Source organism: Spinacia oleracea, chromosome 1, assembly GCF_020520425.1.
Source record: "Spinacia oleracea cultivar Varoflay chromosome 1, BTI_SOV_V1, whole genome shotgun sequence".
NCBI lineage: Eukaryota > Viridiplantae > Streptophyta > Magnoliopsida > Caryophyllales > Amaranthaceae > Spinacia > Spinacia oleracea.
The window spans coordinates 35,290,510-35,362,598 of record NC_079487.1 but is presented as its reverse complement, the minus strand read 5'-3'; the positions used below and the strand labels follow the sequence as shown (position 1 = coordinate 35,362,598).

The 72,089-nt window shown below is 37.1% G+C and overlaps 3 protein-coding genes across 7 annotated transcripts; 2 read left to right on the top strand and 1 right to left on the bottom strand.

Annotated features, from left to right (window-relative positions):
• Positions 1–17,292: 17,292 nt before the first annotated feature.
• On the top strand, positions 17,293–22,667 carry LOC110795993 (ABC transporter G family member 11-like). Of its 5 annotated transcripts, none has more exons than XR_008926511.1 (8): positions 17,293–17,622; positions 18,378–18,471; positions 19,068–19,087; positions 19,267–19,336; positions 21,074–21,152; positions 21,240–21,512; positions 21,598–21,705; positions 21,786–22,667. XR_008926511.1 is itself a non-coding variant. In XM_022001025.2 (4 exons), exons 2-4 carry the CDS (start codon positions 21,312–21,314, stop codon positions 21,900–21,902), a joined length of 426 nt encoding a protein of 141 aa, XP_021856717.1. In that variant the 5' UTR covers positions 21,088–21,152; positions 21,240–21,311; the 3' UTR covers positions 21,903–22,667. The 5 variants fall into 5 exon arrangements, 1 of the variants encoding a protein (XP_021856717.1); XR_008926508.1 differs by having other exon boundaries at positions 19,068–19,159; XR_008926509.1 differs by having other exon boundaries at positions 18,375–18,471; positions 19,068–19,159.
• Positions 22,668–27,731: 5,064 nt separating this feature from the next.
• On the top strand, positions 27,732–34,801 carry LOC110795989 (transcription factor TGA2.3). Its single transcript, XM_022001021.2, has 11 exons — positions 27,732–28,533; positions 28,982–29,082; positions 30,530–30,603; positions 30,699–30,824; positions 31,021–31,098; positions 31,201–31,260; positions 31,486–31,563; positions 31,661–31,712; positions 31,854–32,125; positions 33,070–33,318; positions 34,388–34,801. The coding sequence occupies exons 1-11, from the start codon at positions 28,493–28,495 to the stop codon at positions 34,532–34,534; spliced, it is 1,278 nt and encodes a 425-aa protein (XP_021856713.2). The 5' UTR covers positions 27,732–28,492; the 3' UTR covers positions 34,535–34,801.
• Positions 34,802–35,632: 831 nt separating this feature from the next.
• LOC130463797 (uncharacterized) lies at positions 35,633–36,926 on the bottom strand. Its single transcript, XM_056833047.1, has 2 exons — positions 36,351–36,926; positions 35,633–36,259 (listed from the first exon to the last, which is right to left on the bottom strand). Exons 1-2 carry the CDS (start codon positions 36,924–36,926, stop codon positions 35,633–35,635), a joined length of 1,203 nt encoding a protein of 400 aa, XP_056689025.1.
• Between the last annotated feature and the right edge of the window lie 35,163 nt (positions 36,927–72,089).

Below are 72,089 nucleotides of genomic sequence, written 5' to 3'. Positions count from 1 at the left end.
TTCAGTTCACTTTAAAGGGTTCCATTATCAAAACGTTTTCGATAATCCTATTTGAAAACACAAGTTATTTGGACATTTTATTTAATACTAAACCAAACAATTAAATAAGAATGAACTTTTATTGATAAACATTCAAAGCATAATAAATGTCTTTACAATTGTAAACATAAAGTAAACAAACTAAAGCCATTCTCCCATATGCCTAAGCCCCATAGACCTAGTATGACTCTCATGCTTAGGTTGAGCAAGCGGTTTAGTCAGAGGATCAGCCACGTTATCCTCAGTATGAACCTTGCTTACTTTCACATCCCCTCTTTCAACGATCTCTCGAATAAGATGGAATCTCCTGAGCACATGTTTGGATTTTTGGTGCGATCTGGGTTCCTTGGACTGGGAAATGGCACCATTGTTGTCACAATACAACTCAATGCCATTTTCAATGCTAGGAACTACACCAAGTTCACTAATGAACTTTTTCATCCAAATAGCTTCTTTTGCTGCATCACTTGCTGCAATATACTCAGCCTCTATTGTAGAATCTGCGATGGTACTCTGCTTAGAACTCTTCCAGCTCACAGCCCCTCCATTGAGACAAAATATGAAACCAGATTGTGATCGGAAATCATCTTTGTCACTTTGGAAGCTTGCATCGGTGTATCCAGTGGCAACCAACTCATTATCTCCACCATAGACAAAGAAATCATCCTTAGTCCTTCTTAAGTACTTAAGGATATTCTTTGCTGCCATCCAGTGCGCCTCTCCTGGGTTTGACTGGTATCTGCTGCACATACTCAAAGCATATGCAACATCCGGTCGAGTGCATACCATGACATACATAATGGACCCTACTGCAGAGGCATAAGGAACATTACTCATGCGCTTGACCTCATCAGGTGTCGAAGGACACTGAGTCTTGCCAAGTGAAATGCCATGTTGCATGGGAATGAAACCTCTTTTGGAGTTTTCCAGCTTGAACCTTGCAAGAACCTTATCAATATAAGTCTCTTGGCTAAGTCCCATCAGCCTTTTGGATCTATCTCTATGGATCCTTATTCCCAAGATGTATTCAGCTTCTCCTAGGTCTTTCATGGAAAAACAACTTTTAAGCCATTCCTTGACTGACTCAAGCATGGTCTTGTCGTTTCCTATGAGAAGTATGTCATCCACATACAAGACTAGGAAAGCAATACTACTCCCACTCAACTTCTTGTATATACAAGATTCCTCTTCATTTCTGAGGAAGCCAAAAGATTTGACTGCCTCATCAAATCTGAGGTTCCAACTCCGGGATGCTTGCTTAAGCCCATAAATGGACTTCTTAAGCTTGCAAACTTTTCTTGGACTGTTTGGATCTTCAAAACCTTGTGGTTGTGTCATGTATACATCCTCTTTCAAGAACCCATTCAAGAAAGCGGTTTTGACGTCCATCTGCCAGATCTCATAGTCATGAAAGGCAGCAATCGCAAGAATTATCCTAATGGATTTCAGCATGGCTACTGGTGAGAAGGTTTCATCATAGTCAATACCATGAATTTGTCTAAAACCTTTTGCCACTAGTCTTGCCTTAAAGACATCAATGTTTCCATCTTTGTCCTTTTTCAGTTTGAAAATCCATTTGCAACCTATGGGTTTAACCCCATCAGGCAAAGCAACCAAGTCCCATACTTGATTTTCAAACATCGAATCCATTTCGGATCTCATGGCTTCAAGCCATTTCTCGGAGTCTTGACTCGTCAAAGCATTTGTGTAGCTAGGAGGTTCCTCATGTTCTAAAATCTCTATTTCAGAACTTTCAGTCAAAAGGAAATCAATATATCTCTTTGGCGGAATTACGGTCCTACTAGACCTACGTTGGGGAACAACAGGAGAAGTTTCCACCTCATTAGGTTGAGGGACTTCGCATGGATTATCTCCAAGTGGGACGGTAGAAGGCGCGTGAATGGAATGCACCGCCTCCTGAGCATTTTCATGCTGGGTCGTCTCTGACGAGGTGTGAGCCTCATCCATTTGTTGCTCATCTCGAATTTCTTCGAGATATACATTACTCCCACTTGTTTTTCTGGAAATAAACTCCTTTTCCAGAAAGACACCATCGCGAGCAACAAACACTTTGTTTTCGCTTTGGTTGTAGAAGTAGTATCCCTTAGTCTGTTTTGGGTAACCCACAAAAAGACACTTATCGGACTTGGGTGAAAGCTTATCAGAAAGTAAACGTTTTACATAAACTTCACAACCCCATGTCCTTAGAAAAGACAATTTTGGAACTTTTCCAGTCCACATCTCATATGGCGTCTTTTCTACTGCTTTGGACGGAGCTCTGTTGAGTGTGAATGCTGCTGTTTCAAGCGCAAATCCCCAAAATGAGACAGGAAGGTTAGCAAGACTCATCATGGACCGAACCATATCTAATAAAGTTCGATTCCTTCTTTCGGAAACCCCATTCAACTGTGGTGTCCCTGGTGGAGTCAATTGCGAAAGTATTCCACAATCTTTCAAATGATCACCAAACTCTTGAGATAAATATTCACCACCACGATCGGATCGCAATGCTTTAATTTTCTTTCCAAGTTGGTTTTGTACTTCATTTTGGAATTCCTTGAACTTTTCAAAGGATTCCGACTTATGTAGCATGAGGTAAACATATCCAAATCTGCTCACATCATCAGTAAAAGTAATGAAATACCCGTACCCTCCCCTAGCCAAAGTACTCATAGGTCCGCAAACATCAGTATGTATGAGGGCTAAAAGATCATTGGCCCTTTCACTTGAGCCTGTGAAAGGAGACTTTGTCATTTTCCCCATTAAGCAAAACTCACATACTTCAAATGATTCAAAATCAAATGATTTGAGAATTCCATCCTTATGAAGTTTCTCTATGCGCTTTGAGCTTATGTGGCCTAATCGACAATGCCATAGGTAAGTAGGGTTCAAATCATTTGGTTTGTGTTTCTTGTTTTCTATGTGATAGATATGGTTTTGTAAATCTAGTACATACAAACCATTTGATAATTTAGCAGAGACATAGAACATACCATTCAAATATGCTGAACAACAATTATTCATAATTTGAAATGAAAAACCTTCCGAATCCAAAATCGGAAATAGAAATTATGTTCTTGGTAATAACTGGAACGTAATAACAATTATAAAGTTCTAATATTAAACCAGAAGGCAAGCGTAAACTATAATCTCCTACAGCTAAAGCAGCAACTCTTGCTCCATTGCCTACTCGGAGATCCACTTCGCCTTTGCTCAAGCTCCTACTTCTTTTTAGTCCCTGCACATTACCAATAATGTGAGATCCACAAGCGGTATCAAATACCCAAGAAGCAGTTGTAGCTAAATTAACTTCTATGACATAGATACCTGAAGTTAAAGCACCAGTCTTCTTATCCTCCAGATATTTGGGGCAGTTCCTCTTCCAATGACCAATCTTGTGGCAGTGGTAGCACTCATGTTGAGCAGCTACCTTAGCCTTGGGAGTGGCCTTTGGCTTGGTTGAAGAGTTCTCATTGGCAACTACCTTGCCCTTGTTCTTCTTCATGGGAGCCCCTTTCTTCTTGAACTGCTTACCTTTACTAACCACTAGAACATCCTTATGTTTAGGTTTACTTGGTAAGTTTCTCTCAGCCTGAATTAGTGAACCATGCAACTCTTGCAGGGTAGCCTCCCCTCCTTGCATGTAGAAGTTCAACTTAAAGTTATGAAAATCTTCAGGCAAGGATCTGATGACTATGTCAGTTGCCAGGTCCTTAGGATAAGGGAAGCTCAATTTCTCCATGGTTTGAAAATGTCCAATCAAATCGAACACATGCGGACCAACAGGCTTCCCCTCTTCCAATTTGGAATCCAGAAGTTTGCAGTTTGCTTCAAATCTCTCTAATCTAGCATTTTTCTGAAACAAAGTTTTCAGTTGCTGGATTATGCTGTAGGCATCCAGACCATCAAAACATTTTTGATACTCTGGTTCCATGCAAGCAAGCATCAAGCATGTTACTTGCAGGGAGTTATCCTCTAGAGTTTGTCTAGCTCGCCTTTGAGCTGCAGTAGCATTTTCTGGCAGGGGTTCAGGGAGAGGATTGTCAAGAACACTTTCTTTTCCTTCCGCTCTGAGAACAATTCTCACAGCCATTTGCCATTGTAGGAAGTTGGTAGCATTCAGTTTGTCTTTTTCAATTAGAGGGCGCAAGTTAAAAGTAGAGTTGTTTGCACCAGACATGATAACTACAATAAAAAAAAAATAAAGCACGATTCAATATAATGTTTATCAAAAGTAGCAATTAAACAAATTCAATTCACTACCACCCTTTATTCAAAATTAGAAGTCCCCATTGAATAAAGAATTAACCAAGATCCCCTCCCACTACAATCAAATGGACTTTGGCCCTGCTACTTTAATTTATAGTATTCGAGGTAAGTAAACATTTTACTAATTATAACTAATTATAACTCTTGGTAGACAGGTTAACAACTCTTTTTATTTTCCTATCTCTTAGCTTCAAAACCCAAAACTTTGTCTTTTGATAGTTTTGTTGAGTTAAACCATACATTGACATGTAAGTTTCAAAAACCTACCCTACTATCCCCGGAATTATAAGCAACACCCTGCTTTGGCAGAACCTATTACTCATGATCTAAGGCTTTATAGGTGTTGTATGGAAAAGCACTTAAACTCAATATTATTTTGGGACCTAAGTTTACTATGTTGGTTAATTTAAAAGTGAACACATTGCTTTAAATAACCACATACATAAACTCAATAAGCATTTTAAGGCAATATAAAATGCATAAAAATTAAATGTGATCCTAGTATGGCCCCTAAAAAATAAGCTCAAATCTTCTTGGGTTTCTGTTCATCTTTCTTGGATCTCCATCCTTGAATTTCTGATTGAACCTTCTTACTCCATCGAGCTTATAATACGAACTTTATAATCTAATTTAAACTTTTAAATTAAATTACAACAATACAGAACGATGCGCAGATCGTATTTCAAAGTTTACAAGAATACAAAACGATACGCAGATCGTATTTTCTATCCTATTTTGGGCCATACTAGTAACGTGCCTGTAACAAAATATCATATATTCCATACACGCATATCATATAATATCAAAACATTATCATTCATTCATTTACTTAATTAAAGTAAATGACCCTAATTAACTATTAATCATATTAATAATTATCTTATTTTTAAGTAATTAGCCTAACTTTAATTAATTAAAACAATTATCTTATTATTTTGATTCAACCAACATTTCAACGTGTCTAATGTATATATGGAATTGTTTGGTCAATATGCTTTGTAGTTTGCGGTACTAACGAAGTAAACCAAAACCCAATGGATCATGTATTCACGTGATTTTGAAAACCGAGTCACAGCACCACAAAACCCCAATTCAATTAGGTAGCGCCTACTTCATCAGTTCATCCCCTTCACCATAGAATACAACCACGTCGGAAACCAAGCAACAATTACGAGGTTTCTCCCGCAGCTTCGCTTTTCGGCATCGATCTAGTAGCAGCAACGGCAAAACGAGCCACCGCGCAGCCACCAGCACAGAACAGAGTCACCACGGAGCATCCACGCAACTGTTGCGCGAGCCCACCGATTTTCCCGCTTGTGCAGCCTTGCTCTACAACCCCGAGAACCCAGAAAACCTTGCCCCCGCACAAGCTGCGCACAATCCCCTTTTCTCCCACTAAATTCGTGCAACAATTTGCGTGAATTTGGTAAGATTTCAAGCAACAATTTGATTAAATTTGGGGGGTGTGTAATTTTCATAAAATTAGGGTTCATAGAAGAATTGGGCATAATTTGGGTACGAAATCGAATTAAATAGGCTAAATAATCAAATTATTTACATATAAATTTCGAATTGTTCTTGATAATTTTCAGATTTATATTTACATGAAAATCGAATATTTTCAATGTCTTTATAAATTTGTACAATTAAACGTAATTAGTTGCATAAATTTAAGAAATAAATCAAAACTTTGTTGTGAAGCTCAAGTTTCGGGTATGGCAGATGTGTTTTGACGAGAGTACTTTGTATAAGATCAATATTTTATACAACCCAAACAATTTAAAATCAATATTTTAATTAATACATATATAATTTTCTGTCGTAATTGAATCAAAAAAATAAAGAATATGCATCAAAAATTTAAAACTTTAATCACGATCAAATTTAAGGTATGCAAGGAGCTAACTGATACCACTGTAGGAACATATAGATGCATAAAGCGGAATTTCAGGAAACAATTTCCTAACATCTATCACAGGATCTCATGCATAACAATAGTATAGATCAGATTAAGTCGAAAGAATAATCACCTTTGAAGCGTGTTCTCCCGTTCGTATGCAAGCTTCGAAAATTTTAGAGCCCCACTTGTTGCTCCTCTACTCAGTCCACAAGCACGAATTGAATCCCACGTATGCTAGTACGGAAGAGAACGATCACAATCTGTCTCTTGCTTTGTTTGGGATGTACGGCGTTTAGAGAATGACAGTTAGGGTTTTTGTGTTTTCTTTTTGTGTCAGATATTCAATGAACGTAATTTTTAAATCCCTGACATTATAACTATTATAATGTGAGAGTTTTAGGTTAACACAAAACCAAAGCCCAACATTCTTTCCCTTAATAGACCGATTGCCATCGGGCCTTTTGGGCCCATTCCAATTAGTGCTTATATGTGTGACCTTATAGGATTAATATATTTTAGTTGTAGGTCCAATCAATATTGTCCTACTAATCACATTTATTCTCTAGCAAGCAAATAGGATTACTAAAATAATTAACTTATTATCTTCATAATTAATTCCTATTTATATTTAGTAATTGCCGGAAAAGTCTAAGGACATAATTCCTTCACATCAATCATCTTCACCATCGATCAACATCATCAATCATCCATCACCGTCGATTAACAACTCGTCCTTTAATCGCACGACCTCAATTAGCGCTGCTCATCATCATCAATCGCAGCCGCTCGATTTCATTAATTCCGTACAACCAAACGCGCTCAAATGTTCGGACGAACACAATTGAGGTTCGGACGGACTAAATTCTAGTTTGGGCGAACTCCATGATGTTCGGTCGGACCAAAACACAATCAGGAACTGTAAATATTAGGTTCGGTCGAACTCCGTTACGGGTTCGATCGAACCCGAATTGCTCTGTTTTCTCTGTTCTTTGGAATGCTGTTTTTGGGCTAATTTGTTGCGCTGTTTGAGTTTATAATTTTCATGGGATGATTTTTGGTGTAGATGGTGTAGGGTGGTGTTGGTAGTGTTGGTGGTGGAAGGAAGGTGGCTGCGCTGGTGTAGGGAGTTGGAGTGAGGTTGTTGGGCTGGTTTAGCGTTGATGAAGAAGGGGAAGTGTTGGTATGGGAGAATTGGTGAAAGTATGAGCGGTGTAGGTTAGGGTGTATGAATGGTGCAGGATAAGCAATGGTGTGCACAGTGGTTTTGTTTGTCACTAGAAAGCAGCAGTCAGCCGCTTAAGGCCCATGTGACAAAGCCCAAACTTTATTTCTCTCATTCCTTGACAAAGTAACACAATTTTAGCCCGGCCTTGAACTTGTACTCCGATATTCCATACAACGTGCACCTACAAGATTAAAAACAAAAACGAGAGGAGAATCACGAAATAAAAATGAAAACGAAAATAAATAAGTTAAATAATAATAATAACGTTATGGTCGGCTTAGGGGGTGCAGCAGGGTGATCCCCTTGGTCCTCTGCTCTTTGCCTTGGTTTTACAACCACTGGTTTGTAAAATTAGGGACGCTTTTGATGTATGTCTTCAGGCATGGCATTTGGATGACAGAACTATTATTGGTGACACCTTGGTGGTTGGGAAGGTTCTGCAGTTGATTAAGAAGGACGGGCCTTGTCTCGGGTTGCATCTTAACGTGGAGAAGACTGAGGTTTTCTGGCCGACAGAGGATCCTCGAAGTAGGCTTGTGGGAGTCTTTCCCCTGATATTTCTCGTCCTTTGCATGGTGTTAAGTTGCTAGGTGGTCCCGCTAGTTCCAATCCAATTTTTAGTGGTAAGCTTTTGATGCAAAGGGTGACCAAGACCATTGGGCTTATGGATAAGGTTGCTCAGCTTGATGATCTTCAGTGTGAGCTATTGTTACTTAGGGCGTGTACCGGAGTTTCTAAACTCTACTTTGCTTTGCGTACTTGTCGTCCTGGTATTTTTGAGGCGGCTCAGCGCACTTTTGATGAGGCTCTTCGATCTTCCTTGGAGCGCATTGTAACTGCTTCGGGGCGTGGCTTTGGCGATTGGCAGTGGCGTCTTGTCACCCTACCTTTTTATTTTGGCGGACTTGGTGTTTATTCCGCAGGTGATGTTCGTCATTATGCTTTTCTTGCTTCTCGTTTGCAGTCTTCTGGTTTGCAGACAAAGCTTCTACGGCATGCTGGTATTGTTGGTCCTGGTCGTGTATTTGAGGATGCGTTGAGTCTATTTAGTATGACGGTGGAGTATGACATCCTGAGTAACCCTAGTGAGGTCGCTGCCCCTAAACTCATGAAGAAACCGGCAGATATATACTTCACAAAGGTTACTGCATCTGCAGAATCCACCTTCTCTTTATCTTCTCGACAGTTGGCGTTGTGGAAATCGCAGCAGGGAAATCACACCTCTGCTTGGCTTCGTGCGGTCCCCATATCAGGTTTGGGAAAGACGATGAATGCTAAGGCTTACCGATGTGTGTTGTGTTACCGGTTGGGGGTTCCTTTGTTCTCTGTTACGGCGCCATGTTCTTCTTGTTCCAGGGTCTTTGCGGGAGACATCTTTGGTGATCATGCGGTGTCATGTGCCGGCATCGTGGGTATTAAACATCGGCATAATGTGGTTCGGGATACCCTTGTTGACGTTTGTTATCGCTCAGGGATTTCGGCGCGGAAAGAGGTTGATGTTGGTCAATCTGGAGGGAACGATGGGGCACTCCGACCTGCAGACGTGTTGCTCTAATCTTGGGATCGTGGCTGTGATGTGTGTGTTGACTTGAAGGGATCATCCCCTTTGACACAGTCTGGGTTGGCTGGATTTGTCCCGGGCCGGGTTGTGGCTGATGCGGCTATTCGGAAACGGGCCAAGTACCAAGCACGTTGTAGGGCCATTGGTTATGGCTTTTTTCCGTTCTCTTTCTCTTCTTTGGGGGAGCTGGATAAGGATGATGTAGCGTTGCTTAAGCGGATCCAGAAGTTTTCTAGGACTCAGGACATTGGGGCTCGTGCTGCTGCTCATATTTTCACCAGGATAGGCTTTGCTATAGCCAGAGGAGTGGGGCCCAGATTGTATCTCGGCTTCCCACTAACTATTTGTAAATTATTTGACTTTGTTGGAATTTGATTTATAATAATAATAATAATAATAATAATAATAATAATAATAATAATGATAAAAAGAAATATAAATATAAAATAATTTGAAAATAATAACAAAAACTAAAATAATTAAAATAAAAATCATCGAAACAAAGAAAATAAATAAAGAAAGAAAATAAGACTAAAAACTAATAAGAATTGCTAAATACGCTAAACTAAGCTATAAATAATCGAAATAAGAAAACAAGTAAAATAAAGACTAAAAATGCTAAAAATAGAATAAAACCGACTCAAATAATGCCTAAATTACTACCCTATGAGTGACATAAATGTCACTCATCAGTCTCTTCAAGTTTTTACTTGCATATTTGACCCATTGGCTATGTAAGACCCTTTCTAAAGTATTTGCATTTTTTGCATCTAAAGAGAATAGTCCATACACCAGGGGCGGACCCAGGAATTTATGTATGGGGGTCCAAAAGAATTTATGATTTGTTTTTCCTTTTAGTGAGTTAAAGTTGAAAGGTAAATAGTAAATATTATAAACGTCGTAATAAAGTACGTGAAGAATTTATGAGCTTTAATTTTGGATTTTCATAACAATAGTCCAAATTATAACAATAACTTGGCGCGATTTCAATTTAAAATGGAAAACGAGTTTTTCATACTTGAAGGCGATTTACTTTATTACAATAGATGTTATAAACAAATAGTACATACAAACACTAATAAAAAGAAAAAGGAACATCATTTTCAACGCTTGTGGGGCATTATAAATTTATACACGAAGTAATTAAATAGATCTCTAAAAAGTTCAAGGTAACATGCAACTATAAGTCTATAAAAATGGATTATAAATATACATTACTAGAAACATATTTTATGGAAATTATAAAATATGTTTGAAGAAAAATAAACTACACTTTTTTGTGTTTTTGTAAATCAAATTTAGTTATGGATCATTATAGAAACAACAAATAAAAAATAAAAAGTGATAAGAAAAGATGACTTACAAAGGGAAAAGGAAAAAAACAAAAAATACATGAAGAATTTAGAGGAACAACCAACGACAAGTAAAAGATAAAACAAAATTTTAAAAAAAAACCTCATAATGTCTCTTACAAGGATTCGAACCTAGCAGGCCTAGGTAGAAATTTAGTCCAGCAACCATCATGCCAAAGGTGTTTCATTAAGATTATTGTAAGTTAATTATATATTTTTTAACTAATTTAAGTGCAATTAATCACCTCAAAATCAGTTTAGCAACTTTTTTTTGAAAATAATGGGGATCCCTTTGGACCCCTCCAAGGCTTAATAGGTCCGCCCATGCCATCACTACCCTTTGTGGCATATGAAAAAAATTATCTTCTGTTCAACTGTTCACATCTATTATATGGAATTCAAATGCATGTCGCTTCTTTAGCTCTCTGTTAGTTCCTAGTGGTTAATATTATTTATCTTTGCATATTTCAACGGTGTTTTTTGAAGGTTAACAAGGCTACATTTAACGTGTTTTATCGAGTCGAGCTCTTTGTTACCTTTTGGTATATGTCCTCCTTATACCGTTATTCTTTGCCTCCAGTTAAATTACCACGATTCTCACTAAAGCTCTGTCTTTGTAGGTACCCTAACTTAAAAATGTGAGTGTTGGATAGTTGGGATACTTTTCTTGATTAGATGGAGGTCGGAGTCATCTGTAGTGCCCTAAAAACGGGAAAACATACACATACAAGTTCTTAAGTCACACAAAACAGAGCAAGGTGGCATCCTGGTTCCGCGATCCATCTTCGAAGTTCAGACGGTTATGTCATATTCTAACTGTAGATCTAGCTCCAGCTCTAGCTCCAGCATTACTCCTGGTATAGCTTCATGTTCAGTATTTTTACTCATACTTTGTGCAGTTTGTTAATATTTAATTTATTTTATATATTTTTATGTAAAGATCCTTAAATTTTCAAAATTGTTATATTTTTGTTTTGGTAGTAATCTGCTCACATCTATGTTACTCCGTAAATAGAATTTCTCCTCATTAAATGTGAAGAAGACGTGAAATTCTCGCATGTTTACTTGTGAGTACCAAAAAATTATGGCCTTTGTGGCAAATAAACCCCATAAATTAGGTCTTGTGTGCAATTTAAAGCATGGATCTACTTAAGAGCCATGGAAAGAGAAAGCAACCTAAGTATGGAATTCAAATGATGAAACGTATAATCAATTAAAAGCGAAATTAAAGTCAACAAATCAAACAAACATGTTCTTGGAATATTCCAAGTATGAAGGAAGTCAACAACAATAACAAAAAGAACAAATTTTGAAGAGAAAAATGAAAGAACAAGATTAAGGAGAAAGAAATTTGCTAAAAGCTTCAAAGGATTCTACACTTGGATTTGATCTTGAAAAGCAATAAACCTAAGCTAAGTGTTTCTCTCTCTAAAACTCGGAAAATTAGAACAATCAATGAGATCCCCCAAAATCGGGAAAAAGGGGGATATTTATACCCTTTCCTAAAATTACAAAATAAACTAAAGAAAATACGAAATCTGGACTTCGATGCCGGCGCACCAACTGGGTGCGAGCGCACAAATATGGGTCTTCGAGGGCGCACCATAATCGGGTACGGGCGCACCAATGAGTGAGAGAAACCAAAAACCCCAGAGTTACGATGAAGGTGCGGGCGCTACATAAGGGGTGTGAGAGCACGCCTTTGAGGCGTTGAGGCGCAGTGAGGCTCAATGGTCATTCAAAAAGTCAGCTATGGAGGCCGGTGCAGGCGCACCAAAAGGGGTGCAGGCGCACCGCTCCAGAAAAATCAATTTTTCCACAAACAGAATGCTCTTGAGATGTTGCTACAAAGGGGTCTCCCGGCTTGTACGGGCGCACCCAATATCACTACGGGCGCTCCGCTTTAGAAAGCTAAATTTGAGATATTCAAAAAGTTCCTGCAACTATTTTCAAGACGGGTGTGGGCGCACCGTTCTACAATTGATATATCTTAGAAATCTCCTTATACGAGCCTGTGCGGGCGCTTATGATTAGGTGCGGGGGCACTATAGGCTTGGGTTCCATTTCCCTTCTATAACTCCATCCAAAATCCTACAAAATGAATTAAAACGAAATAAAAACTAAGGGAAAACGAGTTAAACTAAGAGTCACTACGAATTCAATTAAAACTAAAATACAAGTAAAATCATGGAATAAAATAAGAAATAAGAACGAAAACTAGATACATATGACAAAACATAAATCATACGGAAAACCTTAATGCCATGAAACATATTATTTACACATAATCAGTTAGCATAATTTAGGTGCATACACTTTGTAGCGTGCCCTCCCTAGCTGCGCCCGAACTGAACAAAAGAAGTCTTTAGGACTCCAAGTGTCGTCCCTCCGTAGATAGTCCACAGCACGTCCGGATCCGCCTTAAGATTGACCAACTAGAATCTCCCTTAAGGTACTATAATTTTCGGCTAATATGGGCAAGTAATATGACTGATTTTTCTGCTCAAAAATCACTGCTTTAATTGTATGAATACTTGTTGAAAAAATCGCGTATAAATTTATGACCCTAGGCATATATTTATAGAACCACGGAAAGGATTTCGAATCCTGTTAGAATACTAATTAATTAATTAGAATCCTTTTAGAACTCTAAATAATTAATTTAATATTTTAGGATTAGGATTTAATCAATGCACGAATTCGGATAGCTTTAGGATTCGTATAGCACACACACGAGCACCGCACGAGCACCGCACGCCCATGCGCATGCCTCGCGGCCACGCTGAGCGCACGACGCCTTGGCCCATGCTTGCAGCCCATTTGTTTGATCCGTGCGCGCGCGCCAAGCCTTGGCTGGGCCTGGCCTTGCGCTGGGCTTGGTCGAGGCCTTGGCGTATTTGCTTGATGCGTGTGGCTTGCTGGGCGACGGCCTGGCTTCGTGCTGGGCCTTCGTCTAGCAGGCCTCGTCCGATGCTAATTCGTACGATACGCTTCCGATTAAATTCCCGATTCCGGAATTTATTTCCGGTACGAACAATATTTAACATTTCCGATTCCGGAATTAATTTCCGTTTCGAACAAATATTTAACATTTCCGTTTCCGGAATTATTTTCCGATTCCGATAATATTTCCGATTCTGACAATATTTCCGTTTCCGACAATATTTCCGATTCCGACAATATTTCCATTTCCGATAATATTTTCCGATACGTACCATGTTTCCGTTTCCGGCAACATCTACGACTTGGATAATATTTATATTTCCGATACGATCCATATTTCCGTTTCCGGCAATATCATCGTTTCCGGAGTATTCATTTACTTGCCTTTGACGATCTTAGCTCCCACTGAAACCAAGATCCGTCGATTCCGAATATCCATAGATGGATTATTTAATGCCATTAAATACTTGATCCGTTTACGTACTATTTGTGTGACCCTACGGGTTCAGTCAAGAGTAAGCTGTGGATTAATATCATTAATTCCACTTAAACTGAAGCGGCCTCTAGCTAGGCATTCAGCTCACTTGATCTCACTGAATTATGAACTTCTTAATTAATACTGAACCGCATTTATTAGACTTAACATTAAATGTATTCTTGGACGAAGGGCATTATTTCCTTCATATCCCTTCGAAGAGCCTAAAGATCCTAAAAATTTCTTGAAGACAATCGCGGTGAGTTATTAATAATTCTTATGGATCTATCCCTTCTTAGTGTAGTTGTGATGTAAGTGAGTAATCTATATATTATCCTGCATAGAGAATATTGGTTGTGCACAGTTCAGTACTCTATTCCAGATTATGTGCGCGTATCAACAGATTGCAAGCATCTCCTTTCTCGTATGTTACCAATCCCTGAAAGGTAGCACCTTTTTGACAATCTAGTACTCCAATCTAGCCTACTAGATCATCTGGTAGAGCATTGTGCAAATGCACAAAGGATGTGGGTTCAAATCACACGTAGGTTTAATTGTTCGATATGTTGGTCAAACTGCTCTTTTGATAGTATATTGAAATGAAACAAGCAGTGGCTGATTAAAATTTATTTATGAACAAAGAGGGAGATTTTTTGAAATGCCTTCCTTGGCTGAAAACAAAGAGGACGCTTTATTCTTGGCGTCATCCTTGTTTGAGAACAAAGAGGGAAACACATTAGGGTGCCTTATTTGGTTGGATAAAAAGACAGGAAAGTTGAGAGGGCGAAATAATTTGCCTTGCTTGATCTAAGCCAAAGAGGGAAAAAAATTTAAGTTGCCCTTAGAAGATAATACGACGAGTGTAATAGGGCGACGTGAGGGCGAGTCGAAAATTTCCCTCGTAAGCTGATAGGGCGATATATTTAGCAAAGAGAGTGCTTTTTTTTGCCCTTTTTTCTTAAGTGTTGTAGTGATAGTTTGTCAAACTATTGTCTAAATGATGAAATCAAACAATCTTATGCTACTCATTAAATCAACATTAGACCAAAGTGACTAACAATAAAAATAAAAATAAAAGTTGGTTTATGTCAAGTGACAACTCTCTGACTTCCAAGTCAAAGTCAAGTGGCTCGAGATCTCGTCACGCTTAAACACCCAAATCGTGTATGTGACATGGTCTTGAGGGGGCAATTTGTTGACACTAAAATTTTTTAGTGTAGTATTACCATTAAATTAAATAAATTAATTTGGATCGATATCATATCAATAATCCATTTAAATTATTTTAGCCCACATAAATTAAATATCCAAATTACTCAAAGACAATTTGGGTCATATACTTTTGGGGCTAATTCGTATTGTTAGCCCAAAATAAACAAATCAAGTGGACCAGGTTAAGGACTCTTAAGCCAGAAAAATTGCCCCGAGCCCAAACCTATCAAGTCCAGTAAAGGAGTCTCCATCTCCTATGAGTACTTCTCTTCTACTACTTCAGTAATGGGGGGATCAAAAATCATTATTTTTAGGAACTCATACATTTCTCTTGGAATTTTCTCTGAAAAGTAGTCAACAAACACACCAAATTTGTGCCAACTGCTCAAATACATTTAAACGTATTCGAACGATATTCACGCTTTATAAGCTCTCGTTCGAGTGCAGTCAAACAAAACTTTTAACTTCAGGTTGACGTCATCGGACGACCGTTACACTTATATATATATGTCATACACATGTCACCGTCAGCCAGGTAACAGAATCAGAGCACTTAGTTTATTTCTCGTAAACCGTCAAATACAGAGATTGTACCCAAACATTCAAATATCAATAAAATTACTTTGTTATATTATTTTTTTTATCTTATTTACTTAGAGTAGAAAATTCGTGTATACAATTTCTTCTTACAATTCACTGTTTAAAAGGTGATTTCTCACAAATTTCTGCTATTCAAGCATTCTCGAAATTCGAAAATGTAATGCGATTTTATCACGGGGGTAATAAGTAAATTTACCCTTGTTTCTACTATTTTCGGTAATATTGTAAAATTTTAACCTAAGTTTTTATGTTAAAAAAATGTTTTCTATACACGCGATGCGTGCTTATAATTTTAAAAACGCACATACGGGTAAGCAATGTTTTTGTGTTTAATTTGTTTTTATTGTCTGATGTTAATAAAGATTACAATTACTATTTACTCCGCCCCAAACGTTCCTTTATATAACAGAGATAAGTTCATAGGAAAAAGTTTAACCAAATGAAAGTTCTCTTTTCTCGACCACCAGAAAGAAGACAAGGCCCCAACAAATGTCCAAGGTCTGATACAGGACATCACAAACTTAGGAATGAAACTCAATCTTTGTATTATCAAGTACCAATGTAGGGAAGCAATTAAGGAGGCCCATGTTCTTGCTTCACAAGCAAGAATACATGGGCTTCATAGTAGTAGCATAACCTAGTTCTTTTGTTTAGTGCCTGTCAAAAAAAAAAAATTCCGTCCTAACATATATGTACATGAGTACATCATCTTAAAAACTTTTAAGACATAGATTTTGGCTTAAGCTCAAGCTCAAGCCCAAGCCCAAGCCCAAGTCCCGTGTTGTTGGCCCAAAATCAAACTTGTGAATTTTCTTGATTTCTTCGTTGCACAATTCCGCTACTTATCATAGTTATCATTTGTCGTTCTAAGGGTATATACTTTTAATTAAAACCATCTTATTAGTATAAGCATAAAATGTCTATAATCTATACTAATATATTAAAAAGTATTGTAAAAACGTATATGTGTCACGTACTATTCTCCTTTTTACGCTACATCATCCACTCACCAAGTGTTAAGTTAATCAATATTGTGAGGTTTGAACACATGACCTCAAGTGTAGATGATAACTCTCATTACCATCTTAACCAACCACCAATTGTGGTCTATCTCTTCTTATTAATTTATAAATTAATGTTGACGTTAAGTCTAAAAAAACTAAATTTTTATGTGACTTTTATTTTATATATATGGACTTTTTAGATAAATAATAACAATAATTAAAGCATTAGGACAACTATGAAGAAACATGATGTCATAAGTCTCATATTCTCATAAGCATAAACTATAGAAACGCTCTGCATAGCTGCATATATATCTAATTTGGTGTTTATCAATATGAAGCACTAATTAGTTCCATTAGAAAATAAATTACACAAGTTGTACGATGTTCTAATTGAAAAATTACCGTGTAGCTGACGAACCTAATGGATATTTTTCACTCTATGGGATCACTAGTAGAAAAAACCCCTGCTGCAGCCCCCTTGTTGCAGCGTACATGTATTAATACTCTTCAATAACTTGTCGGTCAAAGCGGGTCAAACCTTTTAAAGGGTTGTTGCAGCGTACAAATTAATTGCCCCTTGCAAAAGAGTTTGTTGCAGCGTACATAATAAAAGCCCCCTGCAATAGACCTTCCATTTTGCAGCGTACGGGGCTTTTACATGGTAAAAGCCCCCTGCAATTTATTTTTTTATTTTTTTCGCTGCAAAGGTAGGTAGTTCTATTCAGACCCATTTCGTCTCAAACCTCGAGCAAAATAGAAATCTAAAATCCCGCGCTCACTCCTTCTTCTACCCGAGCATTCTTCTATTTGGATTTTGGAGAGAGAAATCGTTGTTAATTTCATGAAATCAGGGTTCGAATTCGTTTGTTGAAGAGGAGGAAAAAGGAAAATCAATTTTTTTTTAGTTTCGATTTACAAGCCCTAAAAAACCCTAGTTTCGGAAATTAGGGCAAAGGATTTCAAATTTTGCTTGCTGTTTTGCGGCATAGGTTTTGCAATCTAAGGGTTTCGTGTTACGGGGGTGGTGTGTTTTGCTCAGGTGATCTTCTCGACCTTTAATTTTGACCTAATTTTTATTTTTATTTTCGCAAACCCTAGAATGTCATCAAGTTTGGGAAATTAGGGTTAGGGGGAATGAAATTGTGTTCGTTTTGTTTTGATTTTCGACCTACTAGGTCAATTGATGAGTTGGGGGATATTGAAATGTGATTCTGCTTGCATATGCTGCTGAATTTCTGTTGGGATGGTGATGGGGTGCTTTTTTTGGGTTAGTTCTTTAAATTTTGATGCTTTTTAACTGTGGCATTGAGTGCAAATCTTTATTTTGAGCTTTCCCTTGATGCGAAGTGAAACTAGCTATTGCGCAGGTATTACTTTGATCATTAATAGCTTGAAATTTGTACTTCTAGTTAACTTTTCCTGGTGGCATCTGTAGAATTTTGCTTTGAGGTGAATTACGAACCATTTTTTCATTTATATGTTCTGCTGTTAATGTCATTATTGACCTGCTTTCATCTCGTAGTACCTTAGTACTCAGTATAGACCACTTACTACGTTGCCATGATGTTGTTCTATATTGGCTTTATTTGTATGGTACATCTTCAAGTATGTGCTGTCTCTGCACTTTGCAGTGGTTCTGTGCTGTTAGTATTTGTTGGACTTGGCAAATCTTTCTTAGTTATTTTGAATATCAGAGAAATCGTTGTTAATTTCATGAAAAAACCTAGAAGTCATGGGGCTGTTCCTGTGTTTCAATTGCTCAATATTCTGACAAATTGGTTCCAAAGTTAGCAGGTGAAGGAGGTTTCAGAAGATTGGAGTTGGGGTTCCCATCTGCTGCAAAAGAAATGAATTGATTGATTTTGAGGAAAGAACAAGCGCATATAAGGTATAATCTTGTTTGATTTGTTAAATTTATTCAACTATTGAAAACTTTGTTGGATTTGTTGTTTAAATATTATGGTAAATGTGGTTTGTAATTAATTTAATTAGTTGATTTACTGATGCCTATGGTTCATGTAGTTAATTTCTTTGTTTAATTGATTGAAGAATCTAAATTTGAGTTTGAATCTGTATGAAATAATCTGGTGTTCAGAAAACTAGGGTTACTTTGTTCTTGCTTATTTAATTTGATACAAAGTATGAGGTTTTCTAGCTTCATAACTTTGCTATTTATAGGTTTTAATTTATATTCCCTATGCTATTTTCCAAATCTTGCTGAAGTAAATCTTGTCATGTGAATAAGGGTTGCATTTAGGTTTTACAAAACTCTTCTCCATGCATTATGTGATGTGAATAAGGGTTATAGACTTATAGCTGTTCTTACTGTCATGTCTTTTCTGCCAGACCCTTTACAATAGGAGTCTATACAATATTGGTATTCGTTTTATTCCCATAATTATATTATAGCTTCTGCCATGTGAGTATTGGAGGAGTGGATACCTCCACTAACGTTTACATGATAATTTTGTATATGGTTGGCAGGATGTCAACATGACTACATGGTAAAGAATCTAAAGCCCGCCTTACACTCTCTCCCCTTTTTATCAGTATATATGCTTTGAAGGGTCCTTTATGTGAGTCTTTTTTTCCCCCTTTCATCTCTTAACTGGTATGTAATCTACACATATGGTTTATTTATTTGGAATCTCTAATGACACGGTTGATTCTCTATTTCTCTTAGATATGATGCTGTGGATTTCACTTCACAAAAGGCTGTTAAGAGTTTTGTATCTTCGGGATTCCGGTCAATGGTAACTTACGATGAATTGTTTTATTTACTTTTTTAACTTCTGTATTATGTTTCTTAGTTACATGGAATCTGTGACCTATTTGACAAACTAGGGGTGAAATCAGTTGGCTACTTAATTTTTGCTCAGAAATGAGTGTAACTGCAATTAACTGGATCGCTTTGTCTATTACTTTTATTAGTCAATGAATCAAACCCTTGTATTTATGGGGGAGCCACTGAATTGTCTGAGGCCGGGTCATTGTCCTGACAGACTGGTTTTCTGCTACCTTTTAATTATTTTTGTAAAGCCATATTGTGTGCTCCTAGTTTGACTAAACTTATCTCACATTCACATACACTGTACCTTTCTGCATTATGCTTTTTTGATTACCATCAATGTTTGAAGGATTAGTGTTGGCCTCCTTGTGAACAAAGTACCTATTAAGAAGGGTCAACACTAATATTACTCATAATTATTTTCAGATCTAGTTTTGGTTTACAGTCATAGGCTTTACTTGCCGATGAAGTATTATGTTCCCATACAACTTGCATTTTTTCTGCCTATTTTTTTGCACTTAATCTGTCGATTTACAGTGTTTTTATAAAAAAGTAAAAAAAAAACACTTTTGAGTCTACCTTCTCTATGGAGTCATGGTGGCAAGTTTAATCCATGGCAATGCATAACAAGTGGGATAATGTTGAAATAGCTTAATAGAACCTTTGAGCAGTGGGCTAACCTAACTCAAAAGAGTCTTATCTGATCTTCAAAAGAATCTGTGAACTTTTCCACAATAAAGATTCCATATAGCTGGGTTGGGGAGTTATGATATCTGAGCGTAAACCGATTCTTCAATTCCAGGAAGTCAAAGACGGCCTAAGATTTTATGTTACGGTTTGGTGTAGTCTGAATATTTACTTGTGTGATGTCTTATAGTCATGCTTAATACTTTTTCTAGACACGATATCCTGCTACGTTGTTGCAACAATGGCAGTGATAAGATTTTCTGAATTTGGAGTACAGAATTTTGCACTCTGAACCGGGTTTTGAAGGGTAGTGACCGTTGATACCATTTCATATTTCATACTGAACATGGGAGTGAGTCCTGCTAGTTCCTTACCATCTCTGTAATGGAACCTACTGTTTTCTACTTATTAGTAGCAATTTGACAGAATAGACGACTCCATGTCTGGATAAACCTGCAACTTAATCTTCGTCATGGAGGGCAGATTGTTCTAGTTATAAAGAGTTTAAAGTGGCTCTATACTCTGACTAATGAAATCTGAGAGAAATGTGATATGTGCAACTTGGATTTGAATCAAGAACAGAATAGTAGTTGTGTACAGATGCAGGTAGAAAACGTCTATTGCCTAAGCTTTCTCGTTCTTCTTTCTGAGATTCTAGTCTAATCAAAGTGACCCTAAGTGTCATATTACACTCAGGTGTGTGATGGTTAGAACATAGAATTAGACACACTTGTTTGGAATGAAGAGTTTACATAGCTTAGACTGCAATTGTTTACAGCTGATTCAACCAAGCTTTACCTATTCTAATGTCTTGAACTCGTTGAACCGATTCTTTGAATTATCGTTTACTAAAAAGTAGAAACTAGTGGTTTGAAACTTCTAAGAGTGACATTCTGAAGTCATGTTGATTGTGGTTTTTTAATTGTTTTATGTTCTTCTAGTCAGTGCATATTATATTTGATAGTTTCTATAAAACTGTTTAAGGATCATATTTTTTTTTTTTAATGGTTTCCAGGTATGGTGTTATAGCTACTCCTGAGATTACAGGTTGGATGTCTATTGGTGGATTTCCGTCCTTTGTTGAAGATATGAAGGTAGAATTCTTTGTTACAAATAATAATTTAATATGGAAAAGGAGTAAGTAATTTAATTAGGAAGATGCATGCTGTTACAAATTTCAGGTATTCTAGAGGGAAAGGTTGAATGGGCCCTATGGAGTAAGAGCATTTGTGATAAGCAACACAATATCTGCAATGCCATTCCTAATGTTGATAATCTTTCTTTCGGGAACAGTTTGTTATTTCATAGTTCGGTTGCATCCAGGGTTTGAGCACTATATATTCTTTGTGCTATGTCTTTATGCTAGTGTCACTGTTGTTGAGAGCTTAATGATGGCCATCGCCAGCGTTGTCCCCAATTTCCTCATGGGAATTATTACTGGTGCTGGCATACAGGTATATAATTATATATCTAATGAAGAATTAAGGCTTAGGGATTTAATTTGTTTCTGATATGTATATTATGTATAATAATTGTCAGGGAATATTCATGCTTGTTTCGGGCTTCTTCCGGCTCCCCAAGGACATACCAAAGCCAGTATGGCGTTATCCCATGTCTTACATCAGTTTCCATTTCTGGGCTCTTCAGGTACACTTAACTAATTACTCAACTTCCCCTATAAAAGTAATATATATTACTGATGGGTTGGTGGTTGGTTGTACGTACAGGGGCAATACCAAAATGACCTAAAGGGAGTGGTGTTTGACAACAGGACACCAGATCTACCAAAGATACCAGGGGAGTACTCTTCTTGTCTTCTTGATGCTGAGTTATGTTCGTTATAGGTCATATTTAGGCTAAAATGATATTTTCGCTCCCAAATTTGAACTAAAGAACCTAAAGACTTATTTTAAACATTTTACATGATTAATATGCTTAGTTTGAAGTTTCCAAGACTTATTCCAATCTATTTATGCACATTTAAGGTTTGTTTGGTCGTTATTGGACATATTTAGGCTAAAATGAGTATTTTCTCTCCCAAATTTGAAATAAAGAACCTAAGGACTCATTTTAAACTTATTAATGTTTTACATGCTTAGGTATAACTTTCTATGACTCATTCCAATCTATTTATGCACATTTAAGGCTCATTGGGTCGTTATATGTCATATTTAGCCTAAAGTGACATTTTCGCTCCCAACTTTGAACTAAAGAACCTAAGGACTCATTTTAAACTTAGTACATGGTTATTATGTTTATTTTTAAGTTTTCAAGACTTATTCCAATAAACTTATACATATCAAATTTTTGTTTTTGTAAGGTCTATACTCCGAGGACTGCGCCTTATGCTAGTGAGGAAATTGATGTGGTTCGTGAGCAATGGGCGAAGTTTTTTACCAGCAAGTATTTATTATTGACCTGAGGGAGCTTGATCGAGTTGGTTTAGATGTATAGAACAATCTTTTATGTTAAAATGCATGCGTACGTTGAAATTGGAACGTATGTATATTTAAATGTATTAGTACGTGCACTTTGGTTTTGGAATACATACAAAACTACAGTTGTTGTTTATATATTTGTTATACAGGTTGCGATATTCTATTATTGTATGACAAGTTTCTATATTTGGTGCAAAATCCCTAAACAAAATTAGAATTTTTCCGCCAAAAGTGTTTTGTTGTAGTGTACATATATATGTGTACGCTGCAACAAGGGTGTAAATTTTGGCAAATTTTCAGACTTGTTGCAGCGTACAAATAGATGTACCCTGCAACATGTGGAGTTTTTTGCAGCGTACACTTCTTAGTACGCTGCAACAAGTCAATATTTTTTCCAAAATTTTGACACTGGTTGCATGTACGCTGCAAAAAAGTACCTTTTGCATCGAACATTGTACGCTGCAACAAGTTCAGACTTGTTGCAGGCCCCCCAGTTGCAGCATACGATGTACGCTGCAACAGGTGTCTAAAAGCCCGCTGCAATAAGGGTTTTTTCTACTAGTGGATACATGTATTTTTTTCAAACATCAAGCTAAAAAAAATCTAAAATTTTAACTATTCAATATAGCAACCAGGGCATTGCCCGGATTACACACTAGTTTATAATTAGAAAGAAAGGTACAAACTCTTATTGTTTAGTTCATTTATACAAATAGTTATGCTTAGTTAGTAATCTTTTCTAATAAAACAAAACATGTGAATACAATATTCTCGTTTTAACAATTAGATATTAGGTTAATAGTTATGATTTTGTGTTAATAGTTACATATTTCGTATTAACAGTTATGATTTTTGCGTAAATAGTTAGGTTTTTCTTGTTAATAGTTAAGTGATGTCATCGGTCTTAATTAAGTATAATATGGTTATACAAAACGTAGGCCTTGGTTGGCAATTACATGTTAGTTGATTTGACTATTTGTTAGTTTTTTAACTGTTTGTATTAGATGGTTTGACTAACTGGTTGAGTTAGTTGTTTTGTAATGTATTTGATAAATTAGTTACGTTGTTAGTTGTTAGCTGTTAGATTTTTAAAATGTCCATATAAGACATTGGCGTAAAGTGATGTAATATGGTAACGATTGTATTTTTATACAATCTTATATATATATATGGTTAAACTGCTCTTTTGATAGTATAATATGGTTATACAAAACGCAGGCCCTGGTTGGCAAAAGGCCTTGCATGTACAAGTTGTACAATAAATTTATTGTACACCAACATAACTTTTACCCAGTTTTCTCTAACCTTTACCCACTTTTCTTTAACTTTTATATTAAATAAAAATGTTGATAGAAAAATATTTTAAAGGGTTAAAAGATTAATTTTATACATAATTAGTGGTTTTGAAGAAATATTTTGTATTAAAATGAAAAACTTTATCACTAAAAATTAGATAACTTTTACATATATAAGGGTAACTTTTAAGCAATTTACGTTAACTTTAACTTTGATATACAATATTTATCATATAGACATATACCCCATATAAATAAGAATTTGTGTAATTCAATTAAGTGTACTCGATACTTATGTAAACTTTGTATTTATTTTCTTTAAGGTAAAATTGTTTACATACAAAGTACTCAATATAAAAGTATTATTGAGAATGCTATACATGTACGGAGTAACTTTGAATCAATCGTACATTATATGAGTAAGTTTTTCTTGTCATGTCCAAAGTCAATCTGAAGGTATTGGTTTATTAGGGTGCCTTTTTTTTATATAATAAAATGAAAAACAACACAAGTTAGTGGAGTTGGTGGGAAATTCAACTTATGATTTATAGGTCACAAGGTCAAGCCTTATCATCTGCGGAAATCTTTGAAATGGCTCAAACAAAACCTACGTAGTTGCCCGGGCTGACTAACTTGTCATATGTGTTGATTTAGTAGGGTCACTTTTCTCTTACCTAATAAGAAAAAAGTCCAATGTCAATATTAGCTTACCACCTAAATAAATAAATAAAGACAAATCAATTAGAGAACCAATTTTGACTCACAAAACTGTCACATGTTTTTTGTTGTCATTAGAGTATGATCAGCTTCAAGTCTTAAAACTTGATTTTTGCTGACATGGCATGTGACTCGCCTATTCTTAATACCAGATAAGACATTGGTATCATTGAAGTAGGTAATTTTTGGCATAGTTTTAAATCGATTCGAAAAACCCAGACACAACTTACCACTCAAAGTTTGAGTTAAATAAAAAAAAAATATATGATATATTAAATGAGAAGTCATAAATAAGTTTGAGGTGTGAAGAGCTAAAGTTTTCTTAATGTGAAAAAGCCTCAACAATAACTTATTTATAAAATAATAGTGAAAAACTGACATGAAATATAGAATAAGACAAGAGTCCCCATGAACTTGCTCTAGCCACAACATGCTGATAACAAAAAAATGACAACACTTTATAAGTCTCACACTCGAAAATGTTTTGTGTATCATGCTTTCGAAAATAATAAATGCTTTGTAGCTCAAAGAAAAATATGTCAGATCAAAATAAATGAAACACGAATATGCTTTTTTTTTATTTTTCCGGTATTTTCATGAAATAATCCTGAATTTTAGCGAATTCACTAATGCCCCTCGACTTTCAATAATACATAAAATACCTCTATTTCAAAACTTAATGTACGAAGTACCCCATTTAAATACTTAATACACCAAATATCCTTAATGACATCATCAACCCCATAATCAACCAATTAACGTCTAATTAACCCACCTAATACATAATTAACAACCCTAATCAACCCATCCGTTACCAAACCTAATTAACTCATCCATTAACCCATTAATCTACCCATTTCCTTTTCTTTTCTCTCTCCCCTTCCTTCTTCCATTAAATCACCAGAAGAAACCTCTTCCCTGTTTACCTGTTGCCGAAAATCCATCACCATTTTCACCTAATTACACTCACCCCATTTTCATCAACGTCCAAAAAACCAAGAAATTCAATAAACTACTCCTACCATCAACCCCACTCTCTCTCATCATCATCTCTATCCTTGCCTTCTTCGCTTTCTCTATCATCCTACTCCTCAACATCACCATTAACATTCCTCAGAACTCCAACCTCAGCTTCTTTGCTCCCTTGTTACCCCCCTATCGTCGTCTTTGACATTATCATGCGGTCTTCTTGTTTCTCTTTTTTTGGACAACAATGATGGAAATAAGAAGCCAAATTTGTCTCTAAGTGAGATGTTCCCTCTTCCTTCTCATGATAATGTGCACCTTGGTTGTTGCGCTCCCCGCGGGTCAAAAATAGCAAGAGAGTGAAGAACGTATGTAATCGATTAAGCGAAGCATTTAGAATGGTTTAGAAAAATGAAATCCTAACTTGTTCAAGTAAGCAAATAGTAATTACCTAGATTTTAGGGTAATAATAAAGGTTCTCGATCAATCTGATCTTTATTCTGTGCTAAGACCTTTCTAAGAAAGAGAAGAAATTAGTGAAATTCAATACATTAGATTCTTAAGCTTCAGAACGAAGATGGTGAGATGGTCCTGTAGCCGCCTTGTTCTTTGTTATCAATTTTTTTGGCCGAAAATCCCTAACCCTAATTTGTTTTCCAATTTGAAATTGAAATTGGAAATTGGAATTGTGGATTAGAGATTAGAGATGAAGGGGGAGTCTAAGAAGGGAAGGGGTTAATTAATTAGGGAAGGAGGAGAGATGATGTTGTTGTTTTTGCTTGTCGCTGCTGATGTTGTTATTGTTGCTTGGTGGCGGCTGACAAGTCGATGGAGCTGGCGGCAGACAGGGGTGGAAGAGGCGGTTCTAGTGGAGGTAGGAAATCGACAACCATGGAATTGAAGAAACTGGAAGAAAAAAAAGGGTTAATTAGGAGCTTAGTGGATTAGTTGGAAAAAAATGGGTTAATGGGTGGGTTTATTCGATTAATTATGATGTCATAAGAGTACTTCGTGTATTAAGTTTTGAAATAAGGGTATTTTATGTATTATTAAATGTCGAGGGACTGATGAAGAATTACGTCAAAACTCATGGGTATTTCATAAAAAAATCCGTTTTTTCTTCTATTTTCAACAACGTATTCATTTACTTTGAACTATGGCCCTGTTCTTCTGAACTTTGTTTGGCTGAACTGAACTAAATTGAACTGAACTGAATGGAGCTGGACTGAACTGAACCGAATGGAATTGAATGAATAGTAAATAATAAATAATAAATGATAAATGATAAATGATAAATGATAATAGATTATAGAGATAATAAATAATAAATAATAAATAATAAATAATAAATAATAAATAGTTAATAATAAATAACAAATAATAAATAATAAATAGTTAATAATAAATAATAAATAACTAGTTTTTGGGCCCGGGCGATGCCCCGGGTTACTACATTAATGACATTCACATTTACTTATATTTTCTTTTTGCAATGATAACATGAACACATGTAATAGTTTAGTGGTAAAGACTTTAATGTTTAAACTCAAGGTCAAGGGTTCTCAAACCTTATGCAAACCAAGTTTGATATTTTTTTAATGTGTATGAAGATTACATTGAGCAAACCACCCATAAGAAGAGCGCCACGTGTCACATAAACTTTCTTTTAAACGCCTTTTAATATATAGATAATTAATAATTAATAAATAATAAACAATAATAATTTTCCTCGCGCATATGCCAATATTGTAGTAATATCAAGAATAAAAATAACTACAAAGAAATATGAATTCGTTCTTTTGAACAGAACTGAATTGAACTGAATGAACTGAACTGAACTGAACTGAACTAAATGGAACTGAAATAAATTCCAAAAGAACATGACCTATATGAAGTACTCTTAGGCCCTGTTCTTTTTGGCTTAATTTCAGTTTCAGACTTATTTCGCAGTTAAGTTCAGTTCAGTTCAGGAGCATACAGTTTAGTTCAGTTCAGTTCAGTTAAGTTCAACTCAATTCAGTTCAGTTCAGTACAGTTCAACTCTAAAGAAAAAAAGCTTTAATATGTTCTTTTAAGCGTAAAATACGTGTATGTATTCGGCGTGTATAATTTATTTATTTATTTATCTAAAAAACGCAAGAACAATAGATTAAAAAAGAAAATTAAAAGGGTGTTCTGTTCAGAGCACTGAAAAATTGAATTCTACAACTCAGTAGTCAGTATTAAAAATTGGCAACTTTGAAAAATGGAAAAATGTTATCAGAAGAAAATGACGTTTTAGGGAAAGGGATTGGAATGATCTTTCTCGCTCTCTCACACATCATTATTCATTTATTTTATCTCCCTTTTCTCATCAATTCTTTAAGAAAGTCCAAAATTCGAGGTGGGTCTTGTTGAATTTCACACGAATTATTAACCAAAAAAAAAAAAAACAACAACAATAAGAAGATACCCACCAAGTCAAAGTGATCAAAGTTTTGGATCTTTTGCAATAAAGTTTTGTATGTTTATACTATTTCAGGGTCCTTTCTTTTTTTCTGTCAAAGTTAACTTCTGGGCAATCTCCATATTCTCTTTTGAGGTTCAAGTATTAGTTGTTGACTTTTTTTTCTTCTAACTTTTTTTTGTCAAACTTGATGGGTTTTAGGGATTCCCAATTTTGAGCGAAAAGGCTTCTTTGTTGTATAATCAGGGTTTTAGATACTTACCCAGTTTGTTGTAATTTGTAAAAATTAATTAATTTCTTTTCTTGTTCACTTGTTGTATCAGCAAAACTTCCTCTTTGTCTTCTTCAATCTTTCCTGGGTTTGTTTCTGGGTTTTTGAAGTTTGTTGTTAATATTTGGGTATCCGAAGGATAATTTTTTGTGTGTTTTGTATTTTGAGTGAATTATTGAATTGGGCTTTTGAAGGATTTTTTAAAAATTTTGTGTGTATTGCCAACTTCTGGTTGGGAGAAATTTGGGTAGCAGGAAAAGTGAAGTTTGGTGCAAAAGATGGTGCAAGCTTGATATCAGTGATGCCGAGCTTTATTCCCTCCCTCCCTATCTCCAATTCTATGTAAGCTTTCTCTTTTTCATCTTTGTCTTAATTCTCTCTAGTAACAGTTCTAGATATAGAAGTAGTCTGTAACAGACCTCTGTAAGTTGTTCTGCTTATTATTAGGAAGTTATTATGTACTATTGAAATGTATTCTGCTTGTTAGATTCTATGTTACTCGGATTCGGAAGCTCGTATATGACAAGCTATTATGTGATCAAGTGTCCGACTTGGTTTATGCTATTGATATTTGTCCAAATTGAACTGTCAAAGTGTCCATATGCATTTCACCCCATGTTTTCTGAGCTAGGAACTTGAGCAATCCATCTATGTTAGAGATTGTTTCCTTACTTTGGAGAAATCAGAGTTTCCTTTAATCATGATAGGGATTGTATGTTTACATATGAAGGGTTAACTTTGTAGGTTTTTTTTATGAAATCTTCTAATGTTGGTGCCTTAAATTTCTCAGTTTAACAGAGGGTAACAACACAAGTACTTCTCGGATTTCTGAACTTGGTGCTTTTGAGCAATCACTTGATTTTCGTATAGAAGATGATGTCGATCTCAGGAGTGAGTCTTGCTAGATTATAACTTCCATTAACCTGTTATGATTTTTCTACATTTAATACTGTGTTGTTTTCAATCTTTCCATAGTTCTTGACTATTGTTAGTTCTGTACACTTACTAGTTAGAATATTCACTGGCATCATAATAAGTTGAAAGTTTTCAATCTATTATGGTGAAGAAGTACACAATATTAGTAGTGGAGGTTCTAATGGAGAAGATCAATACATTAATGTGGGATCACAAGTTCTATAGGAATGAGAACATATAAACTTTGAGGGTTTGGGCCCACGCTTTAAAAATGGCTGAGAGGCGTAGGATCGGTTTTGTTCAACTTATTTTGTCCGAACTAATCTTAAAAAAACTAATTTTGTCTGAAAAAATCTTGTTTTGTCTAAACTTATCTCTAACTTATTTTGTCGTAAAGCAAGTCAAACTAAGTTGAACTAAACAGGGCCTTTGTCCCATGATAGTACCTCTGAGATCTGTGAGGAATGGGAAAACTTAATGTCTACATTGTCACCAAATGGTGCTGAATTCCTATATTCTTTTGCACAAAAAGGGCTGGGTGTTTTGAAATTTGAAGTAATAATTAGGTTTTTTAGCCGCTTAAAATCATCTTTGTATAGCTTGGTCACTCTTAATTGTCAAGGATCATTGCCAGGGAAATCTTCATCTTTATACCTAATGTTACTGATTTTTAGCATTTCCGTCATGTTACTTTTTTCTTATCATACATGACTGCTGGATTTGGAAGAACAAACTGATTCTTTATTCCCATGCTATGAAGCTCCACTTCTTAGTTGAATACAAGAATTCTCAAGAAATATTTTAGGAGAGGATCCTTAATTCTATGAGAAATAACTGGATTACTAATTTTCAATCAGATACAATTTATGCACGCGGGAGCATAATATAAAAGACTGAAGTTCGGTATGCATACCTATATTAGAGGGAAATCCTAGAGACCTTGTATATGTGATCATCAGTAAGAAATCAGGATGTTTATGAGAATTTACTCAAAGTAAAAACTCGTATACGTGTATTATTCTGATTTCCTTGTCTCCTATCTTTTAAATTTTTGATAACCTCTTTGCTTTGTTTCCATGAAGTAGAAGATGATCGCCCCGTTATAGCTTATGTGTCAATTCAACCTCTGCAATTGCAGGGGTAAGGTTGTGTACGTCCGACCCCTTCTTAGTCCTTACCCCGCTTGTCGCGGGAGCCTCTTTGAAGGCACTGGGGTATTGATATTAATGATGCAGGATGTGTCTGATAGGAAATTCCTAAACCTACCTGGGTTCAGGCTTGGCCTTGTAATCTTTTGTGGTTCACTTGAAAATGTTGGCAAAAGTTTGGCTACATCTTCTATTATCTGGCTGAATGACCAAGTCTAACTAGCACGTGATCCATGATATATTCTAATGGGCATATTTTGATCTTGTGTTTTTAGACCCTGTATTCAGTTCGTTGAAGTCTTCTAGTCTGACTGTAGGCGCTGATCTCCAATTTGGATCTTTCAATAAGGTATAATTTGGCATCATTCACCATGAATGCAAAGCTTGTAAATTTTTACTGCCCGCTTACGGTTTGATGTGTTATGCTTAAAAAATATCTTTCAGCTATCACAGCCCAACTTGGCTTCTGCAAGTGGGAGTCATCGTGAAAATTGGGCAGAATCCAATATGGCTGATGTGAGTCCTAGAAGTGATTCTTCATCAGATGATACTGAGGATAGGAATCTACAGGTACTTTTTCTATGAATTATTTCCCTTGAGCATCTACTCATGTATACACTTCTTTCAGGAAGGGGACAGGTGGTGTTATTTTGGTTTCACATTACCAGGCTTTCTCCCTTTCACCTATCTCTTTTTTTCTCCTTCTCTCTTTTGGTTCAGCTGTATATTTTTCTTCAATAGATTAATTAGTTGAACCTGCATGCAGTTTGAAGCAGGTCAAACCAACACCAGGACTGCTTCTGATTCCAGTGAGAGATCCAAAGAAAAGGTTACGGATCAAAAGGTAATTCAGAATTACTAGTTTCATTTGTAATCTTGCGGTGTGCCGTTCCATGTAAAAACCTGCTAATTCATAGTTCAATGCTTACTCTTTGTAATTTTACAGTCACTCCGACGGCTAGCTCAAAATCGTGAAGCTGCTAGAAAAAGCCGCTTACGGAAAAAGGTAAGTCATACAGTGTCTCTTGAGGCTCCTTTGGGAGTGCAATTCTGTTCAGATTGTTACATATTGTATGAAAATTTAGAAGCTTATGATAAATTAGGAGGTCAAATGTCTCGCTAAACTTAATTTCAACTTGACATTTGCTGTAACATAGTTGGTAATGGTACGTTGTGTATGATTCAGAAGTGTTTCCTTGCACTGAAATTGTTCTCTCTTTTTATTTTTCAGGCATATGTACAACAGCTAGAAAATAGCCGACTGAAGCTGACCCAGCTTGAGCAAGAGCTCCAACGAGCCCGTCAGCAGGTTTTTTTTCCTGCTCCCTCTGTAATTTCAATTTATTCGCTAGTTGCAATTATGGACGAAGGTATTAATGCTTGAATGTCTCTATTTTGCATTGTAGGGAATTTTCATCTCAAACGCTGGTGATCAATCACATGCAATAGGTGGAAATGGTACTTATCTTCTGCACTTCTGTGGTTTATTTGTCGTAAATTATTTCTGATTCCTATTACCAAGATTAACTTGGGACTCCTCAAGTAAGTGTTGATTTTATGGAGCCACTGTTTTGAAATTCTTGTCTGATCACCTTGTAGGTGCCTTGGCTTTTGATGCGGAGTATTCTCGATGGCTAGAAGAACAGAACAAAATGATTAATGAACTGAGGACTGCAGTAAATTCACATGCTAGTGATACTGAACTGCATACAGTTGTTGACAATGTAGCTACACACTTCAATGACATTTTCAGGCTTAAAGGTGTTGCTGCAAAGGCTGATGTCTTTCACATCTTGTCTGGAATGTGGAAGACTCCTGCAGAACGTTGCTTCATGTGGATTGGCGGCTTTCGCCCGTCAGAACTCTTGAAGGTGAGGTCACTTAGGTGCATTCTTTCCTTTTGTATCTGTTGCATTTTTAGAGTTGTGTAGAAACTTTTCTTTATCCTCTCCTAGTCCTCCATACGCATTTCACATGTTCCAGTTCTCCATCCCAAGCAACAACCGATAACAAGCTCACGAGGTTCCGCTGCAGCTGTAGCTTTCATCCTCTCTCTTCTCCCCAAAAACAAAAAGAAAGGAAAAATTTGAGACTAAAGAGATTCTCGTCCTTCCTTTAATGTGGGTATCTTCCAAACCATGGGGTATGGTAAAGCAAGCACACTTGAAATTTCTAATTTTGACTTCAAAGCACTGAGAAATTTAAATCCGCCTTCCTTTCATCCACCCAAAACTAGACAAGGATTCTATATGGCATCTAGTGGCCTTTCGAAGACACCTCCAACACTTCCCTGCAATAATTAGGTCAAGCACCGCAACTGAAGCCAACCTTTTCTATAGGCTTGACCGAGGGCTTTCAAAATGAGTTACCTCAATGATGGCCGCGACAAAGACCTGTGGGGCAAGTTACAACATTCATAAGTTACAGCATCATACAGTTTATTTTTTATCATGGCATTGTCGTGGCATGGACCTGTAAATTCCGGACACTCTATGTTTCAAGTTGGAAGTTTCTTTGTTTTGGGTCATATTAAAGTTGTGTTGAAACTAATTTGGCTTTAGCCTTCTGGTCAGTTTCTGTGTCAGATGGTATCTTCTAAGATCTTATGTCGGAATTTGGGTGATCAAGCTAGTTTTGTTTCGTTTTATTTTTTGGCCATGTAATATTTTGCCCGGTCTATGGGAAATAAGTATTATTCTGTCATTGAACATAGTCTAAATAAGTGCATAGTTTGGTGTTTGCTGTTGCAATTTTTACATCACTACTTTGTTATTGTAATAATCGTATATCCATCTTGATTGCCATACATATGCAGCTTCTGGTGAATCAGTTGGAGCCCTTGACAGAGCAGCAGTTAGTGGGCATCTACAACTTGCAGCAGTCCTCTCAGCAGGCAGAAGAAGCCTTATCGCAAGGAATGGAAGCACTGCAGCAGTCTCTAGCTGAGACATTAGCCAGTGGTACACCAGGCCCTTCTGGCTCATCCGGCAATGTAGCAAACTATATGGGCCAGATGGCAATGGCCATGGGGAAATTAGGAACTCTTGAAGGATTTCTGCGCCAGGTATTTTCTTGACAACTATGGAATTATGTTTGAATAATTTACCAACATCTTACTTGGGATTTATCATTACAACAACTTACTTGAGTGTTTTTTCGATTCAAAGTTGATTTTGTCATATTTTCAGAAAGATCTAGTTTGTAACTATGGGTTCGTTGGCTCATCTAGGAGTTACTCCCTCTGTTCCTGTTTAAGTGTCCACTTTGGAGGAATTCACGGTAATTAAGGAAAATGAAAAGTGTGTAAGAAAAACAATGATTGAGATTGTTTTTTGTTTTTTGGGGGAAAGGATGAAGTAGATAATTGTTTATTGATAAAGTACAAATAAAAGTGGATTTGGGGATGGAAAAGTGGGAAAAATGTAGAATGTGTAAGAAAAAATAATACAGTTTAATGTAGAATGTGAGAAAAGTGTATGGAAAAAACGAAAAAACAAGGAAGAGAAAGTGGAATTAATGAAAGTAAGATAAGAGAAAAATGTGCATATATATATATACGATACCATGTTTAAAAATTTAAACTGTAACCGCAGTTAATAAGTAAGTCGGTCATTCAAAATTAAACTGTATGAAAAAACAATCATGATTTATAGAAAAGTGAGAAAAGTGTATGGAAAAGTGAGAAAAGTGTATGGAAAAGTGACACTTAAATAGGAACGGAGGGAGTATTATTTTTTAGATGGTTTTGAATGTGAGAGAACAATGAGAAGATTATTTATTCATACAGTTTAATTTTGAATGACCAGCTTACTTACTAACTGTGGTTACGGTTTAAATTTTTAAACATGGTATCGTATATATATATATACACACACATTTTTCTCTTATCTTACTTTCATTAATTCCACTTTCTCTTCCTTATTTTTTCGTTTTTTTTCTTTTTCTTTTTTACTTCCCGCTCCTTTCTGGTTTAATTGGTGACAATGACGATCTCCTACGACGATTCATGTTAGCCGACCCAAAATCATTTTGGGACTAAGGCTTTGTTGTTGTTGTTGTTGGTATCGTATAATGCTAATGGATCATTTTGAAATTTACGTCGTGATAATTATTTATTGACGTTGATGATGCAGGCCGATAACCTACGTCAACAAACACTACAGCAGATGCACCATATATTAACAACTCGACAATCTGCACGTGCTGTTCTATCTATACATGACTATTTCTCAAGGCTTAGAGCGCTCAGTTCTTTGTGGCTTGCTAGGCCGCGTGATTGAGTAGTATCTTCAAGTACCTTTTTTCATACAATAAGTAATAAGTTTGCTGTGACTAGTTATACTGTGTGTGGTTAGTGTAGGTAATGAGAACATGTGTTCGTGTTTCCTTGTTCAAGTTGATGTAATTTAAGGTATTGTTAGGTTGATGTTAAAGTAATTAGAGAAGGGTTTTTTTTTTTTTTTTTTGGTATTTTAGGCAGTACCATGATATGTGAAAGTGTAGATTTTCTCTTACGACAAGTAATACTAGTTTTTTTTTTTCTTTTGTGAAGGGGAATTACAGCTATTTGATTAGAATAGAGGTTTTCTGTGCTATAGAATGGATCACTTTGTTACAAGATCTTCTAGTAAAAGAAAAAGAACAACAATCAAAATTGCTTGTCATAGCCAAAATGTTATCAGTATGAACTCCTAAAAGATTAAATTAATTATTTAGAGTTCTAATAGCATTCTAATTAATTAATTAGTATTCTAACAGGATTCGAAATCCTTTCCAAGGTTCTATAAATATATGCCTAGGGTCATAAATTTTCATACGAGTTTTTCAACAAGTATTCATACAATAAAACAGTAATTTTTGAACAGAAAAATCTGTCACATTCTTGCCCATAATTAGCCGAAAATTATAGTACCCTAAGGGCGATTCTAGTTGGTCAATCTTAAGGCGGATCCGGACGTGGTGTTGACTATCTACGGAGGGACGACACTTGGAGTACTAAAGACTTGTTCGGTTCGGGCGCAACTAGGGAGGGCACGCTACAAAGTGTATGCACCTAAATTATGCTAACTGATTATGTGTAAATAATATGTTTCCAGCCATTAAGGTTTTCCGCATGATTTATGTTTTGTCATATGTATCATAACCTAATACCCCATGACGCTAGGTGTAGTTGACGCTCCCTTCGCACTCTATCAATCGGTGTTGCCATATACTTACCCGTAAGGACTCACGAGACTAAGAGTTGAGGGTTACGTTGGATGCGCCAAGATTGTCTATACACCAGTGCTGTATTAAGGTGCTGGATATTCCGAAAGGCTAAACCCCCTTCAATTTTTTGTCTCTCCATAGCTTTCCTACTGGCCCAATAAATCGGCCTTTTATCTAGAGATGAACTCCAGAAAAACCGAGTGAAGAGGCTTGTCATAAGGTTCTTTTTTTGGGAGCATATAGGTGGCTAGAACATGGGAGGAAAGGGCAATGATGATGCTGTTTATGAGCAGAAGCTTTCCCGCTTGAGATAAGTTATTGAATTTCCACGAGGAGGTTTTCTTAACCATTCTCTCATACAAGAAGTCAAACTTCGATGAAGAGCGCCCATCAATGTCCATGGGGCAACCAAGGTAAGTTCCCAATGTTGCTCTATTTTTCACTCCCAGTGGTTTCCTCATGAAGCGAACAAAGGTGGAGGGAGTGTTAGGAAAAAAAATAATAAACGAGTTTTCAAGGCTTACCACCTCACCAGATAATGTAGCAAATTCATCGAGGGCAGTCCGCAACTTCGAGCAAGAGTCCGGTGTTGCTTTGAAGAAAAATAGTGGTCCATCGGCAAAAAACAAGTGATTGATCCGAGGTGCCCTTCTTCCTATTTTCAACCCCTTAATTTCTCCACTGTCTTGCAAAGCGATCATTTTTTTTACAGGACCTCCATACATAGAATGAAGAGATACGGGAGAGGGGGTCTTCTTGACGAAGGCCACAGTTGGGCTTGAAACTTTCTGACGGTTCTCCATTGACCAGGATGGAATAAGTTACTGAAGATGTACACTGCATTATCCATCCTATCCAAAATTTCGGGAATTTGTATGCACGCAGGACCTTTTCAACGAAGTCCCATCTGATCCTATCATACACCTTGTTGAAGTCGATCTTGAGTATGCCCATAAACTCTATTCCTTTCTTTCTTTTTTTCACAAAATTCATCATCTCATGAGCAAGTAGGCAATTATCAACGAGCAATCTTCCCTGGACGAAAGCATTTTGGAAGTCTCCAACTATATCAGACACTATTGTTTTCAGTCTAAGCACCATTGTCTTTGAGATGATCTTGTATAGTGCGTTGCATAGACCAATTGGTCTGAACTGAGCCGTAGATTCTGGTCTGGCAGTTTTCGGGATGAGTGCAATGAAAGTTCTATCGGTCTCCGATAGCATGTAGCCACCTGCAAAAAAACTATGAATCGCATGACAAACATCCTGGTTCGTCTTATCCCACAATGAGTGGAAAAAAGATGGTGGAGTGTCGTTCGGTCCCGGGGATTTCATTCCTTTCATGCTAAAGACCGCCTTCTCTATCTCTTCATTGGAAAACTGTCTGTTCAGCATAGTAACATGGTTTTCTGAAAGCTGCGTGATGAGAGAGAACCACTCGCTATCGTTGATTTCATGCCCCATATTGATGGGAGGAGTGACTGTCGTTGAAGAGGGGTTGTGTGAGGGGGTCGAAAAAGCACGAGGCTAATGCGTGACCTCGTCCCTCGTATGCACCCCTCGATTGGCGATGGGTATCCTTAGTCCAAACTCCCTGAGGGAGCCAAAATTCATTATGCGGTTCTGCCCGTTCACATTAATATGCTGATTTTCAGGTCGTCCCAACTTGATGGGGAAATAAACGCGGGGTAGGATCGTTTCACCCTTCGGCTATTTTGATTACCTACAAGCACGAGTATTTCCTTCACTCTCCCCAGTGGAGTCGCCACTGTGAGGGGGTCGAAAAAGCACGAGGCTAATGCGTGACCTCGTCCCTCGTGGGTGTGACGATTCTTTTTATTCAATCAAGTGTAATTGGATTTCCTGTGAGTTTACACCCAATTGACTAGTAATATAGGAGTCTCCATTCAGTTTTTAACAACAATGAGAAAAACTGACAAAACCCGATTATCGTGACATAAAGGGAGTGCAATTATGTTTGACCACGACGGCCGTAGGTTCCCTTGTGATCCCTGGTATGGGGATCTCTCAACATACACCGCAAGGTAGAGATTGAGGGTTCGGGGGACTGTAACTACCGAGAGGAGTACTCGCTCGTCGATAACTCCAGAGGCAGGATATCCTTACTAGCTCAACATAAATAATTGAAGGGACATGCGTTAACTATTAAACTAATCTGAGTTGATTTTAGCAATATGCAACATATAATACTAGATCGATCGCGATATCTGATTTAAATAGCATTAAGGGACCTAGCATGATAATCCAATTTCCCAAAAATATTATATTTGTTAGGCGTGGTAGAACAATCAGATTTAGTTAGTTTAACAGTTCATAAAAAGGGCGAGGAAAGCAATTAAATCATAGAAAAGGGGCACATTACGACGCACCCTTGAGAGGTGCGTCACGGTTCTCAGAAAACTAACCACTTTGACTTTGCTATTTCTCCTTTTATTTAACGAATCTCAAATTATGGGACAGGATACGTTCTGTTTGATTTATGGATCGATTGCGACAGAACGCGTGATCAGTTTTACAGCCTGAGGCTTAGGCTTAGGGGTTTAGAGTCAATACTCAGAAATATCATTGTGTGTTGTGTTGTTTTCACGTCGAACTTAGGGGGTCTATTTATAGGAAAGAGTGGCGTAGAAAGATAGATTTTCAGGAATTTGAATACGAAACGGATGAGGAAAAGAATCCGTCCCAGGTATTTTCGGCGCCCAGCTCTATCTTTGGCGCCCAGGGCTGGGCGTTGAAAATAGGGTCTGGGCAGAATTCTTTGTCAGATTGGACTCTAGAGTACGGAGTCCATTAAGAGACTTAATCCGAGTTATTTGGTGCGTATTAACCTTGTGACGGGATGCGTCTGGGCCCGTTACGAACTCTAGGCTGGTTAGGATTTTAATTAATACGTGACTCTTATTTTCGAATCATATTAGGAATAGGATTCTCTCGCAATTTCTATCTCATTTAGGATTTATGTTGGAGTGCAACACCTAATTCTGACAGGTTTCTATCTTTTATGACTTACCACTTTTAACAACTACCCATTACGGCAGTTACTATTTTTAGCAGGTTTCTATAAATAGCAGGTTTCTATAAATAGCAGGTTTCGGGTGAAATGAAAAGGGGTAATGAGATTCGTTATTTTATAGGAGATGCGTTGTCAAGTGGAGATTTATGTTTTCATCATCGAACCTTCCCTTTCGGGAATGGGGACAAAAGTAGGTGTCTCTACAGGTTGTCACATTTGTAATTTTCCTTGAAAAACATTTTGATTGTATTCTTGATTTCACCTTGATCCATTGTCCACTCCCCTGTGACATTCTTAATCGCACCAATAAAGTTTTTTGATTTCCTTCCCTTCGTGGCTTTGTAGAAGAAACTTGGAATAAATCCACCCCTCGGCCATATACAACAGCACTCAAAAGTTGGTGCTTCAGGCCCAAATACCTCTCAAAAGCTAAGAAAAAGTGTTCCTCAACACTAGGCATGCAAGGCTCTGTCATAATGGGCCAACCCAATATGGAACTTAACTCTTCAGGGAGGGGACATACCTCGTTGTTACCAAAGAAGAAAACGTGGTGAATCGGGTCCCAAGCCTCCAAAGAAGCATGGATGAAGTGCATATCAAGTTTCACGAACCGGAAGGAGACGAGCACCCCAAGATGCATGTCATCTAGCTCCCTTTTCTCCAGTTTGCCTAGCGAACCAAGCCAAGAGTTCAAGGCATTTTCAAAAGACACAGCCATTTGCTTTCTTTTTGTGAAGATGTAGAAGGTGAAGAAGAGCAGTGAAAGACTGGTGTAAGAAAAGTGATCCGGAATGCTCCCTAATTATACAAAAACCAGCACTTATGGTGGTACTCGAAAGGACCACCTACGGTGGGCCCCAAAACCTACGCTAGGCGCAGGGCCTGCAAGAAGGACTAACCCAACGTCCTACTTTATGACATCAAGTACGCACTCCTCATGGTATTGTACAACCAAATCAGCTCCAATCATATATGCCAAATATTCCAGAAGCCACGAGCCGCGCAATTCCAAGCAGTTCGATTCAGCACCCGGGTCAATTTGTTCAAAATTCAAAAGCATTCTAGTTCTAGATCGGCATCCTATTAGTCAGCATATGCATGAGAAAAAGTTGAATATACTTTGACTTGCGCTTTTTCTAAACCAAAAAACCTCAGTCAAAGTGGGGGCTTATATTGGGTATATACACCCGAAAAAATGGGCAATTTTTTTTTCATTTTGCATCATACATATAGCCACAAATTTCAAATTTCACATACAACGCATATGAAATTCAATTCAAACCTTGCAAAAACACACAGAGCAAAACTCAAACCATACAAATCAAACCATACAATTTCAAACCATACAAAATCCAAGATTCACACCATACAAATCCATATACAAATACAACTACAAATATCCATACAAAAAATCCTCATACAAAATCCCAACCGAGGCAAAGCCTTGTGTGGGCTTGTTGTGCGCGCTGGCCAAGCAGTGATGGCCAACTGCTTGCTATTGTCGTTGCACGTTGGGCCTTACGGCCTGACGTGTTGCGTTGTGCTTGTAGCTGGCTCGTCGAGCAATGGGCCGGCCTTGTGCTGACTTGTCTCTCGTCGTGCTCCCGATTTGTTTTTCGATTCCTGAATAATATTTCCGTTTCCGATAATATTTACGATTACGACAATATTTATGATTTCGACAATATTTCCGAATTTGATAATATTTTCGTTTTCAGCAATATTTATGATTCCGGAAATATTTCTATTTCCGATAATAATTCCGATAGAAACCATATTTTCGTTTCCTACAATATCTTCGACTTCAATAATATTTATATTTCCGTTATGAACCATATTTCCGTTTCAGGTAACATCTTCATTTTTGGCAAATATTCTTTCTTTGCCTTTTGGTGGTTTTTTTAGTTCCCACTAAAAAAAACATCCATCATTTTCAATTATCTATAATTAGAGTATTTACTGAATATAATATTCACCTAAATACTTGATCCGTTCACATACTATTTATGTGACCCTACGGGTTCAGTTAAGAGTAAGTTGTGGCATTATTAATATTAATTCTTTTTGAACTGGAGCGGCCTCTAGCTAGGCCTTAAGATCACTTGATCTATTGAATAATTAACTTGCTTAATTAATACTAAACCACATTTATTAGACTTAGCATTAAATGCAAACTTGGACCAAGGGAATTATCTCCTTCAATCTCCCACTTGTCCTTAGGGACAAGTGTGCATTTTCTAATTCCTTTGTCTCTTGATGCCTTCTCATGAACATAAGGTAATATTGGTTATTCCTCGGTGTCAGAGTTCAACTGATCAAATAAATAGATAATCATAGCCTATGATTCATCTGAGCACAGCCATGCATTTTACAGTTTCTAGCTCTCTGAGTGGCCTTGTACAACTTTTGGCATCTCATCCCAATTTTTGGGAGGACAATCTCGATCTTGCGATTTTGAGGTTAGACTTCGTTTGATAGGTGATTACTCAAGAGTTGCTCTTACATCCTCTTTTTACAGTGCGATGGTTGACGACGTCAATGTCTCAAACATGTAATCTCAAATCACTCAGGTATTGAGGATTAGAGTCTAATTAGGTAATTAAATTTACTTGTAACAAATTTTCATCGCTTAAAGTAAATTTTCATAGGTCTGTCCAATACTAATCTTATCAAGTATCTATGCAAATGATTGCGACATTGTCATGCCCACATAGTTCAAGAAACATAACTACTAGTAATCTTGCATTCTAGTAGTCTAGAGTTTTATATGTGTCCACCTTTATAGTAAACATCTGACCATGGACCATTTTCAACTTTTGACATTCAAGTTCACTTGATAGACATTTCCTGGTCACAAGACTGGTCCTGACAGTCTATCTTGAATATATTGTTAAATTGAAAGGACTCGTCATTTAATACTAAACCAAGATTAAATGGAATATGAAATTACATTTCATACGTGATAAACGTTCTACCAGAATGTTTTACAACCATGGGCCTTTAACCCATAAAGAACTATGTTTTATTGCTTCTTAGCAATAAGTACTTTACTTCAACTGTGTAGGTTGCTAGTGATGCTATATTTGGATTTTGCTTATCCAAGCAGTTCACAGATATGTGGAAGACTTTCCATCTGTATCTTAGAACATATAAATTAATATTTAATTTCCTACGCAACAACTCATTGTATTCAATCCATGTTACCATTTCAAACCACGTCGCATATAGCTCGTCCATGCCAATGGTTAACTCCAAAGGGATCTTGCTTGATCCTTTGCCAGCGTTTATGTGTGTATCATCAAATATTTAGCATATCTTTACATCCTTGATAAAGAACTATTCCTATTTACCTTTTCAAGTACCATAGGGCTCTCTTGATCTCAATCTAGTTGATCACTTTAGCTCAATAGAGATTGGTATCTGTTTGTCATGCCTAAAGCCATACTATACATTTTTGGCGATCCTCATATTATATCATACATGATAATCCCCAATTGAATTTTATCCATGTGACTTTAGCTCATTTGGTTTATGTAGATACTGAATCCAGCTAAACTCTTTGACATATAATATAGGTTAAGATTTCATTTAGACTCTTTGATGTTTAGCTTAGTAAATGTTAATACTGAAGGAAATATGTCCTTCACCCAAGGTGCATTAAGTCTAATACCAAGGTTCAGATTAATTGCGAACAATTAATTCAGTAAGATCAAGTGATCGGAACAGCTAGCTGGAGCATGCTTCCGATCAGTGAGTTCTAATCTATATTAGGCTCACAACTTACTCTTGACTGAACCTATAAGGTCACACCAATGGCATGTAACAGATCACCGGATTAAATGAATCAGAAATTCATTTAATAGCTTTTCGGGAATTAGTTTGGAAAACGTATTATACGATATGACCTTGCGTCGGAATTGTATATCGTATCGCGAATATTCGTAAGCTGAGCGAAACGAATAATCGTATCGTACGACGGTGATTCGTCGTATACGATACGATAAATAATAGCCGTAAGGCGTTCATCGCGAATACGAGCCGCAACGGAGCTGCCGGCGGGTCGAGCCAAGCGCGCAAGCGCGCAAGGCCCCACGTGCCAGCGAGCTCGCAACGAAGCAAGACAACCAGCCCGGGGCGTGGCAACGCGCATCACCGCACAGCAACACAACAACGAGCACGCAAGGCCCACGGCCCATGCTGCTCGGCTGCGCGCGCTGTGGGCTTCAGCCTGCAGTGTGGCTGGGCGCGGGTTGTTGCTTGCGTGTAGGATGTGTCAAGGACTTTTGATCTTGACCGGTTACATCATTAATATAATTTTGTTATTATATTTTTCCCACACAACACACAATCAGTTTTTCCAATCTAACCTAAACCTAATTCCTAAATTACGTTCTTCAGTTTTTCTCTCTGTAAAACTGTTCATCCCGAAAAGCAAAAATCTTGTGCGTTGTCTAAGCTACATTAATCAAGACGGTTCTGAACGTGCCGGTGAACCGAATAGAGGAACGACAAGTGGAGTTCTTTGTTCGTGTTCGTTGATACAATACTCGGGAAAACGCGCTTTGAATGTAAGTTTGCTTAAACTGTGCTTTATACATGTTTCCTGGCTTTGGGGATGTTCCGCACATGTTATGTATGTTTAACTGTATTCCCCTACATATACATAGTTGAAACATCCACATAGATTTTGACACAATGCTGTTGGGTATATTATTTAAATATGGTAAAAATTTCAGCCGTTTTTATCAAGTATAAACCCTAATTTTGCTTTCCCCAAATTCGTAAATTGTAGATCGCTAATTGATTTTTTAAATAATTTGGATCTAGTAATTTGGTTAATTGGGAAAGTGAATATAATTTCATGTTTAGTGGCGGATTTTAAAATTATTGGATTAAAATTTTGAATAGTTTCGTTAATTTTAATCGACACTTAAACCAAATTCGTAAAAATCTGAAATTTAAATGTTTAGAACGATTTAAAGTTTTAGATTTGATTATTTAAAAGTTCAAATTTTCAGTTGAAATTGTTAGTTCTTAAATTTTGAATAATGTTAGCCTACATTTAATAATTTTAACGAAATTGGATTGTTGTTAAAAATTAATTAAATCACAAAATCGTAAATTTTCGGAAATAAAATCGTAAATTTTGTGAAAAATAACTTAATGCAAATGTTCGTGAAATTAACTTTTTTTTTAATTAGTTGGTGCGTGGACGTGTGGCTCGTCGAGCCATTCGGGTTTCCACGCCTGTGCCGAGCCGCAGCGACGCGGGCAGCAGCAAGCGTGTTGTGTGCCGCGCATGCGCTGGGCGAGGAAAGGGGCAAGCAAGGCAGGCACGCCTTGGCTTGCGAGCTGCGAGAAAGCAAGGTTGCCATGCCTTGCGCAGTGTCGAGCACAGCAGGCACACAGGGGCAGCGAGAGCTGCGGTACGTGGGGCGTTGGCTGCGGGGGCATGGGCAGCTGCTCGTGTGCCTCGTAGGCCACACAACGTGCATTGCTCGGCTGGGCGCAAGCCTAGCTCGCATCGCACTCGAGCAATTTGTTTTTTGTTTCGTTGGGCTTGACATTTATGTTTGCATTAAAATTGGCTAACGGGATAATTAATAATTATTTTATTTAACTTGGGACGGGCCGTGAGTTTAATTTAATATTTAAATAATTAATTATCCGGAATAATTATTGGTTTGAGTGGGAGCCGCTAAATGAAATAAAAAATGAAATAATTACTTTAATTATTTTCATAGGTCGTATTATTTTAATTAAATTCAATTTTAATTAGAATAAAGTCTAAGGATTAATAATTTGGAAATTGATTAATCTTTTAGGAAGCGTTTATGTGAACGTGAATTTTAATTAATTCACGTAAATACTTGCATAATTAATATGGGCCATTCGTTTTAACATTCGAATGGGTGAATGCATAGAATGTATATTTTATGTAATGCAGGTACTCCAAGTGACTAGTATGGCCAATCTAGGATAGTTAAATACGGTATGCTAACCGTTTTATCTTTGAATGTAATGTTTTAAATATGGACTGCGAACCATTGAAATTTTGATGTAATTTTATTATTTCAAGTATTTTTCTGGTTTAGAACTTTAAGTTAGCATTGAATGAAGATTCAAGACGATGCCAAGCTAACAGGATGGTGAAGAAGATTGGATGCTTCAAGACAAGAGTTTTGGGCCATACTAGTGCACCAATTTATTTTTGCATTATATATATTATGCTTGAATGAATGTATATTATGTATGAATATGTTGTTTGTATGACTCGATTAGATTTAGTTCACTAAATAATCGAACCAACATAGAAACAACTAGGTCCAAAGAAATATTGAGTTCAAAAGTTGCCTTCCAAATCAAGCACTTACAAAAATCTAAGGATCTAACGTAGTAGCTAGGTTTACACCAAAGCGAGGTGCTATATTAGTTGACTTAGATGGTAAGGCGTCCCAAAGGAGCATGTTGATTGTGGTTTCAACTCAAAAAACAATGGCATTATGTTGTGGCAATGGGATAAATTATGGTATTAATTTATTAACCAAGAGTAATTTGTAGATTACTAGCAATAGGTTTTGCTTACCTAGAATCTTAAACTACTTAAGACATGCCAAAACTGCTTAAGGGTTTAGGACTTTTAGGGTCTTGGAATCGTTTCATTCATTTTGGACCATGTTTTTGCTTTTGCATTAATGAAATGTTTAATAACTTTAATGATTGCATGCTAGCATCTATTTTAAAGTTATTAAGTTATGAATGGTTATTTATTGAGAATTCTTTTCAAATGTAGTAATCAAATGGCCGCAAACATAACACCAATCAAATCATAGGAAATTCTGGATGTCGAGTTGAACTTGACTAACTTTCTTGAATGGGAAAGGAAACTTACCGAAGTTTTAAAAGTTAATGACATGCACTATGTCATTGAACAACCTTTTCCTAGATATGATGCGCAGGGTATGACTCCAGAAAGGTACAAAAGTTGGGCACTTCACAAGTACCTTGTCACGGAGTTTATCCTAATGTCTATTCCCGAAAGTTGGAGAGGGAGGTTCATTACTTTTGAGCCTCATGCTCGATCTCCTAAGTTGTCTTGGGGATAAATGTCGTGAGGGGTTTCAACCCAAGGGCCAAACTGATGGCAAAAGGGTTGATGAATTCGCTAATTCAATGAGCAATCTCAAACTCATTACCCCACACAGGTCGTGTCTAGAGAACGAACTTCTAGAGGCACAAAAGCGCATTTACTCAATTAAGACGGACAAAAACACACCAATTCGGTCTCATGTGGATATATATAAATAGATCTTAATACCCGGTATGTACTAAGTTTCTCCTTGGTCCATCATTGATAAATAATTTCAAATCTAAGTCATTAGCAATTGAATGTTATTTCACAATAGAAATATAAGTGTTATACATATAGGACTAGTTGAGTTTTACTTCCACTAAACTTCTTATATATCTATAAGAATCATGTACCTTTTATGAAACTAAAATACTTATTAGCTTCACTAAATACAATTCCAATTTCCAATGGTTTGCTTATATGCATACTTAGATTTTATAAGCTAGCATTCATTTTCAAGCAATATTTGGATCCACAAATCATATGACATGTCATGTACATAGTTCATTCCATCATTTGATTGAGGAATATGTTTTGTCATCCAATTGACATATGTACCAATATGCAATCACTGCTTGATTTATAGACTTAAGCATTTTGATTAAGCACGAGGTTTCAACATAATCAATGCCGTGAATTTTCTTGTAACCTTTAACAACTAATATAGCTTTGTGTGTAAACACAATTCCATGTTTGATGGTTCTGATCCTTAAAACCTATTTGCAAGCAGTAGGTGTTAAACTATTCTTGCAAATCAGCAAAATTTCAATTATGTCATCGTAACACCGAGTCTATTTATGGCCTCTAACCACTTTAGGGAATATGGGTCTCTTCGTAGCTTTCTTATAAGTCACAAACTCATTACTATTCATGATAATAGTTTGACTACAAGTTGTAGGTTTCTTCACTATTTAATAGAAGAATCTCATAGTTTCGGTGACCTGAACTCTATGCCTACATGGGTATAGAACATCAAACAATAGAATATAAATAACCAATTTAAAAGTACTTTGAATATTCTTTTCTCCTTGAAGCACTTGTAAAGCCTTCTAAGAGATGTATTCTTTAAAGCCACTTCTAAAGTCCTAGAGAATAAGTGTTCGGATTTTCTGAAGAACTTTCTAAAAGCCTCCGGAATGTCCGTTTATGTTTGTTGTTCGCCTCGAAGACTTTCGAAGTCTATTTCTCCTACTTGTCATTTTGGAAACGAATCTCCAAAAGGAAACTATTCCGAGCAAAATTTTGGAGATTCATTTCCAAAATGACACTATTTCGAGTAAACAAACATTATGTTCTCAAAATATGTGGTAGAAATAATCCTTATGTCTCATTTGAATAAACCACAATGAAACATATATCTATTGTTGGGCCTTAGTTTGTTGGATAACAAACACTAAGTTCACACTGAGTTTAGAAACTCTTAGATATATAGTTGAAAAGATATTCCGAAATAATTTTTCCTTAGATTTAACGAATTTTGTTTAGTTTGGCGGTAGTTGAGCATTTCGTTAAGAGATTATAGGAAAAATCTTTATGATTCATCATTTATTGCATCAAATACCAATTGACTTCGATCATTCCAATTTAGATATACCATATCTTATGGAGCTCGATCGTAAAATTACAACACACAATCATTGATGATCTTTCTTGATCTAAGTAATTCTCCACATGATCTAACCTATATCAACAGATTCAAACTTACATCAAATTGAGTAATTAAATTTATATTCACTCAAAGACATGTGAAAAAATAAAGTCATAAAATATTTCTTTTAGCTTTGAACTCTATTGTCTAGGTGTTCTAACAATAGTTCATTTCTTCTGTTACTTTCAACAAGTAAGACTAGCTTGTCTTGAATGATCTAGAAATCACTCAACTTTCAAAAAGTTCATCAAAATGGAGCTTTAGAATGTTGACTTGTTGATATGGTCTAAGCAACAATGCCAAAAATTAGCGGAACTCAAATCAAGAGATTGATTTGAGCCTAGTAATGTTTTTATTGTTAAAGAGTTATTTTTTTTAATCAAACATACATCACTCAACCTGTAAATTACCATTTCATTCAAATAAATAATTTTTTATACCTTGAATATATGTGAGTCTTTTGTGTTTGAAACAGAAATGTAGGTATGCCGATTATGGAACAAAATAATCATTAAGTTCCAGCCTTAGAAGGACTTAAAACATACTAGATGACCCTACAATTAATGTAGAAATGCATGCTTTCATTTCCCACTTGTAGTTCATTAGTGTAGCCTAGCTTCCATTGTGTAAGTTATTACCGAAGTAAGAACCTCAAGCGGTATATGATACCAAGGAAGCTTGATTGCTAGGTTACTTTTCTTTAAACATAAACTTATAGGTAGAAACAGAATTGTAAATTCATTTCACGTGTTCTTTGTTTTCCTATTTCTTGTCCCTTTTCTTATAGCCTTAAGATCGACTTCTCAAGTATTGACTTTTATACTTTGTTTATACATGTCCAATATCATTTGAACAAAGTTCTTACGATTTCATTCATGTTAAAAAATTGCTTCTATTAGATGATCTCACAAGAAGCTTCTAAAGTTCTCCGAGGATCGATCTATTCAAATGTCTAGTAACTAAACTCATTCGAGAATTTAAATGGACAAAGATATTTGGTTGTTAACCATTGGTAAGATTGAGTGTTCAACTCAATTCTTTATGATTTCAAAACTACATTGTATTTTGAATTCACAAGTACCCAATTGGTTTGACATTCGATTCTAATCGAAACAACCATAAAAGTCGCTATAAGAAACATATATTATAAATTTCTTATTTTCTCTCATTTATGTGAATCATTCTCGGATTCACTACCAATCGAGGAAATTTACTGTTACCTTTCTAAAAGGATTTATTATAAAGAAAGATATTTAATTATAAACAATAATTAAAACATACATTAAAGCATGCAAAGTCTAAACATTTATCACGCGTAATAACATGAAAATAAAACATGCAACTTAAACAAGTCACTGAGCATTTTATTGGAAATATTTAGTTCCGACAGGTATGAATAAAATGAATCCAAGACCCTTAAAATCATTAAAGAATTAAGCATGTTGTGGCTTGCTTAATCCTAAAACATTTCAGGTAAGAAAATCCTTTCCTAATAGTTTAGAAACAACTCTTGGTTGATAGTACGTCTAAGAACTTATTAGGAAAACCTATCCCATTTTCCACGACATAAAAGGACTCCTTACTAATATTGTTGAGTTCACCAAAATTAACTTGTACTCAACACATATTGTGTACCTCAACTTTTTACCATCAAGAAGTGAAATCTCGCTTTGGCGGAAAGCTATCACTAATTGACCTAAAAATATAATCACAATTAATGGTGTACCTTACCCCTTTAAAATCAAGAAGTGACACCTCGCTTTGGTGGAAAACTATCACTAACTTGAAATAAAGGTTCTATAAAGTAAGTGTTATTTTGGAATGAGACCTTTTAACTCAATTTTAAAGTTTGGAACTTAAGGCTTTTTACTATGTCAGTTAGATTTTAAGAGAACTAAATCCTTAATCATGCAACATAAACAAGCCACAATCTCATGCATAATATCAAGACATTTAAAATAATAAATATCTTAAAGCATGCATAGATTAATTGTGATCTAGTATGACCCGACTTCATCTTGAAGCTTCAACTTCAAACTCCGTCTTGAAAATGGATTGGAAACTCCATTCTTGAATTTCACCACGGGGTGCGCCATTTTCACCAAATAGGATTTTCAATAATTAAACTAATTACAACAAATTAATGGTACGCAAACCATATTTAAATAAAAACCATGGTGCTTTAGACCATATTTTACATTCAAATTTAATGGTACGCAGACCATATTTTCTATCCTATATGGGTCATACTAGTCACTTTCTGCAACTTGCAAAACAATATGTTTACAATATACCATTCACCCATTCATTGATCAATGAATGGCCCACTTAGCAAGTTAGCAGAAAATATGCATCACATAATATTTGCATCAACTAATTATGGCTCAAGAATTTACCAATTATTTGACCTAATCAGTTCAAATCGAGTTGTTAATCCTAAAGGAATAAGGAACTAATCAAGAGTTTAACCAAAATATGAATAAAATCTCCCACTCAAACCGAAAGTCATATGCTTACTAATTTCTAAACATAAAAAGATTTTTCAGAGTCCAATTGGAAACCACATATTTAATTAAAAATTTAAAGCTCATATAATATTTATTCTAAATCCCTTTAAACGATTTTTAGTTGATTAAAATAAATATAATTTATTCAAGGTTATAATTTATTAAATAATTAGTATAAAATTAATTATAATAAATTAAACTAATAAAAATTAAATTCCGAGAAAAAATTATAAGCTTGAAATTAAAATTAATTAAATTCGTCACTCAACGGAAAATCAAAATGCACAAACGTGAAAAATTCCCCAAAGCCATTGCACGCTTGAGCTATGACCAAGGCAAGGCCCACGAGCGCAAGGCCGATGCCTCGCTAAGGCGCTGCAGCAGCAGCAGCGGTTGCGTGCACGCATGGACAAGGCTGTTGGGCCTTGCCATTGTGCAGCGCGCCTATGCGCTTGCCTCGCCTAGTTTGTCGCCAGCGTTGGCTAGGCGGGGATGCTTGGCCCAACGCACGCGAGTTCCCTTGCTCAGCTTGCTGCTCGCCTACACCCCTACCTTGCTCGATGCTCTCTCACCCTCGCTTTACTCACACCGCACACACAACACAGGTCGTAGCGCGCGTCCTTGCTCGTTGTAGGAGTACCGCATGGGAGACGAGCTCCCTTGCTCGTCGTCGCATGTCCATAACATTGCAACACCCCTTAAGGGTAACACTAGGCTTTCCATTACTTCGTGCGTGCAAGTTTGTGAACGATAAAATCAAAATTTATAGTTTTTCAAAATATTATGACAAATTAATAAATCAGACTCCCTCCATCCCAAATTACTCGTTACACTTACCTTTGCACAAACTTTTAGGTGATAAGTTGTTGTTTGGTTATCAATTGTTATTTTATTGAAGAAATAGATGTGATAGGATTTAGTGGAGTGTTTTTTTTAATTGAATGAGAGAGGGTATGGGGACGAAAAAAATTAGTGGGAAGAGAGAGACAATATAATAATAGTGGATCATTCATAATTTATAAGTGTAACAACTAATATAGGACGGAGGAAAAAGGAAAGTGTAACAACTAAGCTGGGAAGGAGGGAGTATTAATTTCATAAATATTTAGGCGATTAATCAAAAAATAATTAATCATAACAATTTCGATTACATAAACATTAGGGGTTAAAATTAGTGTTCATAAAATTTTAAAGATTCAAACGTTAACAAATTTTATGTGGTCTTTCAATCATGAGATCCCAATTAAATTATCAAATTAATTATGAAAAATCACAAATTCTAAATTATTTGGAAATTCAACGAATTAATTATAATTAAAAATAATGTAGTATAATTAACGATTTTAAATCTTGAAATTGGTAGTCATATGCAGTAGGTTATTTATTAATTCAGGAATATTAAACAAGATTCACAAATATTAATTTTAACATCATTAAAAATTATAATTATGCATTCGAATAACTAAAACCTCTGAAAAGTCATAGTTAGGCTTCAAATTTGGGAATTCTGGGTTCGGCCGAAAAAGAGTGTTTTTGTCAAAATTTTAAACCGTTATTTACATGCGGAATTCACTATAAAATCATAAGATTCAGATCAATATTGACAAAACTGCCGAAAATTCTGCGAACATATAATTAGATAATAGCATGAATTCGTTATTAATTACATTAAATTAATTCATCCCTTTAATTATTTGCAAATTTATAAAAATTTAATCGATGTTAATGTAATTGATTAAAAAATTAATTAGAGGCTCTGATACCACTGTTAGTTTATGAACAATCCAATCCAATTGAACAAACCATAATTTCTATAATTCAAATTAATTGCACATAATCAATTAGCATAATTTAGTATACATACTTTGTGATGTGTGCCTGTAGGGGTTTACAGTTAAATACATATTAACATAGCGGAGTAACCCCAAATACAGGAATCATGTATAAAGTACAGATCAAGCTGACTTACGTTTGTAGCGTGTTTTCCCTAGATTCAACGTATCACAAAGACAAACAAGAGCTCCAGATGTCGTTCCTCTACTTGGTTCACCGACACGTTCAGATCCGTCTTGAGATCAATGGCTTAGAAGTCACTCAAGATATTTGCTTTTGGGAAGAACAGTTTTCTAACGGAGGCACAAAGAGAGTTTAGGGTTTTCTCTTTTCTTTAGGTCAAAACTGATTAGGCAAAAGTGTGTGAAAAACATAAGGGGTGGTTTGGTGTTATAACCCTAAAGTTATAACACCAACCGACCAAGGCACTTAGGCCAAGAGCCAGCCAGCATGCCCGCACAAGCCCACGAGCACACAGCCACACGAGTTGGGCCGTGGGCCTTGTCGTGTGCGATGTTGCTGCTGCTTGTCCCCGCACATGCCCAGCCGAGGGCATGAGCCTTGCTTGGCGCTGGAACACTGATGCGCCTCGATGGGCCTTGCGTGCTTGCGCGCTTGGCTCGTTGGGCCGGCAGTGTGCCTTCTTGTATTTGCGTCTAATGCCTTTCGGCGATTATTTATCGCATAGTGCTTTGACGATCCAATGTCGTGCATATACGATTATTCGTTTTGCCTAGCTTATGAATATAAGCAATACGATATACGATTCCGATCCAACGTCATATCGTATATTTGTGTTTTTCCGAACTAATTCCCGAAAAGCTATTAAATGATTTTCCGATTCATTTCATTCGGTGATCTGTTACATGCCAATGGTGTGACCTTATAGTTTCAATCAAGAGTAAGCCGTGATCCTAATATGGATTAGAACTCACTGATCGGAAGCATTGCTCCAGCCAGTTGTTCCGATCACTTGATCTCACTGAATTAATTGTTCGTAACTAATTTGAACCTTGGTATTAGACTAATGCACCTTGGCTGAAGGACATAATTCCTTAAGTGCCATCCCTAGATGCTCCTGAACCGAACAAGAACAAGTTAGAACGCCAAAAAGCGTCCCTTAGTAGAAAGTCCACATCACGTTCGAATCTGCATTAGGTCGTACAAACTAGGATATAAACTAAGTTTTACGATTTTTGGATCTCACTTTCTGTGATAGGCAAAGCATGAAAAACTCGTGCCTATATTTGTAGACGCCTACATTTCTTCCTAAGCCCGAAGCGGTGAGTTCGATGATGAAACCAAACATTTCTTGTCTACGCTTTCCTAACTATGCGACGAACAACCTATAACTGACTAACGCAATCCCAAAACCCATATTTCTATTTCTAGTTACCTCTATTTATAGTACGTCCATGCTTAACTGCTACCCAGAATAGTAACCACATAACGTAGATTTTCAAGTGATTGTGTCGCATTACGATTAATCCTTAGGGATAAGAGTTGCACTCCAACTGGTATCCTTGAAGAGTTGAACCGTGTATGAGATAGAAATTCGGAATAAAACCGAAAAATCACCCTGGGAAAGCAAATACTATTTGATTCTCAGCCAGTCACGACATTGATAGATTTTGTGATGAGCATTCAATGGTCAGCATAAACAAGTATGGCGCATCTCAGCTTAGTGCTATAATATTCTAGAGCACAACAGGCAAGCGCCACTCTTTTCTTGCTCTGCCATTTGATTTTCACAAAAACTCAAATTCTTCAGATGTTTATCTTATTTCGTCCAGTTACACTATAAATACGACCATCTAAAATCTGGAAACGATCACCAATTACCATCAAGTTACCACTAAACACCATAAAAAGCTTGAATATTACCCGAAGCTACACTCTGCCCCGTATTCGCAACCGTCTGCCGTATTAACACACGGTTAAGCAGATTATGATCCCTATAATCGCTCAGCCCAGCCTGAATCCTGCCGAAGTTCTAACCGAATCCCAAGCCTAAACTAAGGAATTCAAAGGAAGGTCTGGAGGAACCTCACCAAACAGTCAGTCATTTGTCAGGAAGTTCGAAGCAAAAAAGGAAGGCTAGTAGAGACAAGTGGTTAATGTTCATGAGAACCGCAGTATAGCATACGTTATACTGTAACCTGAAATCCACGTTTTAACGCTTTCATCACCTTTATAAATATGTTCATTCAAATGTGCTATATTACTCACGCCTAATAAGATAATTATTTGACAAATATGATTATGGTTAAGCACATTAAATCAATCTAAATCACTCTTTTGACGTTATTTAGTTAAATTATCTGTGCATTAAATTAACTCAGATTAGTAATGTAGTCTAACGCATGTCCCTTTCGTCGTCCTGTCGAACTAGTAAGGACCGCCGCGTGGGCTAATGCCGGGCACTCCTCGCATTAGTAAACGTCCCCGGGACTCTCAATCTCTACTCCGATGGATGTACGTTGAGCGATCTCCATATCAGGTATCACAAGGGAACTTGTGGCCGTTGCGAGTCAAATATGCTCTCCCTTTGGGCATATCACGATAACCATCTCGAGTAAATTATCGTTTATCTCCTAGGTCCATTCTCAGTATGTGCCACTCCAGCTTACACCGGATAGGCCTTGAAAAAAATCGTTCATGAACCCGACTACTTCGACCGGAGCCTGTTGTGGAATTGACGATAGGTTTGGTACACTTTTCACACCCAACCTATCATACTTTAGAGACTCACCATAAAACTAAATGCGCATCCATATCTGCATCCATGATTACAGTTAGTTTTGTTAGGTTATGATACATATGACAATTCATAAATCATGCGGAAAAACCATAAAGCCAGGAAAGCATATTATTTACACATAATCATTTAGCATAGTTTAGATGCATACACTTTGTTGCGTGCCTTCCCTAGCTGCGCCCGAACCGAACAAGAGCAAGTCTTTAGGACTCCAAATGTCGTCCCTCCGTAGATAGTCCACAGCACGTCCGGATCCGCCTTAATCTTGACCAACTAGAATCGCCCTTAAGGTAGTTAGAATTTTCGGCTAATGTAGGCAATTATATGACTGAATTTTTGCTCTCAAAAATCACTTTGAATACTTGAATCGTGTATATAAATAATGACCCTAGGCCCTTATTTATAGAGGTATGGAAAAGGAATTGTAATCCTACTAGGATGTGGATTTGTTAATTAGAACTTTATTAGGACTCTAAATAACAAAGCAAATCTAATAGGATTAGGATTTTAATCTTCGCATGAATCCTAATAGGATTAGGATTTCCCGCACACGCATCGCACAAGCCGTGCACCCGCGCAGGCCTTGCGGCCCACGACAAGCGCACAGCCCATGTGCGGTGCTGCGCGAGCGCGCGCCCTTGGCTGGGCCTGGCCTTGCGCTAGGCCTGGTCGAGGCGTGCGTTGCTGCGTGCGGCTCGCTGGGCGATGGCCTGGCTTCGTGCTGGGCCTTCGTCTAGCGGGCCTCGTCCGATGCTAATTCGTACGATACGCTTCCGATTAAATTCCCGATTCCGGAATTCATTTCCGATACGAACAACATTTAATATTTCCGATTCCGGAATTAATTTCCGTTTCGAACAAATATTTAATATTTCCGTTTCCGGAATTATTTTCCGATTCCGATAATATTTCCGATTCTGACAATATTTCCGTTTCCGGCAATATTCCGATTCTGGCAATATTTCCATTTCCGATAATATTTTCCGATACGTACCATGTTTCCGTTTCCGGCAACATCTACGACTTGGATAATATTTATATTTCCGATACGATCCATATTTCTGTTTCCGGCAATATCATCGTTTCCGGAGTATTCATTTCTTGCCTGTGACGATCTCAGCTCCCACTGAAACCAAGATCCGTCGATTCCGAATATCCATAGATGGAGTATTTAATGCCATTAAATACTTGATCCGTTTACGTACTATTTGTGTGACCCTACGGGTTCAGTCAAGAGTAAGCTGTGGATTAATATCATTAATTTCACTTGAACTGAAGCGGCCTCTAGCTAGGCATTCAGCTCACTTGATCTCACTAAATTATTAACTTGTTAATTAATACTGAACCGCATTTATTAGACTTAACATAGAATGCATACTTGGACCAAGGGCATTATTTCCTTCAAGTTTGTGTAAAAATTCTATGTGCTATGTGACCCAGACACGTAGTTTAGGGTCAACAACAATACTAAAGTCAACAAAAACAATTAAAACGTCAAAAACCGAATAAAAGGTTACGAATCAAATAATCAGAATTATATATTCTACAGCCTTGGAGAATGCGTAGAAAATTTCAGCGCTCACCTTGGCTGCGCTATAAAATTCCAGCGCACTCCAAAAGAGCGCAAGAAATATGTAGCGCGCATTGCAGAAAAAAATATAAAAACAGAAAACAGAGTTTAAGCGCCAGAAATTAGCAGCGCAAGACCTGCTTGCGCCATAAAATAGTAACGCCACCTTCAGCAGCGCTATAAATTTCCAGCGCTATTCTGTTTTTTTCGTGCAATCAAGTAAGTAGTTAGAAGTTCAAAAAAATCAAGTTGGATATTCGTGCGATTGATTCAAAAGACTGAAATATACATCTGCCTTAAAGCATTACGTAAGTCTGGCTTGAAAATACCCACCTTAAAACGCGCATATTCAAAATTGTGCCGAAGCTATTTTCACGGAATTAAGATCAATCGAGTATAGTCACGATAAACTAACCCAAACTAGCATTTACAAATCCACCCCTAAAGGGTGGTACGCACAATTACATCCCTTTCGTGCCAGAACGCTGAATATTTGAGTGCACAGACGCTCAAACAAAGGGCCTAGATTAGTAAAATTAAAGCTACGGGAAAGTCCGACTGACTAAAAACCAACTGCACGAACAAGCCACAAAAGGACCTGAAAGCGTTGGAAATTTCCAGCGTGCAATAGGCCCGAGCTATAAAAAACTGACGCTGCTCATTATAGCGTTAGACTATTTTAGCGCTCCCTGGTTCAGTTCTTGGCAATGACTTCTAAACGTACATGACTAAAAAGATCGATTCGTAAAGTAGTTATTAGTCTTCTAATAATACTAATGTCCGGCATAATACAGTTCATGCTATAATAACATTTGACGTTCACTAGAAGAAAAAGTTTCCAATAAGTGAAAAAATTATGTTTTCAAAAATCAGTTAAAAAATGGATTTACACCAAATCACTCGTTATAATTGCTTAATACTATTCGAGGCAAAGCACGAGTCAAGTAGAGTCAAAAATCCTAGCCGAGTTTGTCCCCCTTAATGTGAGTCGTCCCTTGAGTCCATCATGTCTTTTAAAGCCTAAGTTCACCTAGCCTAAGTCCACCAACAGTCTTAACCAAAATTGTTTCCTAAAAATATAAACCAAGTTAAAATCAATCGAATCATCATTCTCCTAGACTTACATCCTAGAGAGTCTTCACACGCTTAGAGTCTTTCCCCTAGAGTCCACTTACATCTAGGATAATTCCCTTAATCCTCATTCCGTAACTAAAGTGAAACCCGTATAGCTAAACGTAAAAACACTAAAACGGTCATAAAATAAGTTTATCTAAGAACTGTGAGGCCCATAGCCTATCATTCTGTAGGTCTAGCCTTATTCCATCATCCAGAGTCAGTTTCAACTTAAAACACTTAGCAGATTGATAGTTATAGCTGTTGTAGTCCAGCAGTTTCATAAAAATCCGTTTTTGTGTTATGAGTCAAACCCATGTTCAACCTTTGAATCCGAGTCTTCTGTAATAGCGTGCTAACATATGCCAAAAAATTAGTGCGTTGTTATAGATATCATTCACCATCTAAAAGGATTATTGAGTCAATCCATCGCTCGAAATTTATAAATAAATATTCTAAATTTATAAGCAATTATTACATTCCGTTCAAATTGCCTAGATCTTAAAAGTATACAAAAGTAAACGCTAGACCATGGAGCACTATAAATTTCACTTGACTAATAGACACAGAATTATTCCCCAAAATGCAAACTTGACATTCACTCAATTTGTTATTTTAATCAAATCTTAAGACGGTCATGACAGTCTAATTTCTAATCGTCCAGATTTTAGAGCATCATATTTCTCGAGTCTAATACTTAATCAAGGACACGAAAGCTACCTTTAAATTGGCAACCCAAACCTCCAAGTACTCAGTTTGCCACTCAGATTTATCAAGCATTCCTTATCATCTGAACTTTCTGGTAGTGTTAATCAAGTCTAGCCACCGAATGGACTAATACATCATTTTTTACTCGTTAACACCTCTTAGTCTGTCAACATTAATCAAGAACTAGGTGATCATACCAACTTTCAAAAAAAAAAATCAGTTTTACTTTTCAAAAACTATTCAACAATTCCTCCCTTAGAGTCGTAACTTAGTTGAGCGTAATTCAAGGAACGGTCGCTCGTCAACATAAAGTCCAATCGTTCGAGAAAGTCTTCATCAAATTCACCCTCTTCAAGCTTCTAGTCCAAACATGAGTAGCATTCAAGAGCAGGTCCATCTAATAACGATTACTCTTGTAGAGCTCACTTCTCTCCTCATCTCCTTAGAAGAAAAACACAAGAAAATCCATCAATTTGAGCATGGTCCAAGTGATCATCTCAATTGCCTAATCCGTCGAATAGGTTACAACACTTCGGAACACCCTACTCTTGAAACAGTTGACCATCAAAGGATAAATGAACTAACCTCTCTAATGAAAAAGAGTTCCCTCTTCCAAAAACAGAAGACAGTTAATGACTGAAAAGGGTTAACATGTGGATTAGAGACAGAAAATTCACCCCAGCAGGTAAGTCGTATAGCAAAATTCTTCCTAAACTCACAACTCGAGGAATATTGTGTCCAATAGGTCCCACCCCAGACCCCCGCGTTAAAAATAAGCATTGGAACCCCAACTTATATTGTGAGTATCATCAGGGAAAAGGCCATCTCACCCAACAGTGTTGGCACCTAAATAATGTAATACAAGATCTAATCGAGGACGAGGTCTTGACCCTTCCTATGTAAGATATTAAGTTGAGAGAATTATACTCCAATTAAGATTAAACATTCACCTGCAGTGTTTAAACCTTAATTGACTTCTCATAGCATTCCTTTAGCACCAAACAACATTTGGGACAACTATGGCATACTTACCGTCTACCATATCGGACATTCCACCACTAGAATGTTCATAATGACAGACTCATAAGCAAATCTCTCCTTCACTGGAAACGCGAAGCTATAAACTAGGTTGTTGGATGCACTGAAGAATAAAGATTATCTAAAGCTCGAAGATGCAAACTAAAAGTTCAAAGAAGCTTAGGCTTAAAATCTAGCACTACAAACTAATTCTATGTCATTCTCCCTTCCATTCTGTTCCTAAAATAGAATAAGAGGCTAAATTGTTGTCAAGTCTTCTTATCATATACTTTTATCCAAGATTAATAAAATTTCTTTTTAAAGTACATCCTTGATTGTCTTACCCTAATAGTTTTAAAAGCAATGAACAAACAAAAAGAGGCAAATTATTCGATGCACGAAACAAATGGAAAAACTTATTTTGCACTTTACATAAAAGAGCTCACAAATAATCACTCACCTGGGCCCAACATAGCCCATTAACTTCAAAGAAAAAATTTCATTTTTGGACCAACAACTGGGGGCTCGCACAGTCTACCTTAACGATTACGGAAAGATATAATACACCAACACAAGAGGTAACTTGCAACCTTTAAAAATATCCTTTCCCTTGACCATGAAACGATAATCCACTTTATTGTTAGCCATGTTGAATCTCGTCTGAAGGAGCCTCTTATTCAACCTGCACTAATCCGAACTTGGGGATGGGAATGCACTATGACAATAATATGGGCTAGAAAAAGGAACTAATCAAGTAAAAGAGGATTACACAATAAGGACCATTCCGGAAAGAAATAATCCAAGAATACAGTGAAGTAATCGGTCAAGTATAAAGTCCTAAATCTAAAACGTGGAGAATCAACAACGATGATATTCTACCAAGGTCAAACAGGATTAAACATTAAGTCCAGTTGTCAAACTAACTAAGGGTATAATTGGAAATTTTAAGCCTTAACCGTTTTCCACCCTAAGCTTAACCACGTTACAACCAAGGAAATTCCCTCCTTGAGGTGAAGCAATAAACATAAGTCTTTCTTAAATCGCAAAAAAAAAAGAAAAGAAATCCCCACTCGGGAATACCAGAAAACCTAGCACGAATCACTTGGCAGTAAGAAGTTAATCAGCTTTGCAAAATTATTTAGAAAACGAAACGTGAAAATGAATCGAATCCTGTGAAAACCGCGCATACCAACCACCTGGCGCTAGAATTTACTAGCGCTTTCCATGTGAGCACTAGAAAATTATAGCGTAGGCAAGCTGCACGCTGTATTTTTCCAAAGCATATGCTTAAGTGTTTGGAAATTTTCCTGCACTTTTACAGAAAAATTTGAACACTTGGGGGGTAAATCCGTGCACAATCCGATTATTTTTATGCAATTTTGCGCAAATCAAGGTGAATTTATAAAAAAAATGACTCATAATCAAAAAATAAAACTACGTAAGGCTTGATTCCAACCTGGATACGTATACAACCCCTAAAGGTGCGACTACTTTATTCCAAATTCCTCTTGGACATCTATTCGGAACAAAACGAACTCCGCTCACTCTGGCTAAAAGTGACTAAAACAAGGACCTATAACATTCAACCTTGTTAGGTTATGATACATATGACAATTCATAAATCATGCGGAAAAAACCATAAAGCCAGGAAAACATATTATTTACACATAATCATTTAGCATAGTTTAGATGCATACTCTTTGTTGCGTGCCTTCCCTAGCTGCGCCCGAACCGAACAAGAACAAGTCTTTAGGACTCCAAGTGTCGTCCCTCCGTAGATAGTCCATAGCACGTTCGGATCCGCCTTAAGATTGACCAACTAGGATCGCCCTTAAGGTACTACTTATTTTCGGCTAAATGGGCAAGAGTTATGGCTGATTTTTCTGCTTAAAAATCCTAGCTTTGAATACTTGAAAACTTGTGTATAAATTTATGACCCTAGGCATATATTTATAGAACCTTGGAAAGGATTTCGAATCCTGTTAGAATACTAATTAATTAATTAGAATCCTATTAGAACTCTAAATAATTAATTTAATATTTTAGGATTAGGATTTAATCTATGCACGAATTCTGATAGCTTTAGGATTCGTATAGCACGTACAGACGCACCGCACGAGCATCGCACGCCCATGCGCAAGCCTTGCGGCCCACGCTGTGCGCACGGCGCACAGGCCCACTGCCCGCAACCCATTTGTGCGCGCGCGCCAGCCTTGGCTGGGACTGGCCTTGCGCTGGGCCTGGTCGAGACATTGGCGTGTTGTTGGATGCGTGTGGCTTGCTGGGCGATGGCCTGGCTTCGTGCTGGGCCCTCGTCCGGCAGGCCTCGTCCGATGCTTATTCGTACGATACGCTTCCGATTAAATTCCCGGTTCCGGAATTCATTTCCGATACGAACAATATTTAATATTTCCGATTCCGGAATTAATTTCCGTTTCGAACAAATATTTAATATTTCCGTTTCCGGAATTATTTTCCGATTCCGATAATATTTCCGATTCTGACAATATTTCCGTTTCCGGCAATATTTCCGATTCCGGCAATATTTCCATTTCCGATAATATTTTCCGATACGTACCATGTTTCCGTTTCCGGCAACATCTACGACTTGGATAATATTTATATTTCTGATACGATCCATATTTCCGTTTCCGGCAATATCATCGTTTCCGGAGTATTCATTTCTTGCTTGTGACGATCTCAGCTCCCACTGAAACCAAGATCCGTCGATTCCGAATATCCATAGATGGAGTATTTAATGCTATTAAATACTTGATCCGTTTACGTACTATTTGTGTGACCCTACGGGTTCAGTCAAGAGTAAGCTTTGGATTAATATCATTAATTCCACTTGAACTGAAGCGGCCTCTAGCTAGGCATTCAGCTCACTTGATCTCACTGAATTATTAACTTGTTAATTAATACTGAACCGCATTTATTAGACTTAACATAGAATGCATACTTGGACCAAGGGCATTATTTCCTTCAGTCTCCCACTTGTCCTTAGGGACAAGTGTGCATTTCCTAATTCCTTTGTCGCTCGATGCTTGCTCTTGAACATAAGGTAAGAGTTGTCATCCTTATTATGTCCAGAGGTGTTTCTCGGTTTCAGAGTTCAACTGATCAAATAAACAGATAATCATAGCCTATGATTCATCCGAGCACGGCCATGCATTTCACAGTTTCTAGCTCTCCGAGTGGCCTTGTACAACTTTTAAGCATCTCATCCCGATTTATGGGAGGACAATCCCAATCTTGCGATCTTGAGATTAGACTTCGTTTGATAGGTGATTACCTGAGCGTTGCCTTTATAGCCTCCTTTTACGGTGCGACGGTTGGTCAACGTCAAAGCAACCAGTTCTCAAACAAGTAATCTCAAATCACTCAGGTATTGAGGATTTAGTGTCTAATAATTTTAATGAAATTTACTTATGACAGATTTTCATCTCTTACAGTAAAGTTTCATAGGTCTTGTCCGATACTAGTCTTCCCAAAGTAAGTATCTATGCAAATGATTATGACATTGCCATGTCCACATAGTTCAAGAAACAGAACTACTAGTCATCTTGCATTCTAATCATCTAACGTTTTCTATGCGTCCAATTTTATAGAAAACTCCGACTAGGGACCATTTTCAACCTTTGACATTCAAGTTCACTTGATAGACATTTCTTAGTCACAAGACGGGTCCTGACAGTCTATCTTGAATATATCGTCAAATTGAAGGGACTCATCATTTAATAAACCACAAATTAAATGGAAAAATGAATTCTTTTCATTTATTGTGAATGATTAACCAATAATGTTTTACAAAGATTTAAACTCTAAAACTTTAAAACATTAAACAGGGATATCAAAGCCATTCTCCAATATGCTTGATTCCCATAGCTGCAGTGTGCGAGTTGTGCTTCGCCTGCGGCAGAGGTTTAGTCAATGGATCTGATATGTTGTCATCAGTTCCAATCTTGTTTATCTCGACTTCTTTTCTTTCAACGAACTCTCGTAGAAGGTGAAATCTACGAAGTACATGCTTGACTTTCTGGTGGTGTCTAGGCTCCTTTGCCTGTGCAATAGCTCCGTTATTATCACAATACAGAGCTATTGGTCCTTTAATGGAGGGGACTACACCAAGTTCACCTATGAACTTCCTTAGCCATATAGCTTCCTTTGCTGCTTCATGTGCAGCAATGTACTCCGCTTCAGTTGTAGAATCCGCAATGGTGCTTTGCTTAGCACTTTTCCAGCTTACTGCACCCCCGTTGAGGCAGAAGACAAACCCAGACTGTGATCTGAAATCATCTTTGTCGGTTTGGAAACTTGCGTCCGTATAGCCTTTAACAATTAATTCATCATTTCCACCATAGACCAGGAAGTCATCTTTGTGCCTTTTTAGGTACTTCAGAATATTCTTGGCAGCAGTCCAATGCGCCTCTCCTGGGTCTGACTGGTATCTGCTCGTAGCACTGAGTGCGTACGCAACATCCGGGCGTGTACATATCATAGCATACATTATTGAACCAATCAATGATGCATATGGAATCCCATTCATTCGTCTACGCTCATCAAGTGTTTTTGGGCACTGAGTCTTGCTTAGAGTTTTTCCATGAGACATGGGTAGGTAGCCTCGCTTGGAGTCCGCCATCTTGAACCTATCAAGCACCTTATTGATATAAGTGCTTTGACTAAGTCCAATCATCTTTTTAGATCTATCTCTGTAAATCTTGATGCCCAATATGTACTGTGCTTCTCCTAGATCTTTCATCGAAAAACATTTCCCAAGCCAAATCTTGACAGAGTTCAACATAGGAATGTCATTTCCGATAAGTAATATGTCGTCGACGTATAATACTAGGAAAGAAATTTTGCTCCCATTGACCTTCTTGTATACACAAGATTCGTCTGCGTTCTTGATGAAACCAAAGTCACTGACTGCTTCATCAAAACGTATATTCCAGCTCCTGGATGCCTGCTTCAATCCGTAGATTGACTTCTTTAGCTTGCATACCTTTTTAGCATTCTTTGGATCCTCAAAACCTTCAGGTTTTGTCATAAACACAGTTTCTGTTAAAACGCCGTTTAAGAAAGCAGTTTTGACATCCATCTGCCATATTTCGTAATCGTAATATGCAGCGATTGCTAACATTATCCGAATAGACTTTAGCATTGCAACTGGTGAAAAGGTTTCATCGTAATCCACACCGTGGACTTGCCTGTAACCTTTTGCAACCAATCTAGCTTTGAAAACTTCAAGTTTCCCATCCTTGTCCTTTTTCAGTTTGAAAACCCATTTGCTTCCAATGGCTTGGTAGCCATCTGGCAAATCGACCAAATCCCATAGTTGGTTTTCAGACATGGAGTCTAATTCAGATTGCATGGCTTCTTGCCATTGCTTGGAGCTAGGGCTCGTCATAGCTTATTTGTAAGTCGCAGGTTCATCACTTTCAAGTAATAGAACGTCATAGCTCTCGTTCGTCAAAATACCTAAGTACCTTTCCGGTTGAGATCTATATCTTTGCGATCTACGCGGGGTAACATTTCTAGATTGACCATGATTCTCACCAGATTCTTCTAAAGGTCTCTGAGTTTCATCCTGAATGTCATCTTGAGCATTCTCTAGAGTTTGTTGTTCGACTCGAATTTCTTCGAGGTCTACTTTTCTCCCACTTGTCATTTTGGAAATGTGATCTTTCTCCAAAAAGACACCATCTCGAGCAACAAACACCTTGTTCTCAGATGTATTGTAGAAGTAATACCCCTTTGTTTCCTTTGGGTAGCCCACAAGGATACATTTGTCAGATTTTGGATGAAGTTTGTCTGAAATTAATCGTTTGACGTATACTTCACATCCCCAAATCTTAAGAAAAGACACATTTGGAGGCTTTCCAAACCATAATTCATATGGAGTCTTTTCGACAGCTTTAGACGGAGCTCAATTTATAGTGAGTGCAGCTGTATTTAGTGCATGTCCCCAAAATTCTAATGGAAGTTTGGCCTGACCCATCATTGACCTGACCATGTCTAGCAAGGTTCTGTTCCTCCGTTCCGACACACCGTTCCACTGTGGTGTTCCAGGAGGAGTCAATTCTGATAGAATTCCACATTCTTTCAGATGGTCATCAAATTCATAGCTCAGATATTCACCGCCTCTATCAGACCGCAGTGCCTTAATCTTCTTGCCTAATTGATTCTCTACTTCACTCTGAAATTCCTTGAATTTGTCAAAGGATCCAGACTTATGCTTCATTAGGTAGACATAACCATATCTACTGAAGTCATCAGTGAAAGTGATAAAGTAGCTGAAACCACCTCTAGCATTTGTACTCATTGGTCCACATACATCTGTATGGATTAAACCCAATAGTTCATTTTCTCTTTCTCCAACTTTAGAGAAAGGTTGCTTTGTCATTTTGCCAAGTAAACATGATTCGCATTTACCCTAATCCTCTAGGTCAAATGGTTCTAGAATTCCTTCCTTTTGAAGTCTTTCTAAGCGTTTCAAGTTATATGGCCTAATCGACAATGCCACAGGTAGGTGAGATCTGAATCATCCTTTTTGGCCTTTTTGGTATTTATGTTATAAACTTGTTTGTCGTGATCTAATAAATAAAGTCCATTGACTAATCTAGCAGATCCATAAAACATCTCTTTAAAATAAAACGAACAACTATTGTCTTTTATTAAAAAAGGAAAATCCCTTAGCATCTAAGCAAGAAACTGAAATGATGTTTTTAGTAAGACTTGGAACATGGAAACATTCTTCCAGTTCCAAAACTAGCCCGGAGGGCAACGACAAATAATAAGTTCCTACAGCTAATGCAGCAATCCGTGCTCCATTTCCCACTCGTAGGTCGACTTCACCCTTGCTTAACTTTCTACTTCTTCTTAGTCCCTGTGGATTGGAACATAAGTGTGAGCCACAACCTGTATCTAATACCCAAGAAGTTGAATTAGCAAGTATACAGTCTATAACGAAAATACCTGAAGATGGAACGACTGTTCCGTTCTTCTGATCTTCCTTTAGCTTCAAGCAATCTCTCTTCCAATGCCCCTTCTTCTTGCAGTAGAAGCATTCGGATTCAGAAGTGGGTTGACTGACCTTCCTCTTTACAGATTTGGCGCCAGTTTGCTTAGTTGGGCTGGCCTTGTTGCCACCTTTCTTAGCATTCCTCTTCTTTCCAGATTTCTTGAACTTGCCCCCACGCACCATAAGCACATCCTGCTTATCACTTTTGAGCGTCTTTTCAGCGGTCTTCAGCATACCGTGAAGCTCAGTGAGTGTTTTGTCCAGACTATTCATACTATAGTTCAGTTTGAACTGATCATACCCGCTATGAAGAGAATGGAGGATGGTGTCTATAGCCATTTCCTGAGAAAATTGCTGATCCAGCCGACTCATATTCTCAATGAGTCCAATCATTTTGAGAACATGTGGACTTACGGGCTCGCCTTTCTTAAGCTTGGTCTCAAGAATTTGCCTATGAGTCTCGAATCTTTGGACTCGAGCCAGATCTTGGAACATGTTCTTCAACTCACTGATGATTGTGAAAGCATCTGAGTTGATGAACGTTTTCTACAGATCTGCACTCATGGTGGCGAGGATTAGACATTTCACATCCTTGTTGGCATCAATCCAACGATTGAGGGCTGCCTGAGTGACCCTGCCGCCTGCGGCTTCGGGCATCGCCTCTTCTAGGACATACTCCTTTTCTTCCTGCATAAGAACTATTTGCAAGTTCCTTTGCCAGTCAAGGAAGTTTTTCCCGTTCAACTTCTCCTTTTCGAGAATTGATCGAATGTTGAATGAATTGTTGTTTGCCATATTTAAAACTACAATTGAAAAGAATAAACAAATAAATAACCATTCACAGTTTCTCTTAATAAACTTAAATTCTAGCATACATGCATAATTCAATGTTCATTAATCATTTTATTCAAGTTATGTGTTCCGGCAGGTGTGAATAAAATGATTCCAAGATCCTAAAATCATTGAAGAACTAAGCACAGTTTGTCGACTTAATCCTAAAACATCTTAGGTAAGCAAAAGCCTTTTGCTAATAGTCTAGGAACTATTCTTGGTTGATAGGTGCGTCTAAGAATTTATTAGGTAAACCTATCGATTTTGCCACGACATAAAAGGACTCCTTACTTATATCGTTGAGTTTCACCAAAACTAACATGTACTCACAATTATTTGTGTACCTTGCCCCTTTAGGACCAATAAGTAACACCTCGCTGAGCGAAAACTATCACTAGATTGATGTAAAGGATATCCAAGCAAGTGTATATTTTGGCATGGCACCTTTTAACTCAATTTTTAAGTTTGGAACTTAAGGCTCTTACTATGTTGGTTAGATTTTAAGTGAACTAAAATCCTTTATCATGCAACATAATCAAGCTTTGATCTCATGCATTTTAAGACATATAAAAGCAATAAATAACTTAAAACATGCATAAGATAAATGTGATCTAGTATGGCCCGACTTCATCTTGAAGCTTTAACTTCAAAGTCCGTCTTGAAAATCTCCGTGGGAGGCACCATTTTCTTCAAATAGGATAAGCTATAATTAAAACTAATTACAACTATTTGATGGTACGCAGACCATATTTGAATTGAAAAACAACTTTGGTACTTTAGACCAATTACATTCAAATTAATGGTACGCAGACCATATTTTCTATCCTATTTGGGCCATACTAGTCACTTCATAACCTGCAAAACAGTACATATACAATATATACCATTCACCCATTCATTATCATGAATGGTCCACATAGCTGGTTAGTAAAACACATTATGCATCACATAAACATTTGCAGCAATTAATCAAGGGCACCAATAATCTACAAATTATTCAGTCCTTATTAATTCTTATCAAGTTGTTTTAACCTTAAGGATTTGTAAACCTAATCAAGAGTTCATGACTAAAAGGGCTCCCACTTAAACCAATAAATTCATATGCTTTACTAATTTTAAACATAAAAATGTATTTCTAGTATAACCGGAAACATACAAATTAATTAAAATTTAAAGCTCATATAAATTTATAATTGAATCCAAAAAGTTTAATTTAATTTCAGTCGTATTTAAATTAATTCATGATTTTAATTTTAGTAAAATAATTAGAATAAATAAAATTTATTATAATTACAATATTCAAAATCAAAATCCAAGAAAATAATTTAAATTATTAATTTTAAAATTAATTAAAATTACGTAAACTGAAAATTTCAAATTAAAATTTCAAAACGATCTAATCTTAACGCAACAATCCCACGCATCGCCCGCCCATGGGCCACACGCACACAGCCATCGCTGGCCATGTGCGCGCAGCCCATGCGCTGTGTCGCATCGCTGCTGCTCACCATCGCAAGGCATCACGCGAGCTGGTGCTCGCTGCGCGCGCCAGCGCTCGATGCACGCGAGCCATCGCTCGCTGCGCTCGCTCGCCAGCGCTCGATCCATGCGAGCCATCGCTCGCTGCGCGCCTGCCTTTCTCGCACGCGAGCTTGCGCTCATTGCACGAGGCAGCAGTATGCGAGCTGGCACTCGCTGCGCGCGAGGCATCGACGCTGGGCGTAGCACTCGTGGCACGCGAGCTTGCTCTCGCTGCGCGCGAGGCTCCGCACGCTTGCGCGAGGCAGTTTGCGCTGTGGCACAGCACGCTTGCTGCCCACACACGACTGCTGTGCCTTGCTTTCGCCCTCGCCCATTCGCCCATTGCACACAGCCCACGACACAAGGCAGGGCTGCTGCCTTGTGCTCGTGCACCATGGCCTTGCTCATTGCATTCGTGCCGCATGGGCGACGAGCTCCCTTGCTCGTCGTCACACGCCCGCACTATACAACACCCCTTAAGGGTAACACGTAGCGTCCATTGCTTTGTGCGTGCAAGTTATATGAGAGAATCGCATAAAAATTTAAAATTTATATTCAAAATTAATGACAAATTAATAAATAATATTAATTTCATAATTTTAGGGCGAAAAATCGAAAATTTATTATTCAATTGATTTCTGATTAACATGGATTCAAGTCTAGGTCATAAAAATTTAAAATTTAACATAAATTTACAATTTTTATGGTGGTTTTTAACCATAGGTATCTAATTAAATTATAACTAATTATGAAAATCAAATTAATTCTAAATTATTCCAATTTTCAACAAATTAATCATAATTACAAATTAGATTGCATAATTAACAAGGCTAGGCATTCAAACTTGTTAAACATATACAGTAGGTCAATCAAAAAGTCAAGATTTATCAACAAGAATCGCAAATATTTAATTTAACATCTTAAATTTACGAAATTTTGCATTCGAAAAACTAAAACCTTCGAAAAGTCATAGTTAGGCTTCGTATTTGAGAATTCTGGGTTCGGCCGATAATTTTAGAATGCCTTTTACATGCGGAATTGACACAAATATCACTCGATTTGGATGAGTAACGAAGAAACTGCCGAAAAACTGCGTACGTATAATTAAATAAACACAATTTGCAATTAATTAACAATTACGAAAATTAATCACCCCTTTTAATTCTTGCAAATTTGTAATATTTAACCATGTTCATGCAATTTAGATTATGAAAATAATAAGAGGCTCTGATACCACTGTTAGGTTATGATACATATGACAATTTATAAATCATGCGGAAAAAACCATAAAACCAGGAAAACATATTATTTACACATAATCATTTAGCATAGTTTAGATGCATACTCTTTGTTGCGTGCCTTCCCTAGCTGCGCCCGAACCGAACAAGAACAAGTCTTTAGGACTCCAAGTGTCGTCCCTCCGTAGATAGTCCACAGCACGTCCGGATCCGCCTTAAGATTGACCAACTAGGATCGCCATTAAGGTACTACTTATTTTCGGCTAAATGGGCAAGAGTTATGGCGGATTTTTCTGCTTAAAAATCCTAGCTTTGAATACTTGAAAACTTGTGTATAAATTTATGACCCTAGGCATATATTTATAGAACCTTGGAAAGGATTTCGAATCCTGTTAGAATACTAATTAATTAATTAGAATCCTATTAGAACTCTAAATAATTAATTTAATCTTTTAGGATTAGGATTTAATCTATGCACGAATTCTGATAGCTTTAGGATTCGTATAGCACGTACACACGCACCGCACGAGCATCGCACGCCCATGCGCAAGCCTTGCGGCCCACGCTGTGCGCACGGCGCACAGGCCCACTGCCTGCAGCCCATTTGTGCGCGCGCGCCAGCCTTGGCTGGGACTGGCGTTGCGCTGGGCCTGGTCGAGGCATTGGCGTGTTGTTGGATGCGTGTGGCTTGCTGGGCGATGGCCTGGCTTCGTGCTGGGCCCTCGTCCGGCAGGCCTCGTCCGATGCTTATTCGTACGATACGCTTCCGATTAAATTCCCGGTTCCAGAATTCATTTCCGATACGAACAATATTTAATATTTCCGATTCCGGAATTAATTTCCGTTTCGAACAAATATTTAATATTTCCGTTTCCGGAATTATTTTCCGATTCAGATAATATTTCCGATTATGACAATATTTCCGTTTCCGGCAATATTTCCGATTCCGGCAATATTTCCGATTCCGGCAATATTTCCATTTCCGATAATATTTTCCGATACGTACCATGTTTCCGTTTCCGGCAACATGTACGACTTGGATAATATTTATATTTCCGATACGATCCATATTTCCGTTTCCGGCAATATCATCGTTTCCGGAGTATTCATTTCTTGCCTGTGACAATCTCAGCTCCCACTGAAACCAAGATCCGTCGATTCCGAATATCCATAGATGGAGTATTTAATGCCATTAAATACTTGATCCGTTTACGTACTATTTGTGTGACCCTACGGGTTCAGTCAAGAGTAAGCTGTGGATTAATATCATTAATTCCACTTGAACTGAAGCGGCCTCTAGCTAGGCATTCAGCTCACTTGATCTCACTGAATTATTAACTTGTTAATTAATACTGAACCGCATTTATTAAACTTAACATAGAATGCATACTTGGACCAAGGGCATTATTTCCTTCAAACCTAAGTCATTAAATGAAAATGTGCTAAAAGTTTTATTGATTAGGCATACGATTATATCATCAACCTAATTACTTTCCCAAGAAAATAAAAGCAACTTGCCTCTTTAGGCATAACTTCCAAAGAAAGCATTCACTTTCTGAAATAACTTGTTTTCTGCCATTCGAATACATAAATAATTTCCTTAAATAAGGATGCATCTACTGAAAAATAAAACGTCTTCTTAAACATTGCTAAAAACTAAGTAAGACAATCAAGCATTCTTTATAAACATCAAAGGGTAGCACTTACTATCCTTACCATCCCTTGACCTCTCTTCATGCAAGAATGTCTTTCACCTTCTTGAACAGTGAGAATCTAAACTTCATCCTGAATCGAGCAACCAGTATTTCGTATAAGTAATTTGCAAGTACTATAGCCAGTAACCCAAGTGAAGCTTCCATAAAAAAAAGGGAGACGGTTTGATCTTAGGCTCTACTGAACCATGTGACCGCATTGTCAAATGACTTCCTTGAACATTCTCGAATGCGCTTCTAAATAAGTACCCTACTTCTTCCTTATGTTTTCAAAATATTTTCAAAAACTAGTTGGATATATCTTCTATCTTAGTCAATCCGTTCATTTCCTTGTTAAGCAATATATGAAGTCTGGATGCACCTTCCCCTATCGAATTCAAAAGAGGCAAAACCTTTGATCTGCTTTATACTAGGGGCTAATTTTGAACAAGCTTAAAATTACCCAAAGATAATATGTTCGTTCTTCTTCTTAACAACTGATTTGAACATACCAAACTTTTCCATCGCGAGTAATATATCTGGAATTAAATCTGCAAGTTTTAACTGATATCTTTCTACAGACTTAAGCTCCATAAATTTGCAAACAAAATGACGTTATTAACCCTAAACATGAAGCATACACACTTTTGTTTTAGCCTATTTCTATGCGTACATGTCGGAATTCCTCACTCTGACTAAAAATGAGTCACCTGAACCTTGGTCCAAGAAAACTTCAACTTATTGACCACCTTGACCATGGCTCTGTCACCCAACACGACACCTACAAAGAAAAGCGACAAGTAGAAATTACTACTCATTCTTCGAACATACCTTGCACACTATTCATGAACTATCATAGCCAGATTATTCCTGTTTATCCTAGACATCATGAATATGCAAAACATATGGCAAGCATTATAGCATGAAGCCAATCCCGTAGCCATGCTTAGGGGCTTGAGGAAAGCCTTTCAAAAGCTTCTCACTACATCGACTTTATCGCAA

Coding starts and splice junctions, on each gene's coding strand:
- LOC110795993 (XM_022001025.2), top strand. CDS start 21,312: ATGCCATTCCTAATGTTGATAATCTTTCTTTCGGGAACAGTTTGTTAT. Junction 21,513..21,597: donor TTACTGGTGCTGGCATACAG/GTATATAATTAT, acceptor AATAATTGTCAG/GGAATATTCATGCTTGTTTC. Junction 21,706..21,785: donor TCCATTTCTGGGCTCTTCAG/GTACACTTAACT, acceptor TTGTACGTACAG/GGGCAATACCAAAATGACCT.
- LOC110795989 (XM_022001021.2), top strand. CDS start 28,493: ATGCCGAGCTTTATTCCCTCCCTCCCTATCTCCAATTCTAT. Junction 31,099..31,200: donor AAAAGGTTACGGATCAAAAG/GTAATTCAGAAT, acceptor GTAATTTTACAG/TCACTCCGACGGCTAGCTCA. Junction 31,713..31,853: donor ACATGCAATAGGTGGAAATG/GTACTTATCTTC, acceptor ATCACCTTGTAG/GTGCCTTGGCTTTTGATGCG.
- LOC130463797 (XM_056833047.1), bottom strand. CDS start 36,926: ATGGGGCATGAAATCAACGATAGCGAGTGGTTCTCTCTCATCACGCAG. Junction 36,260..36,350: donor GATGGGACTTCGTTGAAAAG/GTCCTGCGTGCA, acceptor TGGTCAATGGAG/AACCGTCAGAAAGTTTCAAG.